The sequence below is a fragment of the Vipera berus genome (genome assembly GCF_964194415.1).
Source record: "Vipera berus genome assembly, chromosome: 1".
NCBI classification, from domain to species: Eukaryota; Metazoa; Chordata; class Lepidosauria; order Squamata; family Viperidae; genus Vipera; species Vipera berus.
The window spans coordinates 50940954-51012405 of NC_138202.1; the positions used below are offsets into that span (position 1 = coordinate 50940954).

A 71452-nucleotide genomic window follows, 5' to 3' on the forward strand; every position below is an offset into this window, starting at 1 on the left:
TGGTACTACATCCACATGGAGAGAAGTAAGCAGTGGGGTACCATAAGGCTCCATCTTAGTCCCAGTACTCTTCAATATCTTCATCAATGACTTAGATGAGGGAATAGAAGGGGAACTCATCAAATTTGCAGATGACAATAACCTGGCGGGAATAGCCAACACCCCAGAAGACAAGCTCAAGATTCAAAAATATCTTGACAAACTTGAACAATGGGCCCTATCCAACAAAATGAGTTTCAATGTGGAGAAAAGCAAAGTTTTACATTTAGGCAGGAAAAATCAAAGGTTAAGTACAGATTAGGTGAGACCTGGCTCAAAAACAGCAACTGTGAGAGGGACCTTGGAGTCCTAGTGGACAATCACTTGACTATGAGGCAGCAGTGTGCAGCAGCAGCCAAAAAAAGCTAATATAATCTTTGGTTGTATAAACAAGAGGCATAGAATCAAGATTATGTAAAGTATTAGTATTGCTTTATAAAATCCTAGTGAGACCACATCTGGAATACTGCAACCAATTTTGCTCACCATACTACAAAAAAGATGGTTTGAGACCTTGGAAAAAGTTCAGAGAAGAGCAACTAAAATGATCAAAGACCTGGAGACTAAAACATAAGAATGGCTGCAGGACTTGGATTTGGCTAATCTAAAGAAAAGAAGAAATAGGGGAGACATGATAGCAGTGTTCCAGTATTTGAGAGGCGGCCACAAAGAAGAAGGCATCAAACTATTCTCCAAAGCACCAGAGGGCAGGACAAGAAACAATGGTTGGAAACTGACCAAAGAGAGAAGCAACCTGGAATTAAGGAGAAATCATGGGCACTCCCTCACTGGAGATTTTTAAGAAGAGGCTAGACAGTGACTTGTCTGAAATGATATAGGTTCTCCTGCTCGAGCAGGGGGCTGGACTAGAAGACCCCCAAGGTCCCTTCCAGATTCTATTCTATTCTATTCTATTCTATTCTATATACAAGAAATCATTGTAGTGTCAAATTCAGCATTCTTTTGGACCCCCATTGTGATGCATAATATGGATTCAAGAGATGAATTGTTTTCAGGTTTCTTTCAAGAACTCCATCTGAAGCCACCACTAAATCTTTCATACCTACAGAGTGTATTGTGACAATCATAAATTATAAAGTGTTTTGCTCTGTACCTGAGATCCCAATTTATGGATTATTTAATATCAGGTGAATCTGATTTCAAAATGGATTTATTTTGGATTCTTGGATTCATGCTTTTGTGCATGAATCAGGATGATTGCTGCAAGTGCCATATAGGAATCATAAGGATCCTTGCCCCAGAACATATTTTGGTGCTGAGTTGTACTTTTGGATCTCAAAAAGGTCAGTTACATGATCATTGTGTCTCATTGTAAGCAGAGTACATACAACAACTGAGACGTGACCAATCAGACTGTAATGTGCAATTGTGGTTTCATGTAGAAAAATGGTATCATTTATAATATTTCAGATTTATGCTTCTCCACCACGGCAGCATCAAATATTGTATTTTTATTTGTGATAATTGGCTTCCTGTGGTAACTATATAGCGGTTTAGCGGACGACATAAAGACACAAACGAAGAAAATCGTTTGGAACCTCAGATCGAGGGACCCCAAAGCCGTAGTAAGTCACGTCTGTTGCAAGAGTAACGCCTCAGCCAGAAGCTGTTGCCAGGTGATTTTCTACCTCTCCATTTTCCTTACTGGCAGAGGGGGTGTTGCGCGGGTGCGTGTCATTCATTCCCGTGGCACGCGCTCACGGCCCGGGCCCGCGAGCAATGATCCTCCCGCGGGTAACGTCACCGAAGACCGCGGTCGAGGGAAGCCAAACCACTGGAGGGAGAGCAAGAGCTGCGGACTGAAGCTCGGCTTCGGGGAGGCGCGCGAGGAGATCGGCGAGCGCTGCGCGAAATCCGAAAGCAGGCAGGTCCGCAGCCCGAAAGTGCCGGATCGCGGCAGCCGGACTGAGGAAGCCGCGGGGGCGCCAGGGAAGGAAGGCGAGCCAAGAAAGAGCCAGCGAAGGCCCTGGGCTGCTACGGGGAAGGCGGCGGGGTTGGGGAAGAACCGACGCGGCGGCGCTGGGCGGGCGGGCGGGCAAGCGAGGGTGACTTGCGGTGGGAGGGGGGGAAGCGAAAGCGCCTGGCGCCACAGGAGCGACAGCCTTGGACCCGGCCTGAGGGGAAGCGGCGGCGAGGCAACTGGCCGGAGAGTTTGCCGGACAAAGAGCTGCCAAAGAGTCTCCGAGGGCGGTTTGAGTCACGCGAAAGGCCGGCGAGGCGCACCCTGCAAAAATGCGAACGAAATGGGACGCCTCCGGCAAAGGAGCGGCCGGGAGCTCGCCGCAGCTGCGGCAGGCACGGCAGCCGAGGTAATCGGAGGCCGGGAGATGCGGCGGCGGCTGCGGGAAACACGGCGCCTGGCCGGGTTCCAGAGGTGGGCGACGTGTGGATCGGCCACGGGGGCACGTGGGTTTCTTCGGAAGGTGATCCGGGCTTCACCAGGAGGAGGAGGAGGAGACGGCCGCAGAGGCAGCGGCGGTTCTGAGGCGATCCGAAGAGGTTGCTCGGCCGGAGGGAACTCTTGTTTTCTCACCTCCCGAGCACAGAAGCGTTTCGCTGCCTTTGCTTCCGAGGAAACCGGGCGGCTTCGGGAGTATCTTGAGCGCCGCTTCTTGAGGTTTAATTGAGCGTCGCGGCTGAGCCACGTGCGGGTGAGAGCCGGAGTGGCGGCGGAAGAAATCGGGACTTCTCGCCGCGGGACACCGGAGGAGAGCCGCCGCTTCTTCCTCCACCACCTTTTTCCCAGTCTGCGGTTCTTTCTCGCGCCAGCGCCTGCCTTCAGCACCGGCTCCTGACGGGGCGCCAGCTCAAAGCCGGGCAATAAAATCTGGTGCTCAGAAAAGGGCGCGGAGCTGAGAGACGGAGGAAACGCCAGCCGGGTTGAAGGCCGCGGGTGGCGGTGGTGGTGGTGAGGGAAAGACTTTCCCTCGCCCTATTCTCTCTCATTCTCTCTCTCTCATATCTGATACCCTTCACTCCAAAGAGGAGCGGAAAGGCGGCCAGAGGACCGGGCTGCCTCGTTTTCGATTTAGACTGGCGAGGGCGGGAACTAGCGCGCGCCGCGGCCGCTCTTTCTGCTCGCCGGCCTCGCAGCGTTGGGGACGACGACGAGGAAGAGATGTCTAAAGCCCGAGGCGGAGCTGTGCTTCTTCTGAGCCTTCTGTTCCTGACGACTTCCCTTGCTGCTGTCAAAGGGCTGCCCTTGAAGAAACAGCGCAGTCCCGCTCCGAAAGAAACCGACTATACCTCGGTGGAGGTGAGTTGTAACGCCTACCCTTTCCTTCTTTCAGGGCAAGAAGCCTCAACTTGGGGTGGGGGGTGGGGTGGGGGCTTCCTGGCAATTCCACAGCCTTACTTACCTGGGATGCTCTCTGAAAGTTTTGAAGAACGTTAACAACCTTAGCAAAAGATGAATCGAGACTCTTCAGTCCAGCTGCTGTTAACTGCTGGAGTAAGTTGCCCCCCCCAAGCGTCACCTCTGCCCTGAAGGTTCCTGTAAGGCAGGGGTCTTCAAACTTGGCCCTTTTATGACTTGTGGACTTCAACTCCCAGAATTCCTCAGCCAGCTTTGCTGGCTGAGGAATTCTGGGAGTTGAAGTCCACAAGTCATAAAAGGGCCAAGTTTGAAGACCCCTGCTGTAAGGTTTATTTTCTCTTCTGTTTTGTGGCCAGAGATGAAGGCAGGAGCCCCTCTGTCTCCTGCTGCTTATTCCTGACCTACAGGCGTCATTCTCTCCCTTTATGACGCCTGTCCTTGTCTTGGCGGGACATAATTGACCTGTCACAGACAGTGGGTAAATGGTGGCTCCAGTTAGGGATGTGGGGGGAGAGCGAGCAGCAGAAGCAGCTGCTGCTGCGGCACCTTCCCTACAGACCCAGAAGGAGGCTGCTATATTTGCTTGCTTGCTTGCTTGCTTGCTTGCATGTGTGGAATGCATGCCCACCACTGGCCGCAGCATGGGGTGGTCTCTGACTTGTGGGTGGATGTGCTTTTTTTTTTTTACTCTTTCATTTCTTTAGCAATTAAGCCCTCTTGTCTCCTGCTTTTGTCTTTTTCTGAGGTTGCGTTTGCAGCACCACGCGGGCACTGAACCATTGCCCATTCTGAAAGGGGCTTATTGTGCACAAGCGTATGCTTTAACATTTTGGAACCATTTTTTTTCCTTTTGAGACGTGCCAGATTATTTTAGTCAGAATTGTTTGGTGAGGGGGGAACGGATAGTTGCTGAAGAAGGGAGGTGGGGGAGAGAAAGATTTGAAAAGAACTTGGAGGAAAGGGAAGGAGAGTGTCCTTTTGCTGGAGAAATGTCTGTTTCTCAAAGAAAATCAAAATAGTATGTATTTATTTTCACTTCAAATTGCAAGAATTCCAACAAGTCTAATCAATCCAGAACTATAAACCAGCCCATTACTACTATAATTATTTTTTTTTCTGTTTTCTATTCTTTGTGCTGCCCAAAACCAGTTCTCTCATTCTGAACATTAGTGTGGTTGGCTCTTTTGAACAGTTAATGCATTTAAATTTGGTAAATGAATGAGAAATTAAATCTATTGCCTAACACCACCACCACCACAGCCCCCAATAAGAACTAGAAATGCTGTGGTTCTGTATGTTTCTGTTGTCTGGAATTATTATCTCCTGTCACAAATACAAGAGCTTACATTTCATTCTTTACTGTTTTTTCCCCTGTAATATCAACCCAATTGCTAACGTTGCATTCAGTAAGTCACTATTGAATATGTCAGCTCACTTTAAAGAAAATACATTGCCAGAAGGAAGATATTATGCTTATGCCTGGCATTGATTAAGAAATTATCAAATAGTGGCTATTGCCATTTGGGGATTTTTCACTCTTTTTTGGGTCACCTTAATAATGACTGACTCCCCAGGTAACACAATAATATAGATTAACGAACTGGCTTCAGAACTTTTAATGAGCCAATTTTTCTGCAGAGGTACCTGTATTCCACATAGTTTTCTGTTCTAAGCAGACTCCAATTAGTGGAGAAGGATTGGGAGAGCAGATTTTGAGATGTTTCTAAAGCAGCAGAGAATGCTCAGGGTCATTCTTAAATCATCAATACATGTTTTGCTGTAGTGTTCTTTCTAAGAGCAGGCCCTAAATGTCTTTATCTAATATTTTCTCTCTTTCCATAGAACTGCAGCTGCAGTTAACCAGCTGTTTCCTAAATCTAAACTTGACATAGGCTTTTTCAAACTTTTTCTCCTAGAATGGATACGGCCAGAGAATCCCCAATAGTTTTCAATGCTGAAATGTTTCTTGCTGCCAAAAGCCATTTAGGTGAGCACTGTTTATTCTGCAGCTGCTGTTTGTGTTTGATACATCTCTTTTTGCTGGCTTTCTGTCCAGCAGCTGCTCCCAGGTGGCAAAGCTTACATTCTTCAGCTGTTGGGCTGCACATGTACAGGAAATTGGGAAAGCATGCTAACCTTTGAAGTCAGCAAAGGGTTTTTTGATCTGGATGTATTGAAACAAATGGATTGCCATGAATGAAGTGGCTTCCTCATGTTGTCCACCTGGAAGGGCTCCCTTTGCAAGGATATTGCAGTTCACTGTGAATGTCCCAAAAAGCAATAGTTTACTGTCTTCCAGAAGAGGAGAGCTGTAAGGTACCCCTGAACATATTGAGATCAAGAACTGAGGAAAGGGAAGGAATTTCCCCTAAACCAGGAGCTGGTGAATAAGAGATTTGCAATGCTTGTTTTTATATCAAACCTCATTTTATTTTATTCTACAGGGAAAATAAAGTTTTTCTGATATTCCTCTGTAGTTCACATACCATATGTGAACTAAAAATGCTTTAAGCCTATAGTTGAAAAAGAGCCTTGTTTAAGGACATTTGTAGACTCCATTCCATGCCTACAGCGAGACAGAAGACCTACTTGCTAAGAATTAATTATTTATCCATTACAGATCTGCCTTTCTATTATTTTGTTGTAGATTTTATTTTATTGTGAATTTATTTTTGTAAACTTCTAACCCTAACCCTTTTGAAATAAGAACTAAGAAAAAGTTGCACCTAGAAGTAGATTGTGCTAGTATAAAGTATTTAAACTTGTGTGAGATAAAGGCATTTGCTATTAATAGGAAAGACAATGATTGTAACATACAAACCCCAGCATTTCATTGGTTAGAACATTTTCATGAAGCGTATCTCAACCAGATGCTAAGTTGAAATTTTGAATTACAGCCCTACAAGTTAGTCAGCCAACAGCTGTCTGTCTGTCTGTCTGTCTGTCTGTCTATCTATCTATCTATCTATCTATCTATCTATCTATCTATCTATCTATCTATCTATCTATCTTATCTTGTGCTGCATAGTGCTGAATATGATGGCAACAATAGTCCAATATCTTTAGAGGCATCAGACTGAGCTTTATAATAAACCAAAAAACTTTCATAATAATTTAATATACCAAGAGTTTAATTTGCACCAAGTAGTAGTAACAATATGTCAGTTAACTTCATATATTGACTGAGAGTATAGAATAATATATTTTTTGCCTGTTGTTTGGACTGCAGTACCCCCATAAAATATCTAAAGAATGAATTCAATTAGTTGTAAGAGGCCCAGTGTGTTTTCCTCTGTATGTATTAGAATGCTTTTAAGTAGCTGAGTGTAGTGTGTGACCACAAGGAGTAAGATTGTAGCATATTAAAAACCAAAAGCTCACAGATTCATTTGTATTTTTCAGTAATCTTTTGTGCCCCAAATATCTGAAAATTTTAAACCAATGTTTGAATATTTTGAATCCTTATTACAGCACGTTAAATTATTTTTAGTAGTCTGGTTTTATTATGAGGATGTTATGCTTACAACTCTTTGATCAATCTCTTTCTGCTGAACTTAGAAAACACAGCATCAGTCACTAATGAAATTATTTAAACATTGCAGTGTCTTTTCTTAACACTGTAAAATGTGCTAAGTTTTATATCAGAACTAATTGAAAAGCCTGTTAAATCCATAGGCAAATTGTCTTAAATTCTTCCATTATGGCTGCTAAATAATTTTTTTTAAAGCTTAATGTGTGTGTAATTCAGCCCACCATCTACAAGCCAGTTGCACCCATTTTTGCTACTATTAACTTGAAGTATTACTTTTCATATTTCTGAAAATGGCACCTGGATCTTGTCTTCTCTCAAAAATTCTTAGAGAGATGTGCTAAATTGTATTTGTAATGCTTTTGTTCTTGACTGACTGAAGGTATTTTAGTCATGGGCAAATAATTCTATGCAAGCATGGCTTTGTGGTATTTTTAGTGGAAATTCAGATATCTTAGTTTATATATATATATATATATATATATATATATATATATATATATATATATATATATATATATATATAAATTTTTAATTTGTCTAGTATGCATGTCAATTTCATCTTAGATTTGGTGGTTTTTACAGTTGCAAAGATTGAATCCCTGCAGCTATTGATCTTTCTGCCATTGCTTTTACATTGCAAAAGCAATCTGAGGATCTCAGACTGAAATGTTTCCAACTATTTGGCTCCTAGCCTTTTAAAACAGACCTAAACCTAAAGAATATATCTAGGACCTTTTGCCTATAATCTATATTACATGTTGGCTATTGTTTAACATTATTTTACATTACATGTCAGACTGCTATGAATACTTTTAATAGAAAAAAGTATTAAAGATTGCTTGAAATAAATTTTCTGTGACATTAATCAAAGATCCCAGCCTTTGGGGGCATATTATAATTCCAATAGAATACTGTGAACTCTTTCTTTTCAGTAGGGAAACTTCCTTGATTCTAGGGTTCTCAAACGTCTGGCAAAAGGCAAACACTCCTTTCGGTCCTCATGTTCTCTGTCTAGCAGGTTTGGCCTTAAAATTAAATATTGTCCAGCTTTTTATCTTGGCTCTTTGAGGGGAGACTGCTTTCACAACAGTAGTCTTTTAAACTGTCATATATTATAACTTGTACATTGCCTATTTTTTTCTTTCTCTAGTCTGTCAACAGACTTGACAGCTTAGATTTACATTATTTAATTTATCTCCTGATTCCATCAATCAGTTTCTATCCAATCCCTTCAAATCCGCAATTGCTATAGATGATATGAGTCTGTAGTGGAATTTGAAAATTGTTAATTTTATGTGATAGCATAACATAAAGATTTGTTGGGAAAATATTGTGATTGAAAAAAATCAATATTTCTGATGCTGGAAAATATAACTTCATATACCAGTACCTGTAGGCTTAAATACATTTTTTGCAGTTTCTCGCTGTGATTTTTGTCAAGGATATCTTCGTTTCCCCCCCCCCCCACTTGCCCTCCTTTCTAATTATTCATGTCCTTCTCTGCCTGTTCAGATATCTGGTAACCCTACTTGTTACAAACTTTAAGTTGTCTTATATGGAGACCAGAGGGGGTTATTATTCCATTAATTAGGTCAGTAACGTACTTCAAGCAAGTCAAAGTCTGTCCGAGCTGCTTGTGGACTTTGCAAGTTTTGTTTCCCACTGATTTATTAAGCTTCCTCTTCTGCCATCTCCTATTGGTTTAGTGGATATAACTGCAGGTTGAAGATCCCCCTCCAAAACCTGCCTGCCTCTCTCTGAATATAGATAAACAAGCCACATTTCAGTCTGTTTCCTTCTTTCCAAAGAAAGGTCAAAGAGCATAATACAGCCAGGAAGGAAGCAGGTGGTAAAAGTAGCTTTCCTGGTCAAAACAATTAAAAGTAGCATTGAAGCCTTTTGATGGCTAGCCAGAAAGCCTGTTCTCAGTGGTTGGTCACAGCAGTTTTAATCCAGTTAAAAGTGAGAAAGGAACAGTGCCAACTTAATGGAGACTCACTGTGTTTCTGATCTGGGGCCAGAGGGAGCTATTATATATAAGGTTACTGTGGTTTCAACTTTGTATATAATCTCTTGTGCCACCAGTCACAATGATCCTCTATTATCAAAGTTTTTCAAATTGTTTTCTGGGAATATGAGGATTCTGTGAATAACTCTCCACACTAGGTTTCCTTAAACACAGCCAATTTCTTTTCACTGGAGAGTCACCTCTTGATCAGGATTCTAGGAATTAATTTATTTCCTTCCTTCCTTCCTTCCTTCCTTCCTTCCTTCCTTCCTTCCTTCCTTCCTTCCTTCCTTCCTTCCTTCCTTGATTTTTGTACTCTAGAGTAAAAGAGGGCAGAATCTCAACTTATCTGGAGGGTACCTCTGTTCACTGGTGATTAGTCAAAAATTGTTCAGACAGAACTTATATTGTGTTTTTATAGCTTTTTCATTTACCCCCAATCTCTCAAGAATTAATTAATTTATATATGCAGGTTTATATTAAAATTTCCACATTAGGGTCTCATTTGGCAACAGCCTGTCTATTATAATATTCTGTTGTATTTTGAACAAGCGCCCTAAATAATTTTAAAATGGTAAAGTCTATTAATTGTGTAACTTCTAGAGGAAGTAATTTTGGCATTTGTGGTTTGGACCATAGCAAATCCAGGGGCTATAGGCTAAAGCAATAGCCAACACAAACATATCAGAAGAAAGCAATAGCTTTTGGAAGCATTTCCACCCTGTTGCCAAATAAACTACATGGAGACATCCATGTAGTCATCAGGATTTCGACTTGGCTCAAGGAAACCCTTTATCTATTTTGGCTAACCCAACCTGATAGAGCTTTCTTCTTAAAAACTGAACTTGGTATTTGATTATCCTCTGGGTTAAATCCTGAATTAAGCTAACCAGGTTTCAGTGATGCTTTTATACAGTTCAAGCTAATATACCAGTTATACCCATTCCTAGGAATGGGTTAGGTTAAGATAACACATTTTATTTGGACTTTTTTGTACCTACATGATAGAATAGGCAGAAGACAATCTTCATTGAGAACTTTCATTATATGAGGAATTTATTCAGATGCTTTCCGCCAAGTATCAAGCTCTCATTTTGGTTCCTCTTCATAAACATTTTAATGTAAATTGTGAAAAGGATTCATCATATTTTATGGTAACCAAGGGCCACATTCATTCTTTCTTGCATTCAAGTTAGCATACTATCAACTATTGAGGTCTCTTAGGAAAACGAAATAAAGTTGAGAATTAGAGATATTAGAAACAATTTATTTCCACAATTAAAAACACCAGCAAAAAGGTTAGATTTCCCCAAATCAGAAGGGAAAGAACTGGAGCAATGCAAGGAAGTCTCAGCTGAGCTTTTGAGAAAAGTCCAAAGGCTGAAGTGGAATGGTGTGAAGATACACAGGGCTGAACTGAGATTATTGCTTTTGTTTTCCTGATTTTGAAGGGAAAATTGAGGTCTTACTTTGGACATTTTAAACCTATTTAAGCTATTTTAGTGCTTACACAGAACTTTTCGTGCATTTTCTGTCCCTGTAATTAAGTCAGAGGAGAGGGACTGCAAAAAAGGGACTTGGGAACTGCAGGGTGCCTATCCCTGAGTTAACGGAAGAGGCTTTTTTGTTGATACTTCCTAATAACTAATCTCTTTTCTAGAGAGCTTTGCACGAGATGAGGCACAGACCTTGATCACTGTTGCTGGTCAGGGAGAGAGATGATAGAGCCCAACCACCCAAATAAACAGAACCAAACAGTTGGAACCTTTTCTTTAATTGTGGTATCTGAGATTCAGTGTACCCTGTCTGAAGAACCTGGTCTCAGGGCTGACAGAAATGAAAGTATTATTATTAGGTCTCCCAATTTCACTAAACTTAAAAGGAGCTGGGCGGAGCATTGATTTTGTTGGAGCAATGGACCTGAAAGAAATAAGTTTGTCTTTTCTTCATTTGCTGTTTTAATGGTCAAAACCTGTGCTTTTCTCCTGTTCTTTGTGGGCTGGTAATTAGACACCCCCCCAAATCCCACTGTTCAGCCTTGAAGCTCTTCTTAAACCTTGATTAGAAGAGTATGAGAATCTCTGCCAAATTGAGCAATCACATTTCTTTCAGTCTTATAACTGAAATTTGCTTTGGGGATCAGAAATATTACCACAAGCCCTTTTGCCAGTGCTGGTCCCGCTCCTTAATAAAAACAGCCGCGACCAGCAATCTTTCTGCTGCTTTCTCTCATTTTCACTGTGGGAGAGGAAGACAGGCTCCAGGGCTTTGATGTGCAGCCCTTGTAAATCCATCGATGATGCCTTATATGTGCGCTCATGTGAGTCCCAACCAGCTCCAGCTCCTTTGAAGTGCTCCAGTGATCAAGATAAAAGTAGTGGAGGGGGAAGAGTCTTTCAAAAGCCATCAAGCCCTAATTGCAGGTAATAGAGCCTCTTGGTATCCCATATGGAGGGGAAGGGGGAGCATCCCCAGTTTCTTTAATCCTGCAGCTAAATTCTGGGCTCCTGCAGTGAAAGGAAGTAGCCTACAGAGAACAAGACTTGGGGAACGCAAGCTGAACATTGGGAAATAGCTCCTTGCAGTGAGTTATGGTGGGCCTGCAGAAGTAGTCTTTCAAAGAAAGTTTGGGACAGGCTTCCAATGTGGCAATGGTGCTTCAGGAGGTGTAGTCTAATGCATGTGAAAGATTCCAGACTTTGGAAGACTGATTCAAAAAGATCATTGGTAAAAATCACTACAGTGCATGTTAGCTTGCATGTAAACCATTCCCATACTACATTCTTCAGAGTGTTTATTAATTAATTTCCAATTCACAGCCAACACCCATATTTTTTTCATTTGTAAACATAGAATTGGAAAAAATACTCCAGTGAGTTGAATTTCATCTTGTATAATGCTGCAGAATATAAAGTATGGAAAGAAGTGCATTAACTGTTTGAAACAATATAACCAGGAGCCCAGAATTAAGTTATTTTCATTGCCCTGATTTCTTTGAAGTTTCTCTGAAACCTTTAAATATTTTGTGTTATTTTAATGAGGGACCACTGGTAACCAGGAAACTGACAGTTAGTTGGGATGTGATTGCTATTCCGGATTACAGTTTTTAAGTAACTAGTGAATCAATTTGTTTGCTCAGATTTTCTGCAAAAAACATGCTCCTAATTTCATCGGGGTCTGAATGTGCAGTTGGTGACATTATAGGACAAGGCTTTTCCAACAGTAAAGCCTAGAGACTATAGTTCTTCTTGAGTGACCATCATCAGATCCTGCTCTATCTTGTCTTATATGCAAGGAAAGGGTTTGAGCATCATAGGAGTTGTAGTCTAACATGTCTGCTGGGATAGGTGAAAGCTGGATCTTCATCAGGCAGTAGGACTACAACTAACTTTCATTTCAGATTGCCACATCACCTGATGTTCCTTCATTCAAAGAAGAAATACCACAGTCACACAGGATGCAGAACTTGAGGCTGAATGGACAGGTGATACCAGATCAACGCAAACACCATTGGCCATTGCAACAGGCTTCAAGGAACCAGTTGGCATCACTCCAACCTGCGGAAATACTCCCAGAAGAGAAAACACCTTTTGTACTGGACTTACAAAGCCTGACAGGCTTAGCCAATGTGGATCTGAATGCTCAGAATCCAAACATTCAGGTAGGCTTAAACTGTTCTTACTTGACTAGTCACAGACACATCAAAAGTGGAAGAATCCTTTGCATCTCTCTCCCTTTCTCTCCCTCCCTCCCTCCTCTTTTCCACAGGCTTCATTTTTTTTCTCCCCATTAACTCAGTTGAAGTGAGTGAGCATGAGAACTGTTAACTGCCCTAAAATGATCCGGTGGTTTTCATGGGGGATAACAAAGTTACTTCTAATATCCCCCAAAAAAAGAATGACTGAGAACTATATAATTTTGTTTATTGACTTTTTTTAGGTCAAATTTTTACTATGGTCTTTAAGATTATTTCAATAAATAAATAATAGCAATAGCACTTAGACTTATATACCGCTTCACAATGCTTTACAGCCTTCTCTAAGTGGTTTACAGAGTCAGCATATTGTCCCTAACAATCTGGGTCCTCACATTTTACCGACCTCGGAAGGATGGAAGGCTGAGTCAACCTTGAGCCGGTGAGACTTGAACTGCTGAACTGCTGGCAGCTGGCAGTCAGCAGATGTAGCCTGCAGTACTGCATTCTAACCACTGCACCACCAAAGTAATGTTAAAATCAAATTGAAAACTATGAGATTGATATTAATTGCATGAATGTTGGAGCCATACATAGAATAGTGTAGTATTAATCTACTTCTAAAGTTGTTTGTTAAAGTTTTACATCATTTAATACAATAAAGATTAAAAAGATATTAAAATGTAATACAAGCTCATGGCTATAATCTTTATCTAAACTATTTGATCAGATCTTACATTATTTAGAGTGAGAAAGACAGGAAAAGAAGAAAAAATGTGATATTGTTTATATTGTTTATCTTTCCTTAACTTCTCTGGTATCTCAACTAAATGGGCCAATATTTTCAGAGTTAATAATACAAATTTAACAACTGTGTATGAGTGCCAGCTAAATAAATGAGATTATTAGAGCGCTGGTGGCCAGTGGTTAGAATGCAGTACTGCAGGCTACTTCTGCTGACTGCCAGCAGTTCAGCGGTTCGAGTCTCACCGGCTCAAGGTTGACTCAGTCTTCCATCTTTCCGAGGTCAGTCAAATGAGGGCCCAGATTGTTGGGGGCAATAGGCTGATTCTGTAAACAGCTTAGAGAGGACTGTAAAGCATTGTGAAGCAGTATATAAGTCTAAGTGCTATTGATATTATTGAATTGTCCCTCCAAATAAGTACAAAGCAGAACTGTATTATATTTGTATACACAATAGGGAAATTTATATTCAAAATGGCATAAGAGAAGGACTTTATTTACTTTCCTGTACCTCTGTCTATTTAATTGAACTCAAATACTAAAATAAGGGTATAAAGAGTCTTGGAGCTGTGAGATAGAGTGTTCCTAGTCCAGTTTCCAAAGCTACAGTGCATATGAGTTACATTAATTCAGTCGCTGCTGTATACATTCAATTAATGTGTGTCTTACAGAACAGGATTGTTTTTATGTTTCTCCATTTCTGTCATTCATTGACTCATTTGTTTTACAAGAAGTTAAAGTATGTTCACATTCAGTTGACTAATTGCCCTGAAAATGTTTAGAATGTATGTTTCTTTTCGTTTGATAATATTCGCTCTGAATGTTGGATAAACAGCAAGCTGAATAAATACTGATAAATATTAGAAGATATATTTTGTGTAAGTCATTTTGATATGGTGGTTAAAGGCACTGGGCTACACACTGTAAGATTTTGAGCCCTATCTTATGCACGAAGCTGGGTCAGTGGCTTTGGGCTAGTTACTCCTTTGAAGTCTTACTAAGCTAATTTGGTCTAGTGGTTAAAGCACCAGGCTAAAAATCAGGCAACTGAGTTCTAGTCCCGCCTTAGGCATGAAAGCCCGCCTTAGGCCTGAAAGTCATCCAGACTTTAGGCCAGTCACTAGGGCGACAAGCCAGGTGGCTGGTCAATTCCTGCTGCTATCAATGAATCAACACTTGGTTGATCCAAAAAGTGGAAGCAGACCTTGTAGTTGTGGGAAAAAATGCTAAAAGAAGAAGATTCTTTCTAAGCCCTATGAAGAATTCATGGGCAAACCACTTCCAAAAAATGTTGCCAAGAAAACCACATTGACTTGTCCATGTAGCTGCTAGGAATCAAGACTGACTAAAAGGCACAAATTATTTTATTTGCTGTGTAGCAGGTAGAGGTGGAATATTGTACCAGTTATAGAATATCCCGTTTTTAATTTAAAAACTTTCTGTGTCTGCCTCTTTTTTTACTACCTTGTGGCTCTGAAAGTCTATTCTAAAATCATTCATTGCCTGACATTGCACGTAAGAGCATTTTAACTTTGGAACTACTGTTGTTCAGTTGCTAGGTTGTGTCCGAGTCTTCACAATCCCATGGACACACCAGGCTCCCTATCCTCCACTGTCTTCCAGAGTTTCCCAAATTCATGTTAATTTTGTAGAGTAGGCAAAACTTAGTGATACTCACTGGTGAAATATGTTTAGTTCTTCTAACTCAGACATGTCAAACACAAGGCCTGGGGGCCAGATCCGGCCCGCGAAGTGGTTTCATGCGGCCCGTGAAGCCATCCTGGAAACAGTGAGGGAGCGGCCCCCACTGCCATGGCCCTGGCCCAGAGACCCTCCTTCTGCCAGAGACTCTCAGATCTGTCCCACTCCTGCCCAGGCCCCCATAGGCACCCTTGATGCGAGTGATATAGAGCTGGCCACGCCCACCCAGTAGGCCATGCGCACTCTAGCCACGCCCACCCAGTAGGCCACACCCACCCAGGCCATACCCACCCGGCCCCCTGAGGACAACTGCAATGCTGATGCGGCCCTCAATAAAATTGAGTTTGACACCCCTGTTCTAACTGATTATAAAATAGTGATAGATACATTTATCATCATTAAATACTGATGGCTGAGAACAGGTTCAAATATTAGGGCTCTTCAAGGTTCTTGAAAGGAAGGGCTCAGTGCATGGTAGAATATTCAAAGCAACCTCTGTCAAACACTTAAAGCAATTATTTCTCTTTCTTTAAGAGTTCAAGACACAATGCTTTATATACAGTCCTGCATATTCCAAAGGAACTCTTTCAAATAATTTGTTCAATCTTATTTGTTACTTATGTTATTTTAATGTTTTTTCCAAGAACTGTGCTAGATCACATCCAAAGCTTATGTGGTTCATCATGTTATTTTCACAGTAGTTAGCCATATGCCTATCTTCATGCTGCCTGCCTATAAATACTGGGGATAATTCATAGTTAATTGTGGTTTGTACTCATGGAAAGCCTTATTTTCCATGAATATGCTTGGCCCTCCTTTTAAAGTTGTAATGGTTGTATCTATCATTACATTCATAACAAGATACCTTTGTTAACTATACAGTTTGAAGGTGGCTGTCTTCTCTGAATGTTTCACCCAGGAGCTTTACTGGATGATTTCAGATTCAAAAGCTATGAAAGAAAGAGGGAGAAAAACATTAGCACATTCACACAATCCATAATTTATATCCCTCAAACAAAGGTAAAGGTTTCCCCTATCCAGTCATGTCTGACTCTAGGGGGTGATGCTCATCTCCATTTCTTTGCTGAGGGAGCCAGCGTTGTCCGAAGACATTTCCATGGTCATGTGACTACATGACTATATGCCGAGGTGCACCGAAGTGATACCAATTTATCTACTCATATTTGCATGCTTTCAAACTACTAGATGGGCAGGAGCTGGGGCAAGGATGTGAGCTCACGCTGTCATGTGGTGCTCGGGTGTCAGACCTGGGCTGTTAGATTTCCAGTTGACAAGCTCAGTGTCTTTAACCACTGAGCCATTGCGCCCCCCATTCCTCAAATAGTTATGCTTAAATAGAAATAGAAAATATGCAAATAGAGTTTGAAAATTAATTCAGGTGGAAAGAGAATAAGTAAGTATGAAGAATAGTTTGAGAAAGCAGAGAGACAAGAGCTACAAGGACAACATTTTTGGGGCAATAAAGGTAAGATGTGAAAGACATATAGATATTTGAAGGTAAAATGTACTGCTTATCTTTTGATTTAGTGCTGATGCTTCCAAAATAGTCTGATTCAATGCCTTGACTTCCAGGTGACCATTGAGGTGGTGAATGATCCTCAAGCAGAGATGGAGATGGACTTGCTGAAGGAGACTAGTAATGATTGGTCCCTGTCTTCCTCTGACTGGTTCTCTCATAAGGACCTCTTTTGGCCTCTTTTCTGGGAATACACAGATCCCATAGAGGATGGTGATGACAGTTTGAACCTAAAGAGCAGGGATGAAGAAGAGGAGGAGGAAGAGGAAGATTATACATCAGAGTATGATGAAGAAGAAATAGTACTGAGTGGAGTGGGGGGAAATTGGCATCAGAGGTGGCCTAATCGGAAGAATTGGATCTTAAAAGAGAAATACAACTATGGTGAGTCTACCTTTTTTGCTCTTAGTAAATCTAATCTGCTGAGTATACCCTCCTTCCATTAAGGAACAAAGAACAATAGCTGGTGAACAGCTCATTTGATGTGATCTCAGTGTGTAGAAGGAGCTGGTGGAAACTGAGCATTTTTCATTCATGAATGGCCATGGCATATGCTGCATGAAATTTACACTTCCCTTTATATTGCATACTATGAACAGTTTTCCCAAGCAGACATGTATATGTTGTGATTGTTGCTGCCAGAATTCCCATCAGCATAGTCAATGACTGGGATTCTGGAAATTGTAGCCCAAGCACATCTAGAAGATATAGGTTGTATTGGCCTGCAAGTTGAGAATTCTGAGGCAGAGTTTGATCAATGGATGGGACTTCTAGGAGCTAAACTCCCCCTTTTGTTTCTCACTAAAAAAATCTAGTAAAATGTAGCATCATTTGGAAATGAGAGCATCATCTCATATTAAGAACCATGGGGAAAAGCCTTCATGACAGAAGTATAGCTCACACTGACCTTTTCTGTGTATCTTGCGGAAGGATTCTAACTTCACTAGACTTGGTTGGATCTTTATGTGTTTGGTTTTATTTTGTTGTTGTTGCTGCTGTTGTCTCCAGATTATGAAGAAGAAGAGGACTGGAGTCCTTGGTCTTCCTGCAGTGTAACCTGTAGCAGTGGCCATCAGAAGAGAACCCGGTCTTGTGGTTATGCATGCACAGCCACAGAATCAAGAACTTGTGAGCTGCAGCACTGTCCTGGTATGTTCTAATTTTCAGGGCTGCAGTATTTCCATGGGCTGTGCTTTAATGCTTCAGAGTTACTCATTCACACATATCAGTCTATGGGCATGCTCTATTGCTGTCTCATCTGGACCATGTGGGAATTCTTTTTGAGTTTTTAGAAATTGTCTTTTCAGACATCCTATGAGAATTAATGTGGAATCTGAAAAGGAGGAAAATGCTTTTGGCCATTTCCTTGACATAATAAAATGAAGACACATCTGGAACTGGATTGTCTCCTGCAGTGGAGCAATATTTGATTACAGTCCTGAAAAATCAATGGATTTATTGTTAATTGCAACCATTTCCACCATACCTTTGCTCATCTGTTTGTTATACAAGCTGTATTGAGGCCATCAGTTAAAAGTCTACTGTGAAGTTCAAAAGGAAGCTTTCAGCCCTTCCATATGTGGGAGCAGATTGTGGTCTTGGAAATGATAAGAAAACTGGTGGAGTTTCTATACCTGTACAGTATATCTTTTACGTAAAACAGATTGTATCTCACAGTGTACACTCTGACCTGTTTGCTTCTGTGCTTTTCTCAAGGAGAAGTTGGGGCAATGGCTTCTACCACTGAAGAGACACCATCTGAAGGTGAAAATGCCACGGAGATTCTGAATGCAGGCCAGTAAAGTCCTTGCCCTTAAGACAATAATATTAGGATTGTTATTAGGGAATAACAAGAAACTACACTGTAATGTGGATCTGTCTCATTCATACTTCCCAAAACTATATGTGAACAAAGGTATTGGTAGCCTTTGACATTCAAATTTTGCTCTCAATTTTTATGCTAGAACAAATAGGCATTAGAATATGCAAAGTTTTGTGATCTTTATTAATATTGCAAATGGATGCAGAAACAGGAAGAAATACATTTGAGTGGAAAATAAGAAAATGAAGTGAATTGAAGTTAACAGATCCCCCCCCCCACTCTTAATTGCTACACCAAATAATTACTTTTGCACCCTATCACTGTGGCTATTTATATCTGCTATTAATACTGTTTTCAGAAAAATACATTTTCTTGTAGTAAGTAAAGATTTCAAAATAAGTTGAAGGATCTCTGTTTTACTTCTTGCTACCCGCTTCTGAATTCAAGAAGCTCTGCTATTTATCCTCCAAATATTTTGTAAATGTTTCTTACATTTGTGCTGTAGTTTTAATAAACACCTGAGCTTATTCTCTAACATGCTTAAAATCACCTTTCCCCACTGTAGCATCTTTTGATACGTGTTGGATTACAAAATCCATAATTTTTAAGCAATATGAGTTCCCTCAGAGGTGGTGACTAATTTACCAACTTATTTGGAGGTCATTATGATGGGAAAGGCTAAGCTGAGCCATGGAAATTGTACTAAAATGTGTTTGCTTTCTTAGAATTTGGACACAAATTTTAAGACATAATCTCCTAATGACTTATGCTGATTTGATTCTTCCTTCCTTTCCCAGATGTGGATAGTTGTGAGAAATGGCTTAATTGCAAGAGTGATTTCCTCAACAAATATCTAAGCAAAGTGCTTTCAGACCTACCCAACTGTCCCTGCTCTTACCCTTTAGAAGCTGTTTATAGTGCTGTAAACTTGCAAGATCAGCAGAAAGGCAAGAACTTCCGATGGCAGGATGCCAGTGGGCCAAAGGAGCGATTGGACATCTACAAACCCACAGCCCATTTCTGCTTGCGTTCCATGCTGTCCCTGGACAGCACCACTCTAGGTGCCCAACACTGTTGCTATGATGAGAACACCAAGCTTATTACCCGAGGCAAGGGAGCAGGAGCGCCCAACCTCATAAGCACAGAGTTCTCTCCTGAGTTACACTACAAGGTGGACATGCTGCCTTGGATCCTCTGCAAAGGGGACTGGAGTCGATACCATGCTGTGCGGCCTCCCAATAATGGGCAACAGTGTGCTGTCAACCCTCCAGAGGATGTATACCTTTCTCAACTACAGGAGGCCAGAGAGTATTAATATAGCAACGAGAAGGAGGCTGAGGAGATCAGGATGCCCCTTCTGTCTCCCTTGCTCAACAACATAACACTTATTGTTTCTCCAACCTCGCCCCAGTAGTTATATCAAAGGTCTCTGCAACTTCAGAATTATATGTTATTTTGTTATCACCTTAGTAACAAGGTAAGTTTGTAGAGCAGCCTAAACGATCTCCTCAGAGGTTCCAGTCCTGAGTTCTCTATAACAACCTCCGCTTTCTTTTCTGTCTTTTCTCAACACTCAGAAGTTATCCCAAGCTGACTGGCTTTCAGGGATGTGTTAGAAGGCTAGCAATTTGTCTGGAGGGATTTGGGACAAGGGTAGAGCCCAAGAATTTAAGTGGATATCTTGATTCATTTGCTATTATGTTTGGCATGTCTTACAGTGCAGGTTGTGAATTCCTTTTGCATAAATCAGATGGGTACTCATGGTGTATGAAATTCCAGAAATAGATTAGTATCCCCAAATTACATATTTAGGTAAAAGGGAACGTCAGAATCTTTGTAGAAAGAAGAGTCTGGATGTACTCTTATGTAATTTTGGCACAATCCTAGGAAAGAAAACAGAAGACGCCATCTTGTTATGTTACATTCCATACATTTCAGGGAAAACTGGACGATGAGGTGGAGATGTTAGAAAGTTAGGAATGCAAATTCCAGGATGGAAATGAAACAGGCTCTTCCCCAGTGGAGATGAGGCTAACCTTCATCCAAAACTGATGGAACAAACTGAATCCAGTTTCAGTCTACCTGAATAAATAGCATTTTGGATTGTGTAATCCTCACCCTCCCAAAAAAACCCTTCAAAAGATATGTGAAAGAATCCAGCTGCCCTGGGAAAGTCACAGTACATATAACATTAGTCCAACTTTCCCTACCAAATGTTCATCACTCTATATTCTCTGTCTATTAGGACAAAAGCTGGGAACTCTGAGTAACGTATTCTTTTCTACAAGACACTAGATTTGGAAAGTCTTTCCTACACCATGTCCTTGAACACCTTTCAGGATGGCGGGAGACTATAGTTCAAGACCAAAATGTTCCTGTTTTCACAGCTTTGTGGTTCTGCTGGGCAGATGGTCCTTGGCAAAATCTGTATCTGTGCTTACGCACTTTGTACTGAATCCTGTCAGCTACTAATCCAGTCAAATCTCTTTACTGTTGCTGCTAACACCACATGATAACACTACCTCAGCGAAAGTCATCACTCTGCATACAGAGTCCTGACCCAATTTCTCCTGGAAGTGCCTGATATCCCATGTCATTGTACCACGAGAGGTTTCTGGTGTCTCTTACAGCTACATCTGAAAGGGCCATGCAGCCCTAAAACCCAGCAACTGGATAGGAAGGGAACTCCCTAAAGTAATCCAGCTGAAGCTCAGCTAATCACCAGCTTCCAAAAACCTCTCCTCCCTGTCCCCTGGAAGGCCCGCCTGTGGAGACTTGGGTTGCAATGCTAGGGAAAACACTACTTTCATGCCAGACTACCTTAAACTGGCTTCAGATGCCTCAGCACAGACATGTCAAACACAAGGCCCGGGGGCCGGATGCGGCCCGCGAAGTGGTTTCATGTGGCCCGTGAAGCCATCCTGGAAACAGTGAGGGAACGGCCCCCACTGCCTTGGCACTTGCCCTGGTCCCATCTCCTTCTGCCAGAGACCCTCAGATCTGTCCCACTCCTGCCCAGGCCCCCATAGGCACCCTTCATGCGAACGTTGTAGAGCTGGCCACGCCCACCCAGTAGGCCATATGCACTCTAGCCACGCCCACCCAGTAGGCCACGCCCACCCTGGCTACACCCACCCGGCCCCCTGAGGGCAACCGCAATGCTGATGCAGCCCTCAATGAAATTGAGTTTGACACCCCTGCCCTCAGCAGAAGCCTAATAATGAGATGGTTATGTTGTGAAATTCTGTTGAGTAAGAGTTAATGGATCATTTTCATACCACTGCAAGTACTGTAGGCCACACTGCTGGAGTCTTCCTGACATCAGTGAGGTATAAAGGAAAGGGAGAGAAAAAGAAGCAAAGTAAAAGTGACAGTACTCCAAGCCACATTTATTCCAAAATAATCCCTACCTGTTCCTGCTGCCACCCTCTTGTGTTGGCGGTCCTTCTCTCTACCACACTCCCACTGCATCTGCTTCACCAGTCCTTCTCCAGCAGTGTGATGTTTCCACAATCTCTGCAGAAAATAAATTGCCAGGAAAAAAGGCACCTCCAAAATCTTAACTACAAGGTCAGTCCCACCAAAGTGGCCTATGAGAAGAAAAACATGCTAGTGGAAAGAAGCCTTTTTTGGGGGAGGGGGAAATGAAACAGAAAAAGACCTAGATTCCCTAGCTACAATAAAGCCTCCAGGAATATTAAAACAATCCAGAAACTGAGAAACGCATGCAAGTAACTTAAGGCACATTCCTGTCGTGAAGAACACACAGCTGTGTTTGTCTGACTTGTGACCTATCCCCATCATCTAAGCCAGATGGGATATCAGAACATACAAACTGCACTGTTGGGACACATTGCTTATTTGTATTGTGGAATAAGGTGTATTTTAAGAACTTTAGGGTAAGAATCTCTGCTGGGATTTTTCTCCCTATTTGGAATAATTGTTGGTTGTAAATGCTAAAAAGTGGAGCAACTTGTCTGTGTACGTCTTTAGCCTTTGCAGCCAACCAATCCTAGGGAGACGTGTTCAGTGACAACTAAATGTGAAAATAGATTTTATAATGGGGAACCTGGATCTCCTAGCCGTTCTATAGCTCAACTCATTTTCTTGCAGGATTAAATAGGGAGGTCTCTGTAGTTATCCCATCTTAGATTAGGTTAGGATGTTTGCATAATGGCTAAGCAAGGAAAGGCCCCTTAACTGGGGTATTTTGGATCACAACTGCCCTCCCATACTGTTTTGGTGTTTATACTTTATATTCTGCTCCTGCTCCAGTTAAGATTGTTTGCAGCCACAGCTTCTAGTTTAGGGATCCTTTTTTGGTAGAAATAGGTGGGATAAGCAATATTAATTACATATCTGTTGGTTTCTGAGCTTTTGAGGATAAAAACATTTCCAAATGATATTCTATTTTTTTTTTAAATTTCAGTGGGATTTTGTCTTCCTTTGAGGCAATGCAGTTCTTTTCACACAGGCAAGATGAAAGGAAAGTTAACGTTTGGAATATTTGATAACCATTAAGATGTCGTTGGAGGTTTGACATCTCAGTTCTTCATATTTTGGACCTTTCTTTAGTTAAAAGAAGCCCAATATTTTGTATAAATAAATTATAAAAATTAAACACCTATTTGACATAATTTATTATGCAAATGTTATATCAGACAACAAAGCCTTCTTTATTATGACTTTTTCTCTCCTAAATTGTGATTTTTACTATTTGCTAGAAATGCTTTTTTTTAAAAAAAACAAACAACTATCTAATGTTACAGATTTAGTACCAATTAGCAAATTTCATCCAGTCCTGGAATGCAGATTATATGCATGTTAATATGTGCCTCTGCAGTATTTATCATGCCAGCTCCTTGGATTGCTGCTGTTTTTCTCCCCTCAGCTCACTGATTGTTAAGTGTTGCTTTATTGTTGCACTGTTGGTGTCACTGTTGTTTCCTTTCATTATTATTATTGCAGAAACTGGATAGAACTTTTAGAAAACCAAAAGCTCCTTTTCCCCTTAAAGACCTAACTGGTGCTGATGAGCCATCTGGATGTTGCTGGAATGAGATGGTAGCCAGGTGACCTCTAGTGTACAAATAAGGAACTATATGGAATTGTTGGGTGAATAATTGAACTCAAATCTTGATTGAGACAGGAAAACCTTGCTTATTAGCTACTTAATTATTAGGGCATTTATTTCCAATGAGAAAACTTAAAATATTTTGTTGCATCAAAATATGCAATTGTTGTGGCAAAGTTGTAGCATCAGACCAATTGGGAAAACAAGGCCCCTGTTCTATTTGTTGTTCTATTTGTTCTAATCTAGAGAGGTTTGTTATTGCGTGTAAACCTGCATCTCTCAAAAGTAACAATAGTACTAGCTTTACTTAGTGCCTATAACTAAGCATGTCATAACATATATAACCTGCAGTATTTCGTTTGCAAATAAAACTCATTTAAAAATTAAAGCCAAATAATTCCTTGGCACAATATAAACATATCAACCTGGTTCAGTAAATTAAAAACTAACTGGCACAATAAAATCAATTAAATATCATATAAAACATATGAGCATAAAATAAATGTCAATATTTCAAACTCTCAAGAAGAGGACTAACTGCTGTTATTCCAGTGCTGTAGTGCAGGATGTGTGTATGTGCCATCTGACAAAAACCTGCAACTTCATTGGGTTTTGGAGGTTTTTTGGTTACTACCAAGTAGTTAGTGGACCATAAGTAGCCTGTCTCCTTTTGCTCTTTTCATGGCTTCATCAAATAACAGGTCTTCTGCTTCCATAACAGTATATTTGGCTTTGTGGTCATGATATTTTAGATGGAATATTCATCTGCAAGTTTCAGATGCTGTTGTCAGCAGTTGGTTTGTTATGTTTCTGCATTATATTCCACCCCCCCCCCCCATTTTGCTGGAATAAGTTCTGAAGTCATTACTCCTTCAGTCCTCACTGAAACTTGCTAATTGTTTCACTTTGTTTCTTTTTAGGGTCTTCTGGGTTTTCTTCATCTTTTCTTTTTTGATTTCACTGTCTTCTTCTCCAACATATAAAATAGTAATACTGTAACAAGAGCATCATATGACACAATGTGTTTAAAATATCACAATAGATTATGCTGCTATTTTTCTGGAACTTGATATGCAAGAAGAGTAATATGAGAATGAGACATATAGAAGTCATCCAAGTTCAAAGTATATGTCAAGGAGAGCATTCTTGATCCACCGCTCCACACATCCTTTTGTTGTCTTAGTGATTAAATGGTAAAGATCACCTAGCTGTTGCATTTTCTATCACTTATGCTTTTTTTCCTGTTGACACTGACCTTATGTTTGTTACATCAAAATTAGACCAGCTTGTAGACAAGAGAGCATTATAATTTGCCTGAATGAGGAAAAAAAAAGGCTGAGGAAGGGTCCAGAAATTATTTAAATAACCTGCTTGGATTACTATCCCAAAGGAGGTACTAATGATTTATTGCCTAAAATACAAATGCTGGTTGCTAAGCAACTGATTTTACAACATACCCATATCTATCCAGATGTGATGGTTGTCTTACAATCCTTTTTGTGGATGTTATTGCCTTTAAGACCATAACCATCTGCTATTCCGGGTTTTATTCTTTTTGGTGGCATTTGCTTTGGACAGGGATGGTTAGAAGGTTCCTCTGCATTGGCATAAGATGGATAACACTATATATTAACTAATTCTGAGCTGTTGCAATTGCTTATGGATAATCTCAGTCCTTGTGAATCTCAGATTCAGGCAATAACTTATGGCTTGTTGGGCCACACTTAAGGCTATGACCTGATACATTTTGATCGTTTATTCCACTTTCAGAAACCAGCTGGGGCAAAGCTGCAATATTGCCATGCAGAAGGGGAGCTGTTAATGCTACATCTGTTAACCATGTAAAGCATTGGATAACTACTGTTATGCTGATATATTAGTGAAAATAAATAAATAAAATAAATCTAATAAAATAAAATGACACCTCAAGAAAATCTGGATAAAACTTGAAGATGGTATAAGTGCTTAAATGAGAACATGGCCTGAACTGTCTAATTTTAACAGTTTTGAGATAGATATAATATAATGTACAAAAATGCAAATAAACTGCTACAGATTTTTTTAAACAAAATAGTTGAACATTTAATGAATAAATCATCATGCAAAAGCAGAATCCAATGACAAATGGGTTTTCTCTTTATTTTCACATACCCAGGAGATCTGCTACCAAGGGTCCCACACCCATATAAAACAGATTGTGTTGAGTGCACAAGGATAAGAGAGACAAATGACAAAAGTTTACGGGGTGAACTTGTGTGAGGTTAAATTACTCCCAGTGTGGTTTTGGTAGTCAGGTTTGAGAGAGTGGTTCGCTACATTTAAGCAGCAGCCACTGCAGACTACTATTAGAACTGAGCTATACACCACTGCATCCAGATGCTCAATCCAATTCAGTCCGCATGGTAATGGTGGAGAAGGATGAGAGGATATGGGAAAGCTGCCTGTCAGCTTTCAGCCAGAACTGGCCTCCTTCTGTTCTTTGCTTCCAAAAAAGACACATCATGGACGAGCCCTGGTGGTGCAGTGGTTAGAATGTATATTGCAGGCAAACTCTGCCTGTAGCCTGAAGTTCAGTCCTGATGGGCTCAAGGTTGACTTAGCCGTCCATCCCTTCCAAGGTTGGTAAAATGAGGACCCTGATTGTTGGGGACAATATGCTGACATTGTAAACTGCCCAGAGAGTGGTAAAGCACTATGGGGTAGTAGTTAAGTCTACCATAAGTGCTATTGCTATATCCTTTAAAATATTGATAGTCTCTCAGAAGCAAACTGAGCATATTTCCTCCCCACAAATGCTGCATAAAAAGGAGCAAGTAAATAATCTGTTTGATTGTTACTTCATCCACTGCTCTGGTCTTCCTTTACAACTTCTTTCCATAACATTTAGAGGCAGCAGAAATATAATAGCATAATAGGGCTGATTTCCATCCTTCCTTGATTGTCTCTATATTCCTTTGTTACTTCCTCTGCATGACTCAGCCTGCAGACAGACATCTCCTAATACAGAATATAGAATAACAAGAGTTGGAAGGGACCTTGCAAATTAGCTAGTCAACCCACTGCTCATGCAGGACAACCTATACCATTCTGGACAAATGGCAGTCCAATCTCTTCTTTAAAACTTCCAGTGGTGGAAGACCCACAACTTCTGGAGGCAAGTAATCATTGTACTGCAGCAGGAAATTTGGGCAGGGGAGAAGGTAGGCTGGCTAGAGGATTCTATCTATCATCTGTGGGCTTCTTCCCTTCCTCCTTTCACTTTATTTTCCTGTAGCATGAGCTGAATAGAAAACATTTAAAACCTAAGGAACTGAATCACAAACAGTACTTTTCCTTAGGAATTCTCTCCTTTTCCTTCCTTCCTATAGGCAACACATGCTTGCCTACAGATCCTTCCATCCTCTATGGTAGTTCCATAGGCAGGGCAGGGAAGAATTGGTTATATGTACCATCTTATTAGGACGCTGAGCTTGTCGATCGGAAGGTCGGCAGTTTGGCGGGTCGAATCCCGAGTGTCGCGTAGCAGAGTGAGCGCCTGTTACTCGTCCCAGCTTCTGCCCACCTAGCAGTTCGAAAGCATGTAAAAATGCAAGTAGAAAAATAGGGACCACTGCGGTGGGAAGGTAACAGCGTTCCGTGCGCCTTTGGCGTCTAGTCATGCCGGCCACATGACCATGGAGATGTCCTCGGACAAGCGCTGGCTCTTCGGCTATGAAACGGAGATGAGCACCGGCCCCTAGAGTCAGAAACGACTAGCACACATGTGCGGGGGAACCTTTACCTTTACCTTTACCATCTTATTTTAGGCTGTTTCCCAAGATGTTTCATTATTATCCTGTTTCATGCTGTTTGAATACCTGGCAAGTAGGGTTTTTTTTTCTTAAATTCGACTCATGGTTGTATCCAACTCTCTAGGGAGTAGAATAGCAGTAGACAAGGCTGGCTAAAGAGGCAGTAGGGAGGTATGCCCCAGCAGCCTGGAATGGTCAGTAAGTGACAATCTTCGTTACTTGTCACCTGAATTCACACAATAGGTGCCACAAACAAAGATTTGACACACCTTGCATGGTCCCTGAATGCCCAAGAAGGGAGATGCCACCACTGCTTCATCTCTAAGGACTATGTATTCATGTGCCAAAACAGGGCATCTGCAACTGAGTATATTGCACTTGGTGCTCATGGTTAGGTGTTAGGCCTATATTTAAACTACAGAATCAAGTATGGACTCATGGCTGTCAGGCTCTGGGGTATTAAAAAGGTATGATGAATGATGAATCTAAAGAGTTTTAGGTAAACCCAGTAGGGTTTACTGAGCTGTTTACTGTATCCAGACAGAATACTTTTAGGGTTGACCTGAACAAACATAATTCTTCACACATTTTTTTATATAGTCTTTCTTAACTTCCTTTATTCTTGGTCAGAACTTTATCCCTAGTTTCATTTTTTTTCCAAGGAAGCTATGTACACCCTTTAAATTAATAAGCCCATTTGCTTACTAAAATTCAGTATCCCATCCTGAGAACCGTTACCAACAATTCTTGCCCAGTGGTGGGATTCAAATATGTGAACAACCGGTTCTCCGTGTGGATACCTCTTCCAGAAGTCCATTCTGGCCTAAGCAACAAAAAATTAGCAATTGGTTCTGCCAAAGTGGTGCAAACCAACTGAATCCCACCACTGTTCTTGCTTGTCAGGCACAGGATTGACTGGAGTCCAGGTCCAATGAGGAAATTCACAACTTGTCAACAATGGTGGGAATCTGTAAATGACAACTGCCTGGAAGAAGTTGGGGCTGTCTACTTCTAGTGTATCCAATGTTGCTGGTATCACAAGCACCTTATACTCCAGGGAAGCTTTATAATTTTATTTGATCAAGAAAATGATAAGGGATTAATTTTATTTTTATACCAGGTAATTAAGATTCTGTGCATTTCTATTTAAGCCATTTTTTAAAGTATTGTATGTATATTGTAAAAGGGACGCGGTGGCTCAGTGGGTTAGGACGCTGAGCTTGTCGATCGGAAGGTCGGCAGTTTGGCGGGTCGAATCCCGAGTGCCGCGTAACAGAGTGAGCGCCTGTTACTCGTCCCAGCTTCTGCCAACCTAGCAGTTCGAAAGCACGTAAAAATGCAAGTAGAAAAATAGGGACCACTATGGTGGGAAGGTAACAGCGTTCCGTGCGCCTTTGGAGTCTAGTCATGCCGGCCACATGACCACGGAGATGTCCTCGGACAAGCGCTGGCTCTTCGGCTATGAAACGGAGATGAGCACCGGCCCCTAGAGTCGGAAACGACTAGCACGCATGTGCGGGGGAACCTTTACCTTTACCTTTTATGTATATTGTTCCTTCATAGTTTTATTATTTCAATATACTTTTGAATAAAGATATAATAGCATTTATGAGAAAATCTTTATTTGACTATAGATAAAAGCACTTTATTTCAAATTGCATGTGTTTGTGATTAACATTATTTGGTTATGTTAGTCATTCAGTTGATTTTGAAAGGGACATTGCCAAATGCTGCATCTTTAGGGAACTGAATCTTATTAACTTGGTCATTAAGGATCCAGAATGTGTTACTGTTTGCTGTCCTGTCTGCATCTTAATTTTAATGAATGAATCTCAAAGGGACGCCCCAGTGTTTCCTTTCAAAAAATAAAACTTCTGTTTTAGCCTGGATAAAAATCAGTCCTTTTTTATTGAGCTTTTCTTAATGCATTTTTCCCCCAAGGAGAAGTGAAGAGTTTTAGATATAGTCCCCCAAAGCAGGATGAGAAATCAGTAATCCTCAAGATCCTTCTGAATTACAACCATCCACAATCTCTGTTTACTGGATTAAAACCTCCATCTGAGTTGATGGGAGTCATAATCCAAAAACCACAGAAAAGCATTCTAACTCTCTACCCCAGTTCAGTAGAATTAAATTATGGGTCATTCTGTTCCCAGATTTTCTCTTGTATTATATTTATTGTTTGTTATTTACTATCTTAAGGAATGGAGATATTCAGGATGCTGAATGGGACTTTGCTTTCAGAGGATGTATGTATAAAATGCCAAAAGGGAAGCAAGATTTCAGGTTCTTCTGTTACAAATAAACTCTATCGTTAAACTCTGTATGCTTCTGCCTCATTATTCTGCATTTGAAAACGAAGAACGTTAATCAGTTTTAGACTGGAAACCGATTCTCTGGCATAATTATGGACAACCAGAAATGGCACTTTTTAAATACTTTGGTGAGGGAGGAGATTAAAGACTGGGGGAACTGTGACAAGGGTGAAATTTTCATTCCTTTTAAAGGATGTTGGTGGGCCTCAGGGTGCCCAAGAATGAGACACATAGTCTAAGGTTGCCCACTCCAGTTCTATCATTTATAGAGTTCACGATACTGTTATTATCAACTAGTATTCCCTGTCAGTGTACTTTCCTACAGTTGTGTTGGAGAACGGCGAGCCTCTGAATTCTATCTTTATAATATCCATCATCAAAGATGGATACATGGTCCCTTTTCTTTGCATGTTTTATGATTATGATATCCCAACAAGCCAATAAAAGAAATAACCTCTGTATACGTATGGAGCATTGCCAATGGCTTTTACTAGCTGGAAACAGTTTGTAATAGGAAAGTCTTTTGTTTTGCTACAGAAATCCAGCTGGCCTTTTGCTACAGGCTTGTGTGAAAGCCACACTCCTCACCATTTTGTCTTTAAACTGGTTACTTTCACAGCTGGACTGCAGCCCTGCACAGGGACAAGCATTTGAAGCTGAGCCAAGCTCAGTCTGTCAATGAGGGTTGGTCAGCCCCACAAGGCGCCTTTAACTAAGAATGCAAAGCACTCCAGATTGCGACCAAGGGAAGAATGTGAGCCAGCATCTAAATGTAGCCAGCATCAGATTTCAAAGTTCTCTGCAAGATTACAAAGCAAGATCCAGCTGCTTAGGAGAGGGTGTGTATTTAAACAACAAGGTGCTATTGAAAAGTTTGATGACAGACCCAAAAAGAAACCCAAACCTTGTCTATAAACCAGGCGTTTCTCAAGAGAGTATGGGATAATGGCTTTCAGTTGATTTGTAGTATATTATGTAGCTGAAAGTCTTTGCAGAAAGGCTGTAATGGGACTTTTCCCAGGCTGTTAGTTTCTTTCTAGATGATAGTTAAAAGCTCCAAATCTTATAGCTGTCCCTCATCCCGTTATAGTTCCACAGCAGTCTTGTCGTTCTTGTGTCATTGGTACAAAAATAAATACAAAAGAAATGATTAGTCAGTTGAACACCCAAACCATATTTGTGGTATCAATGTAAAGAAATGCAGTATTGGCATCTGTATTTCTGCCTTAAGAATTTGATACAGTCCTACCACATACACAAGTAAAGTTGGAGATCAGAGATTGTGAATAAACAAAGTTAAAACGACAAATTGATAGTAAGAAATTGTAGTCACTACAGAGAAGGCAATGACAGTTTACACACTGCATGGGGGAACAAACCATGATAGCCCTGCATAAAGACTATGGTTGTTTTTAGGGTGCACATTAGAGCTGCAGTAACTTCATTGCGAGTTAAGGAAAACTCTTCTTGTTGATTCATCTGCTCTGATTTTGTTGGCAAATTGGCTCAACGGCAGCTGCCTCTAAACATCATTGTGGATTGAAGAGACTTGCCAGTTCTGTTTTCTGCCCTCCTGGTCATTCATCTTTAGAAAATCAGAATGGAAGACAGCACTGCTGTATTCAGAACAGAATTTATTTCCTGAGGTTGGAATCTGTTTCCTAAGACAGACTTCAGATCACCCCATCTCAAATCTGTGCCTTTACCTCAGAAATTTGAGGAAAGGAAAGCCAACAGCTTTCTGGCCTTTTCAAGAACCGAATATCTAATTTGACAGCTACATTCCTTCTGGAAGCTCCAAATTGGCCAAATAACAGGGATAATTGTCAGGGCAATATATGCTACCCCACCTTTTTCAGAGGGTGAACTACCACCCCTTCCCCATTTACTGGGAAGGCTGCCTGGAGAGAAGGCTTTCTTTGTAGTTTTTGCATACTGTATCTACAAATCCACAGCATTTGCTTTATGAGCCCACAGGGTGCCTCATTGGCTATACAAAAATAAAGTAGCTTAAAATATTCTCAAGTGACATAATGGGTTTCTAGGGCACTTTATTTATTACGTGCTTACAGGTGGTTAGCTTTTCTGTATTTTTTCCAAGAGAGACTTTTATCCCCAAATTCAGCAAAACCTCTGTGGAGAAAAACTTTTCACAGGCTTCTCAAACTCTGAGCAGCAACTCCTTAGCGGTTGCAAAACATTTTTAAACCTAATCAAGCAACGCAGGAAGCAAAGTTTATACTGAGTATTGTCTGCACTCCTATTATGCTTGGGCAAGCATACAGCGGACTCACAAAATTAAGGCAAGGAGCAACCCTAAGTGAGTTTAGAAATGACTAAACCCACCTATCATGCCTTCCCTTCTGTCAAAATAATCCACCAATCCCAGTTGACACTCGGGTGAGGCAGATTGTAGAAATATATGCACTAGTAAAAATATTTTTTTTGTATTATTGTAAATATCTAACGATACAAAATGAAAAAGATTTTGCTGGATGGGAAGAGGAAAACTGATCGTGACCAATTGTACAATAAAATGAAAACCAAAATGAAAATTTTCTTATTTTAATTGATGGGCTACTTCTTGCCCAAACCTAACTGCAGTGCAGTAAGTCGTTTAACTGAGGTTTGCACAAATTCTTTCATCATTTTAGGAGGTGAAATTGATTGGCAAACCTCTCATCATCCTGTATTAATACTTTAAATGAATGCACATTTACGAACAAGTCTTGCTCATTTTAAGCAAGTATTAGAGATAGCACATTTCTCCTTGATTTTACATAATATCCCTCACAAATTATCCCCAATTTCAGGTAATTCATTCTTGTTCTGGGCGTATGTATTATAAAAAAATTTTCCAACAAAAAATATTTCTTAGCAACTACCAACCTTGGGGTATATACATTATTTGGAGGTGCAAAATCCCCCATTCCAAAACATGGAACAAAAATTAGAGCAGTATATGTCTTAATACGCTCTGGGAAAAATATTTTCTCTGTTAAACATACTGGGTTCAGTCACTGCAGTCTCAGTAGTGTCTACAAGTCTTTATATGAATCTACTGCAATAATTATGTACCGTATATACTTGAGTATAAGCCGACTCGAGTATAAGCCGAGACCCCCATTTTCACCCCCAAAAACTGGAAAAAGTTCGTGACTCGAGTATAAGCCGATCCGCCGTTCTGCAAGCCTCCGCCGCCAGCAGAGGCTCGATCCGCCATTTTGCAAGCCTGAATACACAGGAATACCCTGTGTGGCCGCGGCTCTCGGGGAAGCCCTGGCTGTCCGCTTCCTCGCTCCACGCTGCCATTCGGGGCCCGCGCGTTCCCCGGGCAAATCGCGGCGCCCAGCAAGCGAGGAAACACGCCCGCTCCAGTCGCCCCCCCTTCCCTCAGGAGACGCGAAGCAAGTGACCGCCCGGAGCTTACCGAGGACTTGCGCGCGGCCGAGGCTTCGGTGCTTCCAGGATCGCGCGCACCTCTCCCAAGCCGCCGCCGTCCGGAGACCTGCCGAAGTTTGGGGAGATTTGGGGAGGTGCGCGCGCACCTCCCCAAACCTCCCCAAACGTCAGCAGGTCTCCGGATCTCCGTGCCTTGCCTGCCTGCTTCTTTCCGCTGCGGAAAGAAGCAGGGAGGCAGGTCACGGAGATCCGGAGACCTGCTGACGTTTGGGGAGGTTTGGGCACCTCCCCAAACCTCCCCAAACGTCGGCAGGTCTCCGGATCTCCGTGCCTTGCCTGCCTGCTTCTTTCCGCTGCGGAAAGAAGCAGGCAGGCAAGGCACGGAGATCCGGAGACCTGCTGATGATTGGGGAGGTTTGGGCACCTCCCCAAACCTCCCCAAACGTCGGCAGGTCTCCGGATCTCCGTGCCTTGCCTGCCTGCTTCTTTCCGCTTCTTTCCCCCCCCATCGCTCACCCGTGCTTTCTCTCCCCATCGCTCACCCGTGCTTTCCCCCCCATCGCTCACCCGTGCTTTCTCTCCCCATCGCTCACCCGTGCTTTCCCCCCCCATCGCTCACCCGTGCTTTCTCTCCCCATCGCTCACCCGTGCTTTCTCTCCCCATCGCTCACCCGTGCTTTCCCCCCCCATCGCTCACCCGTGCTTTCTCTCCCCATCGCTCACCCGTGCTTTCTCTCCCCATCGCTCACCCGTGCTTTCCCCCCCATCGCTCACCCGTGCTTTCTCTCCCCATCGCTCACCCGTGCTTTCTCTCCCCATCGCTCACCCGTGCTTTCCCCCCCCATCGCTCACACGTGCTTTCTCTCCCCATCGCTCACCCGTGCTTTCTCTCCCCATCGCTCACCCGTGCTTTCCCCCCATCGCTCACCCGTGCTTTCTCTCCCCATCGCTCACCCGTGCTTTCTCTCCCCATCGCTCACCCGTGCTTTCCCCCATCGCTCACCCGTGCTTTCTCTCCCCATCGCTCACCCGTGCTTTCTCTCCCCATCGCTCACCCGTGCTTTCCCCCCCCATCGCTCACCCGTGCTTTCTCTCCCCATCGCTCACCCGTGCTTTCCCTCCCCATCGCTCACCCGTGCTTTCCCCCCCCATCGCTCACCCGTGCTTTCCCCCCCCATCGCTCACCTGTGCTTTCCCCCCCCATCGCTCACCCGTGCTGCTGATGATTGGGGAGGTTTGGGCACCTCCCCAAACCTCCCCAAACGTCGGCAGGTCTCCGGATCTCCGTGCCTTGCCTGCCTGCTTCTTTCCGCTGCGGAAAGAAGCAGGCAGGCAAGGCACGGAGATCCGGAGACCTGCTGATGATTGGGGAGGTTTGGGGAGGAGATCCGGAGACCTGCTGACGTTTGGGGAGGTTTGGGCACCTCCCCAAACGTCGGCAGGTCTCCGGATCTCCGTGCCTTGCCTGCCTGCTTCTTTTGGGGAGGTTTGGGGAGGCAGGCTGCTTCGTTCCGCGGCGGAAAGAAGCAGGCAGGCCTCTGTCGCCGGCGGCTGGATCCGCGCCCTGCCGCCGGCAGAGGCTTGCGGAGCGCGGATCCAGTGGGGGGGGGGAAGCCCTTTAGCAGGATTTGCCTGCATGCCGGCGGAGGCTGGATCCGTGCTCCACAAGCCTCTGCCGCCGGCTGGATCCACGCCCTGCCGCTGCGGAGCGCGGATCCAGCCTCCGGCGGCGGCGGAAGTCTAGGGGTAGTGGGGGGGGGCTCGCGGACATAGATGGGCTCAAGTGGAAGCCAAGCAGCCCTCCCGAATCTGGGCTTCTGGACGGAGCAGCCGGTGGTGCGTTTCAAAAAGCCAGATAAGGCAGACAGGGAGATGAAGAGTTCAACCGAGTTTCCTCTTTTGTTCAGGCTCCCCGATCAGACAAAGAACTAGCCAGCGGCAGGTTTCTCCCCTTTTCCCTCCCATCTCTCTTCCCCCAACCCTTGGGTCCCACAGCAACTCACGAACTCCAGCCGCCCCTTCTCCTTCGAAAGGTCTAGATCCCGAGATAAGATATATACAGAAATATACATAAAGAGAGACGGACGCAGGCTGTTGGTTTCTCGCCTCATCCCACGCACGCACGAGGGGGAGAAACAACGCTCTGGGCGGCAGAGTCTAGGAGAAGGAAAAATCGGCCGCAGCCTCGGGGTAGGCTTCTCCGGGGGCGCCGCCGCGATTCTGCAGGGGCCAGGTAGGGAAAACTCGCCGGGGAAAACGGGTGCCGTTGCAGCGCCCGGCGAGTTTAAAAGCAGCGGGTGCAGATGCCTGAACAAAAGAGGAAACTCGGTTGAACTCTTCATCTCCCTGTCTGCCTTATCTGGTCTTTCAAGAGGAGGGTATTCCTTTCACTTCTTGAACTTTCCCAAAGACTTGCAAACTTTTCCAACCATTACTTCCAAGGATCTTTGATGGGGAGAGAAAGCACGGGTGAGCGATGGGGGGGGAAAGCACGGGTGAGCGACTCCGCTCCCTCCCCTCACCTCCGGGCCGGGCTTCTCGCCGGCGGGCTGGCTGGCTGGTGCTGGTCCCCGGGCGAGGAAGCGAGCAAGCGGGCGAGCGGCAGCGGCATTTTCGGGGCGGCACGGGTGAGCGATGGGGAGAGAAAGCACGGGTGAGCGATGGGGGGGGAAAGCACGGGTGAGCGATGGGGAGGGAAAGCACGGTGAGCGATGGGGGGGGAAAGCACGGGTGAGCGATGGGGGGGGAAAGCACGGGTGAGCGATGGGGAGGGAAAGCACGGGTGAGCGATGGGGGGGGAAGCGGCAGCGGCGGTTGTTGGGGGCGCAGCAGGCGAGGCAGCTTCTCTCAGCAGCCTGTTCCGAACGAAGGGACAGTTTTTTTTTGTTGACTGGAGTATAAGCCGAAGTGAAGTTTTTCAGCCCAAAAAGTGGGCTGAAAAATTCGGCTTATACTCAAGTATATACGGTATATGTCACAAAGCCATCTGTCATATTATCCATATGCATTGGATTTACATCTGGGAAGTGTTGTCAACTGGCAGCAGAAGTGCAGATGAGGTGTCTACCTAAGGGCTGCAAATTGATTTTCCAGATTGTGATTTTGAACTTCTAAAACCCTGCGCTCTCCTTTTTTTAGACCACTGATTTGTTCTTCCAAAATGTAAGAACATAAGCAAAACTCCATTGCAGCTGTTTCAAGAAGCTGACAGCAATAAACACACATTATTATAAATTCAAGCTCTAGTATATTAGGCCTTGCTGCCATCATGTGGGCATCTGAAAATGTAAACTGTTTGAGGCCAACTGCTGTCTTCTATCAGGACTAACACTTTATAAAAGCCAAACAACCATTTTCACAATCAAAACAGAAAGATTAATAGAGAAATAATGAGGCACTTTGGAGTAACAAGACAAGTTGCATGAAAATTCAAAAGCAACAGCTTCTAAATAACGCATACTTTCCTTATCAGTGTTTGGCTATATTGGATTATAAAAATCACGTATAAATTTCTTCTTAAATTTAGGATCAAACACGCTTCACAAGTACCGTAAACAGATTAAAAGAAAGACTAAGTTTGCATTTTCTTGAGATTTGACTATCACAGAAAGAGTTCAAGACCAAATAAAAAGATCAGTTATCCCAGGCTTTTGCTTGCATAGAAAGCAATATGCTACAGTTTTATCTTTTTTCCTTTCTAATCTCTCACAAAAAATATAACAAAGAAAGCAATCAACTTTGAAAAACAAATTCTATATGTACATACAAGCAAGAACTCAATTTTCCTGAGGGAACCTCAGATCTATCGGTGTAATTAATGTGTTAGAATTTATTGGTCTGATTGTAATGTTGAAATATATTCTGAACAAAAAAAGTGAAATTTGCCTCTGAAAATCTCTTTGGTTGTACTCTCAAAGCTAGATTTAAGGTACCAAACTTTACAACTGAATGCTGATTTTAGGCAAATGTGCTCTCTTCTGATTTATAGTCTTTGTTCTGGATTCCAACATACTTGAAATGCTATTATGCACATTGTACACTTTCATTCTATAGTGATGATTTTTGAAAGTCCTACATGGAATTTTTTTGGGGAAGTGCTATTTTCTGTTATAAAGGTCCACTCCCAGAGAATAAGCTGATTGAAAGATAAATGTGACTATGAGAGCAGATCAACTGTTAGGCATGAAATTTCAGCAACAGAGTTTAGAAAACACTTGCCATTAACTGCTCTGCTAGTAGCAGGGCAGTTATTTTTGAAAAGTAAAAATAAAAATATGCCCTTACATAATGATGCATCTTAAATATAATGCTTCTGTCCCCATTATTTAAAGCCCAAGTTTCAAATATCTTTTGAATTAAGATCTTCTCTATTCATGAAGAGTCAGAACTCTTCTATCCTTTGCTTAAAAGCTCTTTTGATTTCTTTACTCAGATAAAAAAGCTGGTACCTCTTCTTTAAGTTATGTTTATTTAGCAATACAAGGTATATGTACATTTATGAGAATCCACCTTTGAAACCCATGAAATAGGAGACCTGCACAGGCAGGGAAGGGTCGGAATTGGTGCTGCTCAGTGGCCTTCGGGGCCATCCTGCTTGTCACAATAGTGAAACAGAGGATAAGAAAGAACAGACAAGAAGTGAATCAGTTCACATGGCAGAATCTTTGGGCAGAGACTCCGCAGTAGCCAGCATTAAAACAATCGGGCTCCATAGCCGAACGTCTGTTTAATGCCCTCAAAATAATAACGTTGCCAGCCCTCTTTTGTTCTCTCTTCTTCACTGGCTGGGATGCCCTTCCCTTCTAGGCAAACTTCTGTTTCATCACCCTTGTCGAAGAAGGTCAATATGATAGTTGCAAAGTGTCCTAAGAGAGCCAAATAGATTTCACAATCAGTCATGTAGCAACATTGTAGGAAATACAGGAAAACTAACCACACACTTGGTGACACAGGTGTATAAGTCTACCTCCAGAAAAATTTCTAAAAAATCTTGTGAAATGCTTAAGACTTTACAGCAGTCAATATTTCATTATGATGAGAGAGATTACCACTGCAGCTGATATGGGAATCTCTCAACCAAGGGACAGAGCATTTATCTAAGCCAAGCCTTACGAGGCTTGCACTTTTTTTTCTTGCATTCAGAATAGCTTTATCTGCCTCCTACCATCTCCACTTAGACATCTGTTGCTATGATATCTGCAGCCAAATAACTTACCCTCCGGCCAGGACTTAAATCTCCATTTCATAGCAATCTGCTTTGCAGAAACCTAAAAAAGAAATAGAACTTATCTACCAAGAAACTATTCATGTGGATACCCCAAAAGGGAGAGACTTCATTGGAAAGCCATTGTTACTTAGGTAAAAGTCAAATCCGTACCTGCTATAATGTGTCTCTGAAGTGTTTAATTGCTAGGTGCATGCAGCGCTAAAACAGAGCATTTCCCTTAGAAAAGGAAAAGCATCATTCTCAGATAGCTGAGCAAAATAAAGCTGCCCCTGAGTTGAAACCCCTTGCTTTGCACTGCTTTGCACAGACATCTAAATCTTGCTGTAACCCACTGAATTTACCTGACAATGACTTCTCCCTTACTAGATCTGGAAAAACAAACAAATGTTTCCCCTTTTGAATAATAATAATAATAATAATAATAATAATAATAATAATAATAATAATAATAATAATAATAATAATAATAATAATAATAATAAATAATAATAATAATAACTGCTGCTGCTGCTAGAAGGGACCTTGGAGGTCATCTAGTCCTACCCCCTGCTCAGGCAGGAAACCCTATGCCATTTCAGACAAATGGCTGTCCAGTCTCTTCTAAAAAATCTTATGCCTTATAAAACTACCATGGTTTATTTCCCCAAAGGCACAACCTGGTTCCAATGTAAACATGGTTTATAAGATCAAAATAAGCTGCTCCTTAAGTTGCTACCTTCTTCCGTAAACTGTATTCCTCCTTCCCTGATTTGTTAATGTCTGCACAGCCTCACTACTCAAGAAATGAGGCCAAGCCATGGTTTGCCACAAGCTTTTCATTCTTACGATAAAATTCACAGCAGGAGGCAGGTGGGTAAGTTTAGGTGGCCAATAAAAAGCCCCAAGAGTTGGGCTGGCTCCAGAGAATCCCCTCCTCAGCTATCGTAGCATTCGGGAATAAAATATTAAAGCAAGTGACAGCTACATGACTCTAAGGATGGGCAAAGATAGATGGATCCTGAGAAAACCCTGAAAAGACTAAGCAGAAGGACGGTTGCATCAGAACGTCTCCGGGCCGTAAATTTTCAGTTAATCCTTTCGAAGAAGCCAGAACTGGCAATTGACTTCTTTGCAACTCTTCATTCAAGCCCAGAAGAAAGCCACTTGGCAAAACACTTTCTCTGTTTCTTTCAAAGAGTCTCTTATTGGTTTCTGCCACCTTCCCTTTCCCCGTTTTATTTTCAGCTGTACTCCTTTTCTTTCTCTCTCAATGGAGGGTGATTTCTTTCAATTTTTCTAAGGTTCTCTCTTTCGACTCAGCATAATATCCCTTTCTAAATACTTCCTATTTCACCTGGGATCCTGCCGATCCTCAACCAAAAAGACGCCACGATCCAGCTGATCAGTGGAGACAGCGGCGACTGGACCACCGAAGCCGTCATCACCTTGCCTCTACCAACTCTCAACCTCCCTGCCCACCCTCTCCCCACAGGACATGATGGGCCTGGGTGCAAGCCACGGTGGCAGAGTGGCTTGACCTTACACCTGCAGCCCCATAGAGGTGAGAGCTCTTTGGGGTATGCTTCACCCAGAGTGGGTTCTGGACCACCCCCGGAAACAGAGTCACAACCCATCGTGAGAGGATGGGGAGTGGCCTGCTTCTGGGGTTCACCCAGCCAAGTGGCAGTGGCTGGGTGACGGTCAGATACCCACCTACCCGACTCGACCCTCCTGCCAATTCTCCATCCAGGGGGCTGCCTTCCCAAAAACCCTTGTAACTCTATGCTACTCTAATATTCCAGCACAGACCTACACGCCCTCAGGGGTTCCCCCCTCTCCTGGGTGCGACCCGCCTATACTACATCCAATCTCGATGACGGGCCAGACCATTGGGCCTCTGAGAGATGGCCGGGCAGGGTCAGGGGCCTCCAGCATAAGTCCAACAAGAGGCCCCTGGTTAAGTTCCTAGTTAAGTTCTTTGTCGGGTTAGGGAGGGGGGCGGGAAAAGACTATGGTTGTTCGGTGAAGGGGGGCCTTCCAACTACCATAGCGCAGGCCGGGCCTACGACCGTTCACGAAGGTGAGGAACGTGGGCCAGTCGCCGACAAAGCCCAGTGGCGAGCTGACGAACAACCAATTCCCAGGATGGTGGGGAACGGCAGAAGGTGCACAAGCAGAGGGCCGTATCGACACCGGGAGGGTCATCTCCGCTCTGTACAAGCGGTGAGACGCTCCGACCCTCTGTACTTCCCCCGAGGACCCGGCAGCGAAGATGTGCAGCCTCCTAAGCTCAGGCTGGTCTACCTAAATGCCAGGTCCGTTGCTAACAAGGCTCACCTTGTTCGTGACCTAGTGGAGAGTGAGCACGCAGACCTGGCTTGCATCACGGAAACCTGGCTAGGCCCAGAGGGTGGTGTCCCTCTGGTTGACCTCTGCCCGCCTGGTTTCCAGGTGCTGCACCAGCCTCGGGCCCATGGTAGGGGCGGAGGAGTGGCAGTAATCATCAGGGAGATCCTTAGCCCGCGGGAGACCACCGTCCCTCAGATAGTCGGGTGTGAGTCTCTCTTCCTGAGATACGGTCCGGGGGCGCAGTTGGGCCTGCTGCTGGCATACCTTCCACCTAATCGTGCAGCGGCAGCCCTGCCTAAGCTACTCGATGTCCTCTCAGGGTTGGTGGTTGAATTCCCCAAACTCATGGTCTTGGGCGACTTTAACCTACCGTCCCTGGGAGGATCGTCCGAACTAGCTCGGGAGTTCATGGCTTCCATGGCGGCCATGGACCTGTCGCAAATAATTTCTGGACCGACTCATGAGGGAGGCCACACCCCCGACTTGGTGTTCTTATCTGGACGGTGGCGTGATGATATCGGTGGGGGCTCCACGACCGTTACGCCCCTGTCATGGACCGATCATCACCTCCTACGACTAGACTTCCCCTTTGCCACCCCCCGCTGTGGGTGCACGGTGCCAACCAGATGGTACCGCCCCAGGCGCCTAATGGACCCTGACAGGTTCCAGGCAGCGCTTGGGAACCCACCTGCACTCCCTGCTCACAGCTCGGTGGACGCCTTAGTGGAAGCCTGGGAAAGGGCAGCCACGGAGGCGCTGGACCGAGTTGTACCCCTGCGGCCCCTGACCCGGCGCAGATCCCAGCGAGCCCCATGGTTCACCGTGGAGCTCCGGGAGATGAAGCGTCGGAGACGGGGCCTAGAGAGCCGTTGGAGATCCAGTCGATCTGAATCCGACCGACTGCGACTAAGAATCCTCACCAGGTCTTATCTCGCAGCGATAAGGGTGGCGAAATCCAACTACTTTTCCACCCTCATCGCGTCCGCAGATAATCGCCCGGCTGCCTTGTTCAGAGTGACTTGCTCCCTACTGAACCAAGAGGTGAGGGAGGAACCCTTACAGGGTCGAGCCGAGGAATTTGGTCAATATCTGTTGGATAAAATCGCTCGGATTCGAACCGGCCTGGACTCCAACTGGGCAGAGTTGGAGGAACAGGACATGGACAGTCTTGTCGACGTCACCTGGGAGGAATTTGATCCTGTGACTCCAAAGGAAGTGGACAGGATTATGAGGAGGTTGAGCTCCTCCACATGCTTACTGGACCCGTGCCCTTCCTGGCTGGCCTATGCAGCTCGAGAGGGGACACGAGGCTGGTTTCAGGCGGTCATCTCTGCTTCTCTGAGTGAGGGTCACTTCCCCGCCTCCTTGAAGGAGGCGGTGGTGAGACCTCTACTCAAGAAGCCCACCTTGGACCCAACCTCATTGAATAGCTTTCGTCCAGTCTCCAACCTTCGCTTCCTTGCGAAGGTTGTTGAGAGTGTGGTGGCGCATCAACTTCCTCAGGTCCTGGATGAAGCGGTTTATCTTGACGCGTGCCAATCGGGCTTCAGGCCGGGCTACAGCACGGAGACGGCATTGGTCGCTCTGATGAATGATCTCTGGAGGGCCCGGGACAGGGGCCATTCCTCTGTCCTAGTCTTATTAGACCTTTCGGCGGCTTTCGATACCATCGACCATGGTATCTTGCTGCGGCGCCTCAGGGGACTGGGAGTGGGAGGCACGGTTCTGCGGTGGTTCTCCTCCTTTCTCCTGGGTCGCTCGCAGTCGGTGCTGGCAGGAGGACGGAGGTCGACTCCGAGGCCTCTCGTTTGCGGAGTCCCTCAGGGGTCGGTTCTCTCGCCTCTCCTGTTCAACATCTACATGAAACCGCTGGGTGAGATCATTCGTGGTTTTGGAGTAGGGTACCATCAGTATGCTGATGACACCCAGCTTTTCATCTCAACTCCAAACAGCATCAGTGATGCCCTCGACGTGATGTCCCGTTGCGTGGAAGCGGTCCGGGAATGGATGGGGAGGAACAGGCTTCAACTCAACCCGGACAAGACTGAATGGCTGTACATACCGGCAAGCCAGGATACTCAGAACATTCCATCCCTTAACATCGGGGATGAGTTATTACCCCCTGTTGATAGGGCCCGCAACCTGGGTGTCCTCCTAGTCCAGGGGTCGGCAACCCGCGGCTCCGGAGCCGCATGCGGCTCTTTGAGCCGTCTTCTGCTCAATGGAGAGTGGCACCGCCCGTTTGGAGAGGTGCGCGCGCACCTCCCCGAATGGGCGGAGGTGCGCACGCACCTCCCCAAACCTTTGGAGAGGTGCGCGCGTACCTCCGCGCGAACGGGCCGCGGCGTCGCTCTTTGAGGAAGCTGCCGCGGCCCGTCTGCAAAGCTGCCGAAAGCGGCAGCTTTGCAGATGGGCCACGGCAGCTTCCTCAAAGAGCGACGCCGCGGCCCGTTCCGAGAGGTGCGCGCGCACCTCTCCGAACGACCGGAGGTGCGCGCGCACCTCCCCAAACCTTTGGAGAGGTGCGCGCGTACCTCCGGGCGAACGGGCAGCAGTGCCGCTCTTTGAGGAAGCTGCCGCGGCCCGTCTGCAAAGCTGCCGAAAGCGGCAGCTTTGCAGATGGGCCGTCGCCGTCGGGCAACCGGGAACCGGTTCCATCTCACTTTTTTAAAAAATGGCAACCGCGTGCGCATGCGCAAAACGTTTTTTTGCGCATGCGCGTGCATGGACACACGCACGCGGCTCCCAGTTTTTTTAATTTGTGATGGAACCGGTTCCCGGTGGCTCTTTTCCTTTTTTAGGTTGCCGACCCCTGTCCTAGACTCACAGCTATCCCTGGAAGATCACATAGGAGCTGTGACCAAGGGGGCCTTCTCCCGGGTTCGACTGGTGCGCCAACTACGGCCTTATCTGGACCTGGATGCCTTACGTACAGTCACCCATGCTCTTGTGACCTCTCGCCTTGACTACTGTAACGCTCTCTACATGGGGCTGCCCTTGAGAGCCACTCGGAAGCTTCAACTGGTGCAGAGTGCAGCTGCACGGACACTTTTGGGGGCCTCCCGATACTCCCATATCACACCTCTCCTCCGTGAGCTGCACTGGCTTCCGGTTGCCTTCCGAGTGAAATTCAAGGTGCTAACAATGACATACAAAGCCCTACATGGCATGGGTCCGGACTACCTATGGGAGCACCTTCTGCCAACGTCAACACCCCTCCGTCCTGTGCGCTCCCACAGAGAGGGCCTCCTCAGGGTGCCACCGCTCAAAGAATGTCGGCTGGTGGTCCCCAGGGGGAGGGCATTCTCAGTGGGTGCGCCAACCCTCTGGAACTGCTTGCCTACCGAAATCCGGATGGCCCCCGACCTCCGCACCTTCCGGCGCGAATTAAAAACTTACCTGTTCCAGCAGTCCGGCCTGGCCTGATAGCTCTTGGGGTCTCAGTTATTATTATTACTATTGTTTCTGACTATTGTTCAACTGTATACCTACCTTACTCTGTACACCGCCCCGAGTCCCTCGGGAGAAGGGCGGTATATAAAAACAAATAAATAAATAAATAAATCTTCTTGTGTGATTCCATACACCAACCATCAACATCAAGCAGTCCAGCACTGCCCAGAGAGGTACTTCTCGCCTCTTCTCTTCCCCTCAACTTGAAATCCCTTTACCCTTTTCTTTCCAAGAAAAACCTTTACCTCTTTGGTTTCTGTTCCAAGATAAATGTCCCTTTCAATGGGCTCAAGTATCATCTCTTAGCATTAGTGAATTCTGCTTGTGAATATACTCAGTGGTGGGATTCAAATATGTGAACAACCGGTTCTCTGTGTGGATGCCGCTTCTGGAAGTCCATTCTGGGCCTGGGCAACAAAAAAATTAGCTACCGGTTCTGCCAAAGTGGTGGGAACCGGCTGAATCCCGCCACCGATTATACTGTTTCCTCTTTTAAATATCTTGTTGCCATTTTTTGCTTTGACAAGATTTTTTTTCCTTCTCTTTTGCTATGAGCAGAAGCTTTCCTGCCACATCTTTCTATTTTGATTTTTCAGTCCACTCTGTACAGTATATGCCCCGTTAATCTCTTCTCAAAATTACTTACTTCCCTTATATTACTCTGAATTCACCTCTCCTTTTTCTTAGCAAAGTGAAGGGAATTCAATTCCCCATCTCTCACAAATCTGAATGTATTAAATTTCTCACAGATTGTAAAATGTTTGTTGATTCCCCTTCCCAATTTCTCCACCTTGCTTTCAAGCTTATCTTGCATAGCCTTTTTGTAGACTGTCAAATACAATATTTGCAATTATGATATGCTAATTCGGACAAGCGCTGGCTCTTTGGCTTTGAAATGGAGATGAGCACCAGCCCCTAGAGTCGGAAACGACTAGCACGCATGTGCGGGGGAACCTTTACCTTTTAATTATTTAACAAGGGATGTGCTGGCTCAGCAGTTAAAAGTGCTGAGCTTGTCAGCTGGGGAACCGACAGCCTGGGTTCGAGATTCAAGTTCCGTGCAACAGTGTGAGCATGCAAATGCAAGTAGACTAATAGGTACCACTTTGGTGGGAAGGTAACAGCGGTCCATGCTGGCCACATGACCACAGAAATTGTCTTAGGACAGGGGTGTCAAACTCAATTTCATTGAGTGCCGCATCAGCATTGCGGTTGCCCTCAAGGGGCCGGGTGGGTATGGCCTGGGTGGGCGTGGCCTACTGGGTGGGTGTGGCTAGAGTGCGTATAGCCTACTGGGTGGGCATGGCCAACTCTACATCATTCGCATCAAGGGTGCCTATGGGAGCCTGGGCAGGAGTGGGACAGATCTGAGGGTCTCTGGCAGAAGGAAAGTCTCTGGGCCAGGGCCAAGGCAGTGGGGGCCGTTCCCTCACTGTTTCCAGGATGGCTTCGCGGGCCACATGAAACCACTTCGCAGGCCGGATCCAGCCCCCGGGCCTTGTGTTTGACATGTCTGTCTTAGGATAACGCTGACTCCCTCGGCCAAGAAACAGAGATGACCACTGTGCTCTACTGGACAGGGAAATCTTTATCTTTACCTAATTATTTGACATATGTGCACTAGCCTTTATTCATACAATTTACACACTTGACGAGATCATGCAAGCAAAGAGATCACTGTCCAAAGGAAAGACACTGTCCAACTTCCAAATAACACACAAACAACTCATCGTTACTAATGAACTTACTAGTTCAAGGAACTCGCCAGTGACACTCCCATTTAATAATTGGAACTTTCCTCCTTTATCAGCCTCCACAACAGCAGGTGAGTGAGTAAAAGCTTGCACCATCTAAAAAAATAAAATCCAGCATTAATAGTCTCATTATTAGACTTTCTAGTTTCCAGGTCTCAACTACTAACTTTCACTGATACTTTTAAAGATTAGAGCAGTTTCATGGATGAAGGCAATAGTAGCTCTTCCTATTTCTCGTGGTATTTTCAAATCAGGGAAAGAGTGCTTCAAATCAGGACCTTTTATTCTGAGAGAATATAATGCCGAGAAGAAGTGAAGTGGCTCTTTTCCTTGGAATATTCTGGAGGCATCTCTGCTATATAACAAGTTGATCACTGCTCTCTAACTATAACGCTAAGTAGGATACCTGGGGAGGGGAAGGAGATTGATGGCAAACCATACCAAAAAGCCTATTTATTTATTTATTTATTTATTTATTTGATTTATATACCGCCCTTCTCCCGAAGGACTCAGGGCGGTGTACAGGGCAATAAAAATAAGAATACAGGATACAAGATTTAAAGTTAAATGATTGTGCCCAATGTAGTAAGTTAGTTAAAAATAATGTTAAAACCCCAAGCCCATCAGACCAGGCCGGCTTGTTTGAATAGATAAGTTTTTAGATCACGCCGGAAGGAGCGAAGGTCGGGGGCCATCCGTAGTTCAGCCGGTAAGCGGTTCCAAAGGATTGGTGCGCCCACCGAGAATGCTCTCCCCCTGGGGGTCACCAGCCGACATTCTCTAACCGGTGGTACCCTGAGGAGGCCCTCTCTGTGGGAGCGTACAGGACGGAGGGAAGTTGACGCCGGCAGTAGGTGCTCCCGTAGGTAATCCGGACCCATGCCATGTAGGGCTTTGTATGGGGCCAGAAATATATATGGGGCCAGAAATGGCACAGAACATCTATAGAAAGTCCTGTATTAACCTACCTCTTGGGTAATGAATACTCTGTAGAGATCCTCTGGGGATGTCAGGAAAATATCCTTCAAATTTATCTTGCAGGTAGGAATCTTAACACCTACTGATTTAGATGTAGAACTGTTGCCAGCAACCTGTTCATTAATCTAAAACAGTATCACACATTACACAATTAAAATGCCTCTTAGTTGCTTCTGAGCTATAGACATCTCAAAAAGGTCTTCAGATAAAGCTAATCGCTGCATTACTTCCAACTGTGGTGGCAGCAAAGATATGAACTTGCAGCTCATCTTGTTTCTGGCTGGAACCCACCAATCCCTGACAGCAAACTATGATATATATGATAGCATACAAAATAGCCCACCTTTTGCATTGGCTACATAATTTGAGTAATTCATGTCACAGAATATACAGTGTGTGTGTGTGTGTGTGTGTGTGTGTGTGTGTGTATATATATATATATATATATATATATATATATATATATATATATATATATATATATATATATATATATATGTATGTATGTATGTATGTATGTATGTATGTATATGTTTGGTCATTCGGGTTTTTCCCCGCGTATATATTCCAGAATGCAGTATTTAAAGCTTAGGACAACTTTATACTATGCTATTTAATATGTAAAGAAATCCTCTTGTCTTTTGAGTGACATTTAAGAAAAAGCACTAAGAAAAGAATCCTTTAAAACCATTTTGCCTAGACTTTCTAAACTCATATTACTTCAAACTGGGTACTCTAAAGCTTACCTTGTGCTTATCTGCTTTATGCACAGGATGATTCTGTGGCTCTGACTGTTCACCATTTACTGTAGGCAGAATCATGCCTTGGGTAAATTCTGAAAAATATTAAGAACTGGTGTTCAAAAAACTACTATACAAGACCTTAAAAACAAATACCACAAAAACAAACCTGATCTCCAGAAAGCCAATTTAAGAATATCTGTAGAGCCACTGGGACTATTACACTATAGCTAACAGTGATAGGCAACTTTTTATATCCAGAGGTCACACCTTCAATTATTTATTTTTTCAGCTTCTGAAGGCTATAAGGAATGCTCCAACTATGAACATAATAACCTTGAATTCTCTTTATGATTTAATATAAAAACCACTTTGTTCCTAAATCCATTCTTCTTTTCCTTTTAAAAGCTAACAGTGCAGCAGAAAGTTGCTTTGTCCCTTCTGTACCTGTTTTAAGAGTGCTGATGTAAGTTTCCATAGCGTTGCTGATCTGCTTTGCACCTTCTTGCTTCATCAAGTATAGCAGGTTTGTATCTGGTTCATCTTTTGCAAGACTAACACTGATCTAAGAGTAGCAGGAAAAATGATATATTATCTCAATAGAACATGTCTGCTTTTACCATATATATCATATATTGCTTCGTAAAATCATTTCCTCAGAAAATATCAAAATATTTTACGCCTTTGTATATTAGAAGCAATAGGGAAGCAGCCTGTGCATATGACTGCTCATTTAGGAGGTCTGAGACCAAACAGAAACTCTGCGTTTTGGAAGTTTTCTTCTGCAAAGAGTATGAAATGCTTTTGTTCCAGTACACTGGTGCTGGTAATGACCTATAAAGCCCTACATGGCTTGGGTCCGGGATATCTGAGGGAACACCTGCTGCCGGCATCAAGTTCCCTTCGTCCAGTGCGCTCCCACAGGGAGGGTCTTCTCAGGGTGCCACCGGTAAGAGATTGCCGGTGGACGACACCCAGGGATAGGGCCTTCTCAGTGGGTGCGCCTGCCCTCTGGAACCAGCTGCCAGTGGAGCTGAGGACTGCCCCCGACCTCCGTTCATTCCGCCAGGACCTGAAGACCTGGCTCTTCGAGCTCTCTGGCCTAGGCTGAGGATTAATCTTATTTTAACTGGGTTTTTATTTATACAGGGACAAATGTAATTTTTTTTTAAACTTGTTTTTAACTTTTGTATCTGGTTTTTAATTACCCTGTAAACCGCCCTGAGTCCTTCGGGAAAGGGCGGTATATAAATGTAATAAAATAAATAAATAAATAAATAAATACTTCAGATCTCTGGGTAAGGGACAGCAGGAATTAAGAACAGAAAAAAAACAAGTATATCAATAGTGGTAGCTAAGGGAAAGAAAGAAAAGCAAAGTTTGAGGGGGGGGGAAGGATAAATCATTCTGGGAGTTGCTGAGGAGATAAAGGTGATCCATATTAGCTTTGCCTACCCTACCCTGTATAACATCCCTCCAGATGTTGTTTTAGCTGAAACCTACAACAAGCTAAACATTTCAAGTTCTATTTCTGTCAAATTGTGGGCCAATTCAAAACAGTCTGGCAAAACTCCCAAAATGTGATGGTTTGTTATGAGCACAGAACAAAATATATTTCCTATTTTGAGCACACCTCTTTATGTCACAATTTATGATACACCCACCTGCTAAAAAAAAATCAAGCAGAGAAATGAAGGGGAACCAAAATCCTCCAAAAACAACAGTAATGAGATCTGCAATTCATTTCCAATGAAACAGCTTTGAGAACTATCAAATTTACCTCAATGTCATCGATATCATTTTCATCTGAAAGATTGGGAATCTCCACATGACCTTTATATTTCACACCTGTTTTCGAGGTACCTACAATACAGCAATGTTTTAAATTAAATTTTAATTTTAAATTAAAGCCTTGGTTCAATTTCACTTTCCCAACAAAGTTTAACAAGTTTTGTCATTCTAGAAATAGAAATATAAATGCTTCAGTCCTTTGTATTTCTTTTAAAACACTACAGAGATCCTGATTTTGTGATAATATCTAGTATTAACAACATTCGTCTTCTTGCATAAAAATAAAATTGCAACTCACCTTTCCAAGCCAATTTAATGTTCCATTCATAGAAGAAAATCAATTTTCCTTTGCGGTTGTTGATAGAGGCTTCCCCATCTAATTTACTCACTTCTGTCACTTCACAAGTCCCCTCTGCATTCTCTACTCTAATGGCCAGAAAAAGTGTTTTCAGCTTCTCTGATGACCAGTTAGATGCATCTCTTTCAGTCCTAAGAGGGGGGGAAAAGGAAATAGTGCAATAGCACACACTTTACATTTATGCTTATATATAATAAAATGTTTCAAGTAGGATTTACTTAAACATGCAGTGTTGTATATTTTGCACTGAACTGTATCAAGAATTTGTAATTTGTTCACCTCTGCAAATTTTGTTACTGGTTCACTTTCATTATCTTTCTTCCTCAACTTAATATTGGTGCAAGAAAAAAAAATATGGAAAAAACAGCTGACAATCTCAATGGTTCTACACTCGTTTTCTTTGGGAGTGAATTGGCAATTCAAAAAGATACAGGACCCCTTACTATTTCCTGCGCTACAACTTTATTTAATGTAGTTGCTCACTCTTTTCTCTCTTAAGATATCCCACAGTCTAAGAAATAACCACCATTCCCTCATGACACACTAGTAGTGCTCATGTTTCTAGTTATCCAAAGAGGGGCTATATTTTATTTATTTATTTATTTTATTACATTTATATACCGCCCTTTCCCGAAGGACTCAGGGCGGTTTACAGGGTGATTAAAAAACCAAGATACAAAAGTTAAAAACAAGTTTATAGTCTGCATTTAATGTGCTAAGCAAAAAGGACTGAAGATCCCAGGGGGAAGAAGCAACCAGCACTTATAACCATGACTGCATGGAACCTATCTTGTTTTGTAATACAATGCTTTGTGTTGCTCTCCCTAAATAGTGTAACATAATAGTCTCTTTACATTGCAAAAAGCATTTTACCCAAGTAATCTAATATTGCACATTTTGGGTTTTTTTCCCAATAGTCAGGTGATTATCTGAATCTGCCAACTTATTCAAAATTCATTTTTCACTATATGTTCTAAGTGCTGCAAGTCACAATAAGGGCATTCCAAAAATTCTGTTTCATACTACATAATGTTCAGATGTGGCTCTTCTATAAGCAGGGCCATTAAATAAACTGCAGAAACTTCTTCTGAAGTTCGTTTATGGCATGTTGTGAATCAGGAATCCTATTCCATCTTCTCCAAGCAAGGAGTAACTGAAAGCCAAGAAATTTGACAGCTTTTGCCTCTTGTTTGCTAATATGGGAAAAAGCCAGAACTCTTGGTTTGCATATTACTATAAGTAAACTTTTTAGTCTTTCCCACTAGTAAGAAGAGCTAAATGAGCCAAATTTGCATAGTCATTATTTTGATTACAATGACACGAGCAGGTAAACATAAAGTCTCACTTTGGTTGAGCTTAACTCCTAGTGACTCATGGGCACCTCCAATGTTGTTTCCTTGGCAATAATGAGGAGTTTGCCAATGACTTTTTCTAGGGTTTACTCTATACATATGAGATTTCCTTACGGTCTACCTTTTAAATACAAACATGGCCTAGCTTTTTCCAAGACCAGTCAGGCTTTGCTGGGTGCTTCTACCTCTTGTAGTAAAAGATCAAAACCTGAACTTCTGACATGAAAATCAATGTGCAAGACCAACTGACTGTGGATAACTATTCTATATCTATAGAATTTTCAAGCGTTTTATTTTTGGCAATAAAAGAATGTCCTTCCTAAACCAGATTAAAATTAATCCAATATTCGTATAATTCAATATTCTGTCTCCAAAAGTGGCTCTTGATAAACTTACACAGTCTGATGATAACAGTTGTTCTCTTTGTTACTGGAACCTGGCACATAGATTATAATTGTACAAAGAGGTTCTGCGTAGTTATGGAGATTGTCCAATCAACAATGGATTAATCTGCAATAAAATTAATTTGATTTGTATAACCCAGCAATTTCTGGTCACAGAATATTGTATTAGATAAATATAATCTAGGAAGGAGATTCTTTTCTTACAGAAAAATCCATAAACGTCCTAAGGTAGAAAGACACAAAGTACCTGTCCCCTAATGAACTGGTCTTCCACTTCTGCCATAAGCAAAATTCTTCATTTTCTACATTTTGTAATTAATTTTATATTACTATGTTAAATATGTTTTCCTTGTTCTCAAACTGCTTACCTAGACAACATGGAACTCATATACTACAGAGAGCATAGTTTCTCTTCATCCATATAATACCATCTTTGTGGCTAGTAAGTGAGCAAATCTGTCAAAATACAGGTTTTCCTTGACTTACAAACTCAATTGAGCCCCAAATTTCTGTTGCTAAGCAAGACATTTGTTAAGTGAATTTTGCCCCATTTTCTAACCTTTCTTGCCACACTTGTTAAATGAATCACTGCACATGTTAAATTAGTAATACGGTTGTTAAGTGAATCTATCTTCCCCACTGACTTTGCTTGTCAGGATATCACAAAAGGGGATCACATGACCCCAGGCCACCGCAACCGTCATAAATATGAGTCAGTTGCCAAGCGGCTGAATTTCGACCACATGATCATGGGAATGCTGTAAAAGTCGTAAGTGTGAAAAACAGTCATGTCGCTTTTTCCAGTGCTGTTGTAACTTCAAACAGTCACTCAACAAACTATTGCAAGTCGAGGACTACCCGTAATAGCCTAAAATGATTTTAAAAGGTCAGGCAAAATAACAAAATACCACATGACATGAAAATAAAATCCAGTCAAGGCTGGATTGCGTACCCTTTCAGAATCTAAAATTATTAAAAATTCTACCACAACTTCTCTTCACCATTGCCGTTCTCTGATGTTGTCGACGGGCCTTGGAGACAGGAAAAAACCGGACCTAGCGTAACACCTGAATTTGTATGCCCAATACAGTGGCCAACACAGAAACTGCAGGCAGCTACTCCACGGCTCCCCTATATTTTTTAAAAGCAGCTTGATATATCGGAAAAACCGCATTGATTTCTACGTCAGGAGAAAACTACCGGCTTGTGCAGGTAATTGCTAATGAAAAGAACTCTGCTGGTTTCTGAGACATTAGACCAGGGGTCTTCAAACTTGGCCCTTTTATGACTTGTGGACTTCAACTCCCAGAATTCCTCAGCCAGCTTTGCTGGCTGAGGAATTCTGGGAGTTGAAGTCCACAAGTCATAAAAGGGCCAAGTTTGAAGACCCCTGCGATTAGACTGTTTCTGTTTCGGACAAGAGAAATACCGTCATTCAGTGAAGTAAAAGAAAAGGTACCCCGCGGCCAGGTGGTTTTCTCTATTCCCCTGCCCTCTCCCCACCCCCACCCCACCCAGATTTCTCGCTTTTCTGAGTAACTGTCAATCCATGTCAATCCCGCCCGTCCTTGGGAAGAAGTCCCCGTGGATGCCGGCCAAGGTCCCCGCGGAGAAAACGCCCGGCACGAAGAGGGATGGATGCCTGGGAAGCCCGGGCGAAGTGGCCGGGCGAGCAAGAAGAGAGGCGGGAACCGGGAGCGCCTGGTCCTGGCGGCGGCGGCAGCTGCACCAGCAGCAGCAGCAGCTCCAAGGGCTGAAAGCAGCCGCCCCTTTCTGGCTGCCTCCTCTCACCCACCAGTGCCAGTTATTGACGTTGGTTGCATCGGCGCGCTGCTCGACGATCCAGCGCGGATCCCCTTCTCCCCACTTGGCCATCAGCGCCCCGAAGAACCGGCTCCCGCCGCCACCGCCGCCGCGTCCGCTCCTGTCGAAAGCCGAGCGCTGCCTCCTTTCCTCGCCTCTGGAAGCTACTAGAAGCGCCGGTACCGCGCCGCCTCCCGACTTCCGTCACCGGCCCAGCTTCCTTCCGTCCGTCCCTCCTCCTCTCCTCTCCCCACCCCTCCCCTCCACAGAAGTGCCATAGAAACGGAAGGGGCACGGGGGGACAGAGCGGCCGCCGCCCTGGATGGGAGGCCGGCGCGATAGCCGCTAGGGCAGGGGTAGGCAACCTCGGCTCTTTGATGACTCATGGACTTCAACTCCCAGAATTCCTGAGCCAGCCAAGCTGGCTCAGGAATTCTGGGAGTTGAAGTCTATGAGTCATCAAAGAGCCGAGGTTGCCTACCCCTGCGCTAGGGGAAAGCGGCAGCGGAGGGTTACGGGCGGGGGGGGGGGAATACGCGCGCTGCTCTTGGGGTTTGGTCCCCCGAGTGCCGTTTGGTCGGGGCTTCTCTATGGTGCAAACTCCGCTCCGTTGAAGTGACAGATCGCGTGGGAGCTAGGCTAGGCTAGGCTAGATCAGGGGGCCCCCAACCTTTTGGGCGCCAGGGACCGGTTCCGCGGAGAAAGGTTTTTCCACGGATGGAGGGGGCGTGGATTCGTGTGCTGTCTGCATCCCGTGGATGGGCTTCGCACGTTTGTGTTCGCCCGGTTTCTGCTATGCCGCGGCCCGGTGCTGGTCCGCAGATCAGGAGTTGGGGACCCCTGGACTAGATTACTCCCGGTCTTTTCGGGCTGCTCAGCTGAGTCGGGTGGCAGCGCCTGATCGACCTGAGCGGATCTCCGGATGTCTGGCGAGTCCCCGCCATAGCAAGAGCCTTGGTGGAGCAGTGGGCTAATGCCTCCTTAAGTAACACCAGCTGCCTGCAATTAGTGCAGGTTCGCATCCCACCAGGCTCAAGGTTGACTCAGCCTTCCATCCTTCCGTGGTAGGTAAAATGAGGACCCAGATTGTTGGGGGCAATAAGCTGACTTTGTAATAATGCCGCTTGGGGTGTGTGTGAAAGCCCTAATAAGCAGGCATATACATAGAATGAAGGCTACTGCTAAGCTTGTAAGCCGCCCTGAGTCTTCGGAGAAGGGCGGGATATAAATGGAATTAAAATAAAAAAAATTAAAATAAATAGCAGCCCACTGCGACCAAAAGAAGGATGCATGATAGCGTATGAGCCCTCTTGAAAGGCAGCCTGTGAGTGAGATATTAGGAAAAGAAAATGCTTTTCTGATGCCAGTTTTGTTCCAAGGCTCTTGCAGCCCAAACAGCTAAAATGCATGGCCAACTGAACGACTTTCACATGCATTATTCTTTGGCTAACAGGAATTTAAAGGCGACACGCGTTGTAGCCAAGTCCTCCGTTTTAGCCTTCGGTGGCACCATCCTAAAGTATACATTTTTCGAAGTTCTGTTACGTCTATTATTTTTGTGGCTATATTTCATGTGTGAGTTTTGACTCAAGCGAATTACAGTAACGCACATTCATTCATTCATAAGCCCAAATTTACATTTTTACGCAAAAGCCGATCCTTTGCGCACATACTATCTTCACGGTCTCGCCTATGTATGCTTCCGCTAACCAGTACCTTAACCGGGTACGCTTCTTAGCCATTTAGCTGTTTGACGCGAGCACCGCGCAGTGTGGAAGAATATTGTCTCCTCCGTGATCCCGTAGTCATGAAAGCGAAGTAAACCAGGAAGCGGAAGAGGAAGTATGACTTCTTGGAAGTTATATTTCAACTTCTAGTTTAAAATTTTTTTAAGGCGTTTCGTCCCGGGAAACCAAGATATGAGGACGTGCTGGGATTTGTAGTTTCCTTAAGCAGCAATATCTTTTGATATATCAAAGACGAGACTACAGCTTGGAAGACATCACTCCCGTGATGCTTTTCGGAGGCAGCCTACTCTCCCTGGCTACGGCGGCATCCGAGAGCCGGGGACCCAACCGAGTCGTTCCGCCGGGAAAAGGGCGGATTCGCTATTGAACATGGACCACCACCCCGCATGATCGGAAACTTGGCCGCTTCGCTCGTTCTCGTTTCTCGTGGTCTGGCCTGCTTCTTCGAGGGTATCTGGGTCGGCTTGTTTCTTTTGGGGCGACAGTTCTTTCTAGGTTGGGGGCGTACCGCTTCCTCCCATCAGTTTAGGGCGGAGAACATAGAAGCTGCCTCTGGTTGAGCTGGATTCCGTGCGGGAGGGAGGTGGTTGTTGCTGCTGCACGGATCATCCCTTGTAATTCGCATAGGTCAGGGGTAGGCAACCTCGGCTCTTTTATGACTCATGGACTTCAACTCCCAGAATTCCTGAGCCAGCCATGCTGGCTCAGGAATTCTGGGAGTTGAAGTCCATGAGTCATAAAAGAGCCGAGGTTGCCTACCCCTGGCATAGGTGAACGGTGTCGCCTCTCAGACGGATCTCGGCCTCCCCTAACCCTCTCCCCCCCGCCCCCCATTTAAGCTTGGGACAGGCAAAGGAAAAAAATCAATTTTGTTCTCCTCCCCCAAGTTATTAAAATGTTGTTAAAATATAATTACAGTTGAGGATGAAGATGAAACGTGGGCCTTCCCTCCAAGATCATGTAAGGTTTCCCACTTAGCCTCACAATGGCCCCAGCGTTACTCAGGAATTTTAAAAGAGCCAAAAGAAACTCCTGAGCCGAGGTTTCAACAAAGAATTACAACTTTATTTTGATCAAAACAGAGAGGGGCTGCCTGATTCCTCTTCGTGGCTGGTAGAGGAATGAAGGCAAGCAAGCAGGAAAGATGTCTTCCACCTTTTATACCTTTCCAGAACAAAGAGATCGGGTCTTGGTACTAGGAACCAAAAGGCACAGAAAAATAATTACTAGATGATGACTCATACACGGCAACCCAGGCTCCACCATAACTCCTTTTCCCCCTCCCCTTTAATATGAGGCTTTTACTTTACATAAAGTATCTGACTACAAAATAATGATTACAAAATAACAAAACAATGATTACATGATAACAGTACAAGTATCAATATAAAATGGTTACTATATATAAAATAGCTGCTAATGTCAAACTTATACTAAAATCAAAAACACAATAAAATCCCTTCAATCCTAATAAGGAGAAGGTGAATGGATTAACTGTCAGGAACAAATCCAGGACAAATTTATTTGCAGCTTTGTTTTGGCGATGGCACCGAAGATTAGTACTCCTTATTTAGAGTGAAATATTCTGTAGATGTGCCTTTTTTTGTCCAATACATCACAGACATAGACAAGTGTACATGTATGAAATCTAGTTGAACTGCTGCAAAAGGTATAGTTGTAAAGTACCTGAGAACAGTATATAAGTTAATTTTCCATGTGAGTACAATTGGCTCCAGATCAGTGATTAAATCTCCAATAAAAAAAAACCTTATAAAATTGCACTGCTAATTTGTTCTACACTTTATATACTTACCATTTAGAATGACATTCAATAGTAAATAGCCCAGTCATATAGCAATTACTTAACAGACAGTATTCCGAAAATGTATTTGTTACTGATAACTGCTATGCTACAAATGCAGTGAATCTTTGAAAAATAATGAGGGAAATGTGTGGCTCCTATTTAATAGCTATGTTCATTTCAGTTGAACTATGTTTCACTGATTATTTATTTAAAAGAATATTAAAGTATTTTGAGAAATATAATTTTGATAGTTTTGACTTTGGTTTTTATCTTGGTATGATAACTGACATCCTGTGGGAAGGCTGTGTGGGGATACTTTTGGCAATTGGTATTTCATGGATGCAAATAGAAGTTCTGTAAAAGTGCAGATATGTGTAAATATTGTTCAGAATGTATTGACAAGTGATACATCAAAATGGCAATGGAGCAATGTCAGTAGAATAGGATAGGACCAATGGCAGTAGAAGGATATTCTGCCACTTTTTTCTTGGAGCTGCCTCATAGTATGTTATTCATAGGTATCAGATCAGGGGTTCCCAACCTGGGGTGCAAGACGATATTCCAGGGGGTGCGAAAACTTGAGTTTAGAAGTTTCAAAATTATAGTGTATATGCGTAATTCATTATTTTGAACTTTTGTAAGGGGTGTGAAAATATATCAGAAGTGTTCTAGGGATGCGGTGTATAGAAAAGGTTGGGAGCCGCTGAGTTAGATTGATACTTTTGTTTCAGCGGCTATGCATTATAGTTTTGAGAATATCCAGCATACAAATCCTTTTCTGAACATTTGGCTACAATAATGCTGTACTCTGGATATTTACAGGAAATGTATATTTATGTGCAGTTACTCAGTTGATTGTTTCTAAATAGAATAAAGGAAATATATCTATATACTACTAAAATTCTTATGTCCATAATGTTTAACTGGCCAAAATGGTGCATCCTAGAGCAAAACATTTTGAATCTAGATATCTCAAATGAACAGAATACATCCCAAATCCAGGAACCATGACTTTAGTGGAATAAAAATTTGGCAAATTTTATAAATATTTTATGACATCATAAAGCATTTTATGACATAATACAAAATATCATACAACATTTCCTGTGCTGGTGTTTGATTGTGCTATACAGTTCAACATGAACCGTTTTCGAGACAATACATCTTTGAATATATTCCTAAATTTTTAAGAACTTTTCAAGTATATTAGCTTTGCCATTATTGAAGGCATTGAGGATTCCGGTAAGGAAATATTTTTGAAACAATAACCCAATTGCAATCGAAAAGATAATATTTATTTTGCAGATGAACAAGGTGAAGGTTGATGAAGAAGAATATTGGAACAGCTCCAAATGTAAGGCCTTTACTTTTGATGATGAAGATGATGAACTGCTTCAGGTATAGTTTTTAATCATGAAACAAAATGGTGAAAAGAGTGCATTTTCATGCCCTTGCCTGAATTTCTGAAGAAAGAAGGAATCTGCATACAAAATTAGAGTTTTATATCTTATTTTTGCTTTGGTTTGCTTTGCAGATTTTGTTATAAATTGGAAGCAGAACTGTTAATCACATTTGTTTGGATGTGTGTAATTTATGCGATACATGGTGCAGAACTGAATTTCCTCATTCCATTAAAAAGTAGTTTTTATTTCTTATGATTTGTGAATATATATATCGTAAAACATAAAACATTTCCTGTGCTGGTGTTGTGCTATACAGTTGTGCTATACAGTTCAGCATGAGCTGTTTTCGAGACATCTCTGAATATTTCCCTGAATTTTTAAGAACTTTTCAAGTATTTTAGAAGCTCTGTCATTATTGAAGGCATTGAGGAATCTGGCAAGGAAATATCTGTGAAATGACAACCCAATTACGATTGAAAAGATAATATTTATTTTCCAGATGACAAGATGAAGGTTGATGAAGAAATATATTGGAACAGTTCCGTGTGTGTGTGTTTGTGTGTGTGTGTGTGTGTGTGTGTGTGTTTGTGTGTGTAGTTTTCTCATAGTTTTAGATTTTTATTCCATGTGAAAGTATTTGTGAATATGTAGAGTAAACCCACGATTTTGAGGGACTTTGGATGTAACAGACAAGTCCATTTGCCATTTTATACAAAATGGGCCTTTTAGTCTAACAGATGGATTTCTCTGCTATGAGTTTATTGAAGTGTTTGCAGATGAGAATGTAGGAATGAATGAACCTTTAAAAAGTTGTGATGCACACAGAGTACATTCTAATCTGAGAGGGACAAAAGTTAGTGCTTCTTGGTATGTATGATTGAGGAAGGGCTCAAGCTATTGAAGCGAAAGGTTGTGGAGTTTATTTTCATACACATTATGTAGGAAAGAATCTGGTTTAAATATGATACCAACTCTTTAAAAAGGAGGTGGCTGGGACAGCACTGAGCCCATGAAGTATCTTCAAATAGTTCTATTCTACTTCAGGAGATAGTGCTTGATATTGCTTCAATAAGGAGGCATCTTTAAAATCTGGGCTTCTAGGAAACTAACTTTGCTGAGACTTTCCCCTTCAGAAAAGTGAGGCTAGTGTGTAGGAACTCTGGTTATAGTGCCTAAACGTATTGTTCTTACTGCCAATGATGGAGGAGGATCCTGGGTGAGAATCCTATAACAGGACCACTAGTTTAGAAATTCATCAATGTATAGTACTGTTCCAGTTCTACCAGTCCTAACCCTAACCTTAGTAAGGCTATGCAAGTTTTAAAAATGATTCAGAAGAAGGGCTTCAGAATGCATTGGGTTGCGGCATCACTTTAAAGCAGCCTCATATAAGAAAAGGGAAAGAGTGGTTATTCTATAGAAGGAGAACATTCTGGTCTTTATTCAACTTAAACATGGGAAACTGAAGAAAAATATGCTCAGGTTTCTCAGGTTTAATTAGAATTTGTAATGCAGTGCACATTTCAAGAAATTTAGGAATGGCTGATATATAACCTATGGAGTTATGACAGAGCTAATATTTTGTTGAGAAGAATGTTTGTAAAACCTGGGTTTATCTTAAGAGATGAGTTATCTTATAGTGGTGCCACACAATACAAAATACAGCGGTTCCACTAAATGCTCAAACTCTAGTCAGAACACAAAGTATAATAACCTAGTGTCCCTCGGTTGTATTCAGGATGGAGTAGGAGATAAATGATCTGATTCTGGGAAGCAAAAATGACTTTCAGGACATTCTGGCCTTTGATTTGACATCTAGGGAAGTTCTAGTCATTTTATAGGACCAATATGTTTGAATTCAATCAGTAAAGGAAAATTCTCCACAGTGTTTTTATGCTGTTTTATAGATCCCGCTTGCTTCCAAGTCACTGTTAGATTTTCAAGAGCAAAATGTTTTTTTGAACTAAGTATAAAGATGAAGCTAATAAATATGACACAGATTTGTACAGAGTTAGTATGTCTGAATTTCTCTGTAATACTAAAGTCCTTTTTAACATTTGGTCTAGTGATTAACGGCACCAGGCTAGAAACTAGGAGACTATGAGTTCTACTCTCACTTCAGGCATACAGCTAACAGGGTGAACATGGGCGAGTTACTTTCTCTTAACTCTAGGAAGCAGGCAAGGGCAAACCACTTCCAAAAATGTTGCCAACAAAACTGCATGGACTTAGCCCAGTAATTGTCGGAGTCAAGACTGACTAAAACACCAAAATAAATAAATTCAAAGTTTGTGAAATGTGGATGCCAAATAAAATATAATAGAACTTAAGGAAAGATATAGTGAGTAACTCAAAATAGGCATTAAATTTATTAATATTTTATCCCATGTGTATCTAGCATCTATAGATGGATTCAGATGCTTGGAATAATTTGAGGATATTACCTTGAACTTTTTTTGTATCTAAGAATAGATATGTGCACCATTTAGGAAAAATATATATTTTTTCTGAAGAAATCAAGACTTCATCCTAACATTCTTTTATTCCTAGCTGAAGGAATCCAAGAGAGCAGTCAATAGCCTTCCAGATATTAATGATGATGATGATGATGACCTTGAAAGGTTCAACTGGAGTGGGGAACGTGTGGGCAGTAAGTTAAATAGTACTTCATTTGATTTGAAAGCATAAGTCTATGTATCTTGGTTGATGGCAGAGCTGTCAATAAGAACTGCACCCAAAATGCATTTTGGAGAAGTTCCATGTTTAAAGTTTGGGTAGTGGCAAGGTCTAATGGGTTCATTCCTTCACTCATTTTCTTCTGCCCAAATTTCCTTTTTTAGTAAGGAAAAACTAATGAAAAAAGTAATTGAAAGTAAACAATAGTGTCAGAATGCATTTATATCAAATTCATAAATGGAATGTTTCAAACATTATTCCATGGATTCTGCCATCTCCCGAAGAGAAGAGAATGGATGTGTATTGAACCGGTATTAGGCATTTCAAAGGAAAGGAGAAGCCTTTTGAACTGAGGAAACAAAAGGCGGGGCTAGCATCTGGCTTGTGTCACGGAAGAGAGCAATAAACCTGAAAGGTCCTAAGTTCCTTTTTCCCACGAGAGGGATGATACGAGATAAAGGATGGGGGACTGACCAAATGGGGCTAAGGGGGGTTAAACCAGGAACTCTTTATAAGGGTTAGTTCGTGGAATAATATTAAGTCCTGTCTCGTATTCCTACAACCAAGCATGTCATAGTAAAGATTCTTTTTGGAATAGATTTGACTCCAAGAATTTTGTCTTCCTAAGACGTGGTTTGGGGTGGGTCCTGACAAATAGTCTCTCCAATAACTTCAAAGGAAATCCCTTATTTATCATAAACTAAAGAACTGGAATATCTGATAATGCCAGATCAACAGCTATAAATCCTTGTTGTTGTTGTTAGTTGCGAAGTCGTGTCCGACCCATCGCGACCCTATGGACAATGTTCCTCCAGGCTTTCCTGTCCTCTACCATCTTCTGGAGTCCATTTAAGCTCACACCTACTGCTTCAGTAACTCCATCCAGCCACCTCATTCTCTGTCGTCCCCTTCTTCTATTGCCCTCAATCTTTCCAAGCATTAGGCTCTTCTCCAGTGAGTCCTTCCTCCTCATTAGGTGGCCAAAGTATTTGAGTTTTAACTTCAGGATCTGGCCTTCTAAAGAGCAGTCAGGGTTGATCTCCTCTAGGACTGACCGGTTTGATCGCCTTGCAGTCCAAGGGACTCGCAGGAGTCTTCTCCAGCACCAGAGTTCAAAGGCCTCAATTCTTTTGCGCTCAGCCTTTCTTATGGTCCAACTTTCACTGCCATACATTGCAACTGGGAAGACCATAGCCTTGACTATACGCACCTTTGTTGACAGGGTGATGTCTCTGCTTTTTAGTGTGCTGTCTAGATTTGCCATGGCTTTCCTCCCGAGGAGCAAGCGTCTTTTAATTTCTTGACTACAGTCCCCATCTGCAGTGATCTTGGAGCCCAGGAAAATAAAATCTGTCACTACCTCCATTTCTTCCCCATCTATTTGCCAGGAATTGAGAAGGCCAGATGCCATGATCTTGGTTTTCTTAATGTTTAGTTTCAACCCAACTTTTGCACTCTCCTTCTTCACCCGCAACAAGAGGCTCTTCAGTTCTTCTTCACTTTCTGCCATTATAGTGGTATCATCTGCATATCTTAGGTTGTTGATATTTCTTCCAGCAATCTTAACTCCAACTTTTGATTCCTCTAACCCTGCCTTTCTCATGATGTGCTCTGCATATAAGTTAAATAGGCAAGGCGACAGTATACAGCCTTGCCGGACTCCTTTCCCAATTTTGAACCAATCAGTGGTTCCGTGTCCAGTTCTCACTGTTGCTTCTTGGCCCGCATATAGGTTTCTCAAGAGACAAATAAGATGTTCTGGTACTCCCATCTCTTTAAGAACTTGCCACAGTTTGTTATGATCCACACAATCAAAGGCTTTAGCATAGTCAATGAAGCAGAAGTAGATGTTTTTCTGGAACTCTCTAGCTTTCTCCATGATCCAGCGTATGTTGGCAATTTGATCTCTAGTTCCTCTGCCTCTTTGAAATCCTGCCTGTACTTCTGGTAGTTCTCGATCCACATATTGCTGAAGTCTAGCTTGTAGGATTTTAAGCATAACTTTACTAGCATGAGAAATGAGTGCAATGGTGCGATAGTTTGAACATTCTTTGGCACTGCCTTTCTTTGGAATTGGAATGTAAACTGATCTTTTCCAATCCTGTGGCCACTGTTGAGTTTTCCAAATTTGCTGACAAATTGAGTGTAGCACTTTTACTGCATCGTCTTTTAAGATTTTGAATAGCTCAGCTGGAATACTGTCACCTCCACTAGCTTTGTTGTTGCTCAGCTTTTCTAAGGCCCACTTCACTTCACATTCTAGGATGTCTGGCTCGAGGTCAGTGACCACCTCATTGTGATTATCAGGGACGTTAAGCTCATTCTTGTATAGTTCTTCTGTGTAATTTTGCCATCTCTTCTTAATCTCTTCTGCCTCTGTTAGGTCCCTGCCATTTTGGTCCTTTATCATGCCCATTTTTGCATTGAACGTTCCCTTCATCTCTCCAATTTTCTTGAAAAGATCTCTGGTCCTCCCTATTCTATTGTTTTCTTCTATTTCTTTGCACTGTTCATTTAAGAAGGCATTCTTATCTCTTCTAGCTATTCTCTGGAATTCTGCATTCAATTGGGCGTATCTTTCTTTTTCTCCCTTGCCTTTTGCTTCCCTCCTTTCCTCAGCTATTTGCAAAGCTTCCTCAGACAGCCATTTTGCTTTCTTGCATTTCTTTTTCTTTGGGATGGTTTTGGTTGCTACCTCTTGTACAATGTTGCGAACCTCTGTCCATAGTTCTTCAGGCACCCTGTCTATCAGATCTAATTCCTTAAATCTATTTGTCACCTCTACTGTATATTCAACAGGGATATGATTTAATTCATACCTGACTGGCCTAGTGCTTTTCCCTACTTTCTTCAGTTTAAGCCTAAACTTTGCAACAAGAAGCTCATGGTCTGAGCCACAGTCAGCTCCTGGTCTTGTTTTTACTGACTGTATAGAGCTTCTCCATCTTTGGCTGCAGAGCATATAGTCAATCTGATTTCTGTGTTGACCGTCTGGTGATGTCCATGTGTAGAGCCGTCTCTTGGGTTGTTGGAAAAGAGTGTTTGCTATGACCATCGTATTCTCTTGACAAAATTCTATCAGCCTGTGCCCTGCTTCATTTTGTACTCCAAGGCCAAACTTGCCTGTTATTCCGGTTATCTTTTGGCTTCCTACTTTAGCATTCCAATCCCCCATGATGATAAGGACATCATTTTTTGGTGTTAGTTCTATAAGGTGCTGTAGGGCTTCATAGAACCGGTCAATTTCATCCTCTTCAGCACCGGTGGTTGGGGCATAGACTTGGACTACTGTGATATTGAATGGTTTGCCTTGGATTCGAACTGAGATCATTCTGTCATTTTGAGGATTGTATCCCAGTATTGCTTTTCCTACTCTTTTATTGACTATGAAGGCTACTCCATTTCTTCTGAGGGATTCTTGCCCGCAGTAGTATACCTGATGGTCATCTGAATTAAATTCACCCATTCCTGTCCATTTTAGTTCGCTGATACCTAAGATGTCGATGTTCAGTCTTGTCATCTCTTGTTTGACCACGTCCAGCTTGCCTTGATTCATGGATCTTACATTCCATAAATCCTTAAGAATGTTAAATTGGTATTGACAGATTTGAGCTGTAAAAAGGATCATTATAAAAATATTTATGTATTAAATAAATTTATATAGCTATGCAACTCACATATAGGTGATTCCAGGTGGCTTACAAAGTTTAAAAAATCCATCATATAATAAAGCCCATTAAAAAAAAACCACCCTATCCCCCATGACGGCAACAACAGAATCAAATCAGCCACTTGATCTCCTTGGTCTCCATTCGTGGTCTCCAGGCCTGCTGATAAAACCATGTTTTGAAATACTAACCTACAACAAACCTAAACAACGAGAAAAACAAGAAAAATGGAAAAAAAGTCCAAATATTTAGATACCAAATATCTAAAATTATATATTTAATATGTTGAAATCACTGGCTTATAAAAATTCTTATAAAACTATGTTATCAAGCAGAAAACAGTCAAAATATCTAAAAACGTCATTCTACTGTTGTAAAGTATGATATCTATACCAAGCGTACTGTTTCATTTCCTGTTTAGTTGATAATTTGCCATTTTCAAAATAGATAAAATTTAATAACATTTTTCTATGCTAAAGAATGATACCCTTTTTGCAGATCTCTCTCTCTCTCTCTCTCTCTCTCTCTCTCACTCACTCTCTCTCTCTCACTCTCTCTCTCTCTAGGCATTTCGTGGTCAATCAAAGAGACTGCCTCCAGCAGTGGTAGCAGCAGTACCTCTGAAGGGAGGGATCTGAGTCAGCACAAAGGCTCTTCCTATGCAGCTTTAGCCAAGCAATCCTCTTCTTACTCACTGAGTAGCTTTTTTAAAGGTAGGATATTGATTACAGGGGCATTTGTCCAACAGAGCTATCCTCAGAAGCATCAGAATTGCATTTCTCAGCTTGCCTGATCCAAAGATTTCTTCTTCTCTGGCTCTTGCCTTAACTTGCGATTGGCAGAATATTCTTAGAGCAGTTGTTTGTCAATTTTGGTAGCGGGTCTGTGCAAGGTAACATTCGTTATGCACTCCATATGCTTATTACCTAGTATCTTACTGTGCAAAAGTCACTGTTTTTAATGCTTTTTAAATGTTTTTATGTGAAACAGAATGTTTCCTTCTCTTTATATTTCCAGTTGAATTAACAGTTTTGGCAACAGGATAGATGCAGCATAGGCAAATTTGGTGGTTGAGAAAGGGAAAAAAATCTATCCAGTCTTCAGCCATTGTTCAACCTTATTAAATGAGATGTACTTAGATGATGTGCAATTACACATCTTAATGTATGCTGTTTGGCATTTATTTTACAGTTAGTGGCTGAATAGGCTTCTAATTAGAGAAAATTAAGACTTCATTCCTGTCTTTCATATTTGTGTTTACTTCTAGGAAGAAATAAACATGGGAGTTTTCAATCACTTTCAGATGGTAAGAAGATTGAATTTAATAATAATTTTAATTTAATAATTTAATTTGTATACCGCCCTTCTCCCGAAGGACTCAGGGCGGTGAACAGGGCAATACATAATAAAAAACAGGATACAAAAATTAAAAAATAATTAAACAACAATGCCCGTAATAAATTAGTACATATTAAAAGTTAAAACCAATTTATAAAACCCAACCCCATCCCATCAGACCAGGCCAGCTTGTTCAAAAAAGAAGGTTTTGAGATCACGCCGGAAGGAGCAAAGGTCGGGGGCCATCCGGAGCTCGACCGGCAAGCGGTTCCACAGGTCTGGCACGCCCACAGAGAAAGCTCTCCCCCTGGGGGCCACCAATCGACATTCTTTGATCGGAGGCACCCTGAGGAGGCCCTCTCTGTGGGAGCGCACTGGACTGAGGGAAGTTGACGCCGGCCGCAGGTGTTGCCGTAGGTAATCCGGACCCATGCCATGTAGGGCTTTGTAAGTCATCACTAACACCTTGAACCTCACCCGGAGAGCAACCGGCAGCCAATGCAGCTCGCGGAGCAAAGGTGTAACATGGGAGTATCGGGAAACCCCCAGGACAACTCGCGCGGCTGCATTCTGCACCAGTTGAAGTCTCCGAGTGGACTTCAAGGGCAGCCCCATGTAGTCTTAAGCTGGCTAAAAGGAAGGTTGTTTCCCATACACCATTGGAGAAATTAGCTGCATCTTCATATATGCTCTCAGTTCAGGATGTAGTGTAAGGTTTGGCCCTGCCATTAAGAAAGCAAGCCAGGATATAGCAGCTAGTAGAAGTTGCAGTCCTTGTTCCATGCTGAAACTGGAGAACAGGAATAGGTTTGTCTCTGCATAGAGGAGTATGTATATCTTTCCATAGAGCAGAACTGCAGCCCACTCCTTGTAGCATATCCAAATGAAGCAACCAAGCAATCAAGTGTCACCACAAAGCAGATTCAGGTGTTTATTTATTATATTAATTTATATAGTTTTCTATCTTGCCAGTTGCATCTCTGGGTGGTTAACAGGAGATTAAAAACCAACAGAACAAAATAGAGCAAGAAAATAATAAAAAGAAAATTTAATCAAATCCATGTAACAGCAGTCATCCCCCACAAAATTACACTGATTGATCACCCAGTCTCCAGACTCTATGCCTGAAGTTATTTATTTCTTTTAATTTTTCCCATCTCATTTCAAAGTGACTAAGGGCGGCTTTCAGCATAAATTTCAGGTCTTCAAAGGTTTTTGAAATGCCAGTTGGGAAGAAGGACAAACTGGCATTTGAACATTTCAGTGAGATATTTAAAACATAATTAGACAAGAATCTGGATAGTATTTGGACTCTGGCAAATAATACCTTGAAACTCATTATTTGCTTCTTTTGTTTTTTGGAAACAGGTACTTTTGTTTGTGCATTCAGACTCTTTGTTATTCTTACTTTAACTGGCATTATTGTTAACTTGTGCTGTATCAAACTTGGGTGACTTTGAACCATAGGAGGGGCGAAATAGCATGGAAAGATGAGAACTTAATTCAGAAAGTTTAAAATGTCTGCTCTTCTTTTTTTCAGCTCTTACAGACACAGGATTTAAAAATTATGCTCCAGAATTACGTAGACCAAAAGGAGATTATAAGGTTAGTATATTTATTGGAATCTGAAGGAAGGAGAGAGTTAAATAGTTTAGAGTCAATTGACTAAACCCTATCCTAAATGTAAAATCTCATATCTCTTTTTGCCCAAGGACATTTAAACAACTGAGCACGCTTTTGTGCATATGCATACGCTATGCATATAATTGTGTTATAAGGCTAGGCAAGGAAATTGGAAGCTTACAAAACAATAATTATAGCCTGGTTTGCTAACAGTGTTTTCCTAGGCAAATATATTGCTTTAGAAGCAAGTTCCATGTTTTAAAAAAGAGTTTTTTCTTCTTAATTAATGTTTGAAGAAAAAAAGAGATTAAATCATAGAATCATAGAAAACCTTTAGCTGTCATCTGGCTCAAACTATTCCTTGATGCTTGATCAGCTAAAATCAGGGGTTATACAACTTTTGTTTGAAGTCCTCCAAACTTCATGGGAAAAACATATTCAACCCTATTACCCTTGTAGATTGGTTCTCTGGTTCTAATCCTGTTATCCAAAATGTAATAGAACAAGTTCATCTGATCCTTTATTTGCTGAGAGATAATCAAAATCTCTCCTTTGGCTTCACATCTGCAGGCAAAAGATGCCCTAGCTCTCTCAGTGATTAAACTAGTGACAGATAAGAAACATAGGTTCCAAACCAAGATCTCTATCTGCCTATGTGTTGTATTCCTAGATTATTTTAAAAGTCTCCTGAGAGTTGCCTGGTAGGATGCTTAAAGTGTTATTTTTCTCTCCCCCCCATATTTTTTAATCAGAAATCATAATTGGATCTTTCTTAAGGTACTCTTTTTACTCTTTTTACACTTTCAGGATTACAATTCTGATTGGAGCCCTAACGATACAGTAAGACGGCTGCAGAGAGGCAAGGTAGGAAGTGGAAATGGGATGAGCTTTCAGAAAGCTCATCTTATGTTTCAAAAAGGTTAAAAACTAACAGATAATTCTTGGCCCACAGGCATTCGTTCAGCAACCATTCAGAGTTACAATGGGGCTAAACAAATGGTGATTATGACCGGTTCTCATTGTTCTGACTGTACCAATATCTCGCAGTCAGGTGATTGCAATCTAAGGCTTGGCAATTGGCTTGCACTTACAACCACTTGCAGAATGCCCACAGTAATGTGACAGTGATTTTCAACCTTTTCTGCCAGCATCCCCAGAAAGTCAGTGAAGAAAATGGCAGAGAAGGGTGCAAGTTGCTGGTTGTAAATCTCCTCCATTTGCGCATCTCCCCACACCTCCTTTGCTTCTGGTGCACCTTCTTGTATCATCACATACCTCCCCAACCTTCACCGTGCGTTTCTTGCACACCCTTTCCAATCCTTTCCCCCTTGTGCCCCCTGGCACACCCTCTCTGAGCCTCGGCACTCCTCCCTCACACTGCCATTGACTCTCTCCAACACTCACCATGTCTTCCCTGCGCCATCAAGCACTCCCTGATGCCTTCCTCCACCTTGCAGCAGCCATTTGCCTCCTTGCAAGCCACCTGGGATTTGCAAGTTCCTGCTTGCTTTCCCAATGCCTGGGTTGTGGGAAGCCAGCAGAAAGTTGCCTCATCTAACAGCTGTGGAATTCAATTAACAACAGCAGCCAGGACTGCAGGGATTGCTGTCTTTTAGCTAGCAGCAGAATTTTTAGTTCCATTTGCCATCATAACTCGAGGATTATCGGTACAGAAATTAGAACATTTTTATTCTTACTTTTGAACCTATTTTTTAATTATTAATGTATTTATTTGGAAGGGTTTCTCACACTGCTTTTGCATAATCACCTGGAAATATAATTATTGGTAGTTTCCTTTATCTGCTGGAAAGCCCTTTTGACCTCTTACTGTGCAAAGGGAAATGAGTCCTCTGCATTGAAGACCAATGGGAGACTATCAAGTGCTACCACTGCCATAATCTTATTTACATTTTCATTACATTATAACTATACACTATGTTGTGCCAACCTCAGAGTAAAAAAATAATCCATCAGTTTAGTTTTAATTCTTCAGAACTCTGCACTGATGGCTAGATGGAAGAAAGCTACATTTAGAAGACATAGAGACGATCCACAATCAATTGCATTAGACCTGCCAATCAGATATCTCTGACAATTTGCATAGCTTTAATGCCTTTGAAGTATCTTAGATTTCTTAAGGAATTGTTTAAAGTGAGATTTGCAAAGTGGGAGGTACTGCCCAGTGTTTCCTTTGCCATGGAGATTAGGAAATAACAGATTACTTGAGGAAGAATTGTCAGGGAACTATAAAGGGAACCTCCAATTCTTCTGGATCCTCAGAGTTACGACTGAGGTTCTGCCTGAACACTTGGCACGTGCAGTTGGGTTAGAACGATTTCAAGGTTCTCTTGAAAATGCTAGAAAGAGAATTCCTAATACAGTGTTTACCACTTGAGGCCTAGTACAAAATGACAAAGTGTTTTTCTCAGTGGCTGAAGTTCCTGGGGCTTGTAATTAGGCTAAAGCTGTCTCCCTGAAAACAATCACTCCCGCCGGTGGTCTCTGGAATTGCTCACACAAACAAGTAAGCAAGTGTAGTTCCATTGCAAATACCCTAGTACATTATGAGCACCCCGCCAAGAGCTTTCCAATATTGTTTTTCTTTATGAATCTCTTTCTTCTCTAGGTGTGTTCCTTGGAAAGATTCCATTCCTTGCAGGACAAATTCCTGCTGCTGGACGAAGCTGTTGCACTGCATGATGGGAATGTTATTACAGCTGTAAGTCCTGTTCTGATCATGGCGGGGGGGGGGGGACCATTTAACTTCTATTTCTGTGTATGCGATGACTTTTATATTACTTTTTTCATAAATCATTTCCCTAAATTTGTGGGGTTTTCTGGATGAGGCAATTGCCTTTTTCGTTTTGCTGTTATTTTGGAAGGCATGGCCTTGCTTCAGCTACCCTTGCCTCCAAGAAATGAAGAGTGCAATTAATCTTACAAGATGCCTTAAATATTTTCTAATTTTTAAAGTGCCAAAAACCCAAATTATCATGCCAGCAGGGGTCTTTTGAAATTTGGGGATGATGTTACCAACACCTTTACAAAATAGTTGCCAATGTGAGAGTGGCCATTTATGAAAAGGCAGAACTACAGCCACTGCTTATTTAGCAGTTACTTTGGTTAGCAATTATTAACAAATATGATGGTAATAAATAATAATGAGATTTTTTTTCCCAACCTATGCTCATATTTACATATTTTACCTCTCTGACAAAAAAATGGTATTCAGTATGAAACTGATTAATGTCAGGTCAGTTTAAGGCAGCAGGGCAAGCTGGTGAGAGGGTTCAAATCCGCTAATTGATCATACAGTGTGCTGCCCAAAGTTGCTTTCTGTGAGATACGCACCAAGTAAATTTGATGAACCAATCAGTCAACAAAGTCACAGAGGCTGAGTTTGTTAATTTGTGATTAGCACTCTTTAGGGAGATCTCCACTGCGGAGAAAAGCAGCTCAGGAAGAGATTATTTAAACAATCTTTCCACCCTCCAAAGAGGCAAAAACAAAAAATGGGCACAGGATGCTATATGAGAGAACTTTATCTGAATAAAATGGCAGGACTCAGTGATTTTTGGATCAGAATAGAACTGCTAAATGAGGAATGGATACACACTGTATGTTTTCCCCACACATTTTCTAGTCTTTTATTGCCTCCTTACCCACATCATTATTTATTTTTGTTTTGTTTATTGTGGGCAAATGAGCATATTTCCAAAGAAAATGTTGACTATTTTTCACTACATTTCCTATTTTCTGAGAATGCCTCCAAGGCTTACCCTGGGCCCAGGAGCATTCTTGAAAATAAAGATTGTTTGAGATTGGCATTCTGCATGCACTAGCTTTTTGTTTAATTTTGTTAATTAAGATACTTTTAAAAATGTTTTAAAAAATAGGAATAAAGAAGGGAGTGCATCCAAGGGGCATTGAGGCTACTTTGTTCCACAGAGGGAACTTGTTATTAAAGATGGATCCAGAAGGACAAACCTGATCCTTTAGGGCAGAGTG

At 42.6% G+C, this 71452-nt stretch overlaps 3 protein-coding genes across 4 annotated transcripts in view; 2 read left to right on the plus strand and 1 right to left on the minus strand.

Annotated features, from left to right (window-relative positions):
• Positions 1-3178: 3178 nt before the first annotated feature.
• ISM2 (isthmin 2) lies at positions 3179-29594 on the plus strand (the record flags this gene model as incomplete). The annotated part of the gene is made up of 7 exons (XM_081315011.1): positions 3179-3316; positions 12317-12577; positions 16649-16976; positions 17601-17741; positions 18309-18386; positions 19212-19891; positions 29482-29594. The coding sequence occupies 6 exons, from the start codon at positions 3179-3181 to the stop codon at positions 19727-19729; spliced, it is 1464 nt and encodes a 487-aa protein (XP_081171137.1). The 3' UTR covers positions 19730-19891; positions 29482-29594.
• A 7851-nt stretch (positions 29595-37445) lies between these two features.
• Positions 37446-53368, minus strand: AHSA1 (activator of HSP90 ATPase activity 1). Of its 2 annotated transcripts, XM_081319887.1 has the most exons (9): positions 53177-53368; positions 49566-49756; positions 49257-49339; positions 47924-48041; positions 47483-47571; positions 46727-46861; positions 45753-45854; positions 38212-38263; positions 37446-37861 (listed from the first exon to the last, which is right to left on the minus strand). In XM_081319887.1, exons 1-9 carry the CDS (start codon positions 53254-53256, stop codon positions 37689-37691), a joined length of 1023 nt encoding a protein of 340 aa, XP_081176013.1. In that variant the 5' UTR covers positions 53257-53368; the 3' UTR covers positions 37446-37688. The 2 variants fall into 2 exon arrangements, with proteins under 2 accessions (XP_081176013.1, XP_081176014.1); XM_081319888.1 differs by lacking the exon at positions 46727-46861.
• A 1429-nt stretch (positions 53369-54797) lies between these two features.
• Positions 54798-71452, plus strand: part of VIPAS39 (VPS33B interacting protein, apical-basolateral polarity regulator, spe-39 homolog) — a 30292-nt gene continuing 13637 nt past the window's right edge. Inside the window, exons 1-8 of the mRNA XM_081313725.1 lie at positions 54798-55382; positions 58042-58134; positions 60690-60789; positions 65050-65196; positions 65751-65789; positions 67362-67426; positions 68252-68308; positions 70071-70163. Of these exons, the coding sequence (XP_081169851.1) occupies positions 58042-58134; positions 60690-60789; positions 65050-65196; positions 65751-65789; positions 67362-67426; positions 68252-68308; positions 70071-70163 (594 nt within the window). The 5' untranslated portion in view covers positions 54798-55382. The remainder of the gene's footprint in view (positions 55383-58041; positions 58135-60689; positions 60790-65049; positions 65197-65750; positions 65790-67361; positions 67427-68251; positions 68309-70070; positions 70164-71452) is intronic.

Excerpts from the sequence above, each read along its gene's own strand:
- AHSA1 (XM_081319887.1), bottom strand. The coding sequence starts at position 53,256 with ATGGCCAAGTGGGGAGAAGGGGATCCGCGCTGGATCGTCGAGCAGCGC. Across the intron at positions 49,340-49,565 it reads CATTAAATTGGCTTGGAAAG|GTACCTCGAAAACAGGTGTG; the intron begins GTGAGTTGCAAT and ends GCTGTATTGTAG. Across the intron at positions 37,862-38,211 it reads ATTTAAGTCCTGGCCGGAGG|GACACTTTGCAACTATCATA; the intron begins GTAAGTTATTTG and ends TGGCTCTCTTAG.